Source organism: Papaver somniferum, unplaced genomic scaffold, assembly GCF_003573695.1.
Source record: "Papaver somniferum cultivar HN1 unplaced genomic scaffold, ASM357369v1 unplaced-scaffold_137, whole genome shotgun sequence".
NCBI lineage: Eukaryota > Viridiplantae > Streptophyta > Magnoliopsida > Ranunculales > Papaveraceae > Papaver > Papaver somniferum.
Window position 1 is genome coordinate 22,298,256 of NW_020622934.1, and position 66,832 is coordinate 22,365,087.

Sequence of the window (66,832 nt, forward strand, 5' to 3'; positions counted from 1 at the left end):
TGATAACCTTGTCATTTCACCAATTATAACCCAAAGAGTTCAATTACGGATTTTGGGTCGTCACGGTATATGTATAATTCTCAGTTAACGCATTTTCATGTTATGGAAAATTGGGGTACAAAATAAAAATTCGTTATGGACGATGATTCAAAACCATGGCTATTGTTCATAGCTAAAAAAAGCTTTGATATTTTTTAAGATATCAATATAGGTTGTCATGGATAAATTTTATCCACCATGACGACTGCAGATTTCGAAAGAACATAAATTAGAATTTGCTAAAAATATACTCCCTCCGTTTCAAAAAGACAGTCCGCTTTGACTTTGTCAAGATATTAAGGAGATCATAATAGTTTACATGTCTACCCTTAATTATTTGCCTCATTTATTTCTGTTAGAATATGGGCATCCAACTCAAAACCAATTGGCAATGAGTGGAGAGGCCCAAAGGATTATAAACCGCAGGATCTTAGAAACCCAGACAATGTTGGACTAATAATCTCAACACGCCCCCTCACGTGTAGCCTCGTTGGGTCTAACACGTGGAACAATAAATCGGGTAACGCGGAGTAAAGGTGCGGTCATTTGACTCGACACAAATAGCCTGCCCTGATACCATGTTAGAATATGAGCATCCAACTTAAAACCAATTGGCAATGAGTGGAGAGGCCCAAAGGATTATAAAGCGCAGGATCTTAGAAACCCAGACAATGTGGGACTAATAATCTCAACAATTTCAATAAAACTGTTAGTAATAAAAACTACCGAAAATTGTTATGGGATTGTAAATAGGAAATACAAAAAGGAATGAAGGATATATTTGTTTCCTTAATTACACAAATTCTATTAATATTTAGATTGGGTCCCATTAAATTTTTTTTATAAATATAAAAACTTAAGGGTATATTAGAGAGTTCATTGGAAAAATATGATTATGAACAGAAGCTGAACATAATTTTAAAACAGACCAAAATGAAATAGAGGATGGTCTTTTTGAAACAGAGGGAGTAACTCAATTCTTGGTATGTTATTTGGTTGGATGGACATAATTCAATCTACTTAAATTTTTGGAATCAAAGTAAGAGTTTGCTATATGACGTCTATTAGAAAAATATGGTCATGGAATGTTGGTTGTGCTCTCCTACTAACAACATCCAATTATGTTATTATGAGCCAAGATTTGGTGTTTCCATTTATTGAGGTGGATGTTTGCTCAGTGGATGTATTTCGAATTGCACTTTAATTTCCAAACAAAACAACTAAATATGTAAGAAAAGGCACGCAGAAACACTTCCGTTGCTTCTTTATTATTTTGGTAAATGGATACTTTTTTATTGTAACAAAGTTATAGAATGGAAAGCTCAATTTTACTTTGGTCTAAAATGAGTGGCAGGCGCACCGCGAGTGCGTGTTATATTAGTGAAAATAAGTGAAAGAAAGAGATTGGTGTTTTTCGGCAGTGTGTAGTGTACAAAGTTCAACCTTCTTGAAGTCTCACACTTTATTTAGCAATAAAAGAGAAGTTACAGGAACGTAAAGATACAAACTTCTTAGTTAAATTTCAAGCCCACTCACTGATACAACAACTCTAGCCATACTTCAACAAATGTATGTTCTACCAATAAGAAAGTAGTACCAAATTTCAACCCATAAGAGGTTTGAAATGAGCGGCCAAGACATCGTGATCTAGTAGGTTTTCTTTGACTACCGGCACTTGACTAAACCTTTCGATCCATGCCTGCAAATGTGTAAAACTTTCAATTATCTTCACTTCCTTGAGCGTTTCAACCACTTTGAACCAATGAAGTACGGTTCCGACCGCTAAGTCTACGAATCCGATATCATCTCCCCCGAAAAACTTCTTGTCGCCAAGTCCATGTTCTTCAATGGTTTTCAGTATTTCCATGATTTCTTTGATTTTGATCTCTTTGGTTTCCTCAGAAGCTCGAACTAAACTCCAAAACGTTGATTCTTAAGTATAAAATAAAAATCAATCAGAATTACTAAGCTCTGAAGAAAGAAAAATCCAATGAAAAGTGTAAAACACAATCCATAAACGGAGTTGATTTTTTACCTTGTCTCCCATGAATTTGGTCCAGAAACGAGCTTTAGATCTTTCATAAGGATCCTTGGGGAGAATTGGGTTTTTCTCCGGCCATGTCTCATCGATGTATTCGAGTATGATCAACGATTCAACAATGGGTTTTCCACCGTGAACAAGAACAGGGATCTTCTTATGAACTGGATTGTATTGCAAGAGCAAATCACTCTTGTTGGAAAGATCTTCTTCTATGAATTCATGCTTCAGACCTTTCAGTTGTAGAGAACATTTCACTCTGCAAACAAAAGGGCTATACCATACACCAATTAACTTCAAATCTTCCATTATTCATCAAGCTGTGTTCTTTCTTTGAGGATGCTGCCAAAACCATTTCCCGTCGAAGTTTGGAAAAAGTCACTAACTCATCATAGTTAGGGAGGCAATCTTTGATCTCTGAAACTTCCATGAATCTCTGTTTCCATGAAGTTATACGAGGGAATGTCTGAGCATCGAGAATCTTAACTTTTATCACTTCTTCAATGACTCCGGACTCCCGACCAGTAAACTAAAATCCCAAACGCCAAATCCGTCAATCCAATATAGTCACCATTAAAAAACGCCTTCCCAGTCATAGCATGTTCTTCGATGGTCTTCAACATCTCCAAACTATCCACTATTGCTTTGGTTGTTGTTCCCCTTTTGTTCGAAAAGCTTGCCAAATACTTGAGCACTGCATAAATTGTTTTGCAAAATTAATCAATACTAAAAAGAAAATAAAATAAAAACCGAGCAAGTGATCCAAAGAAAAAGCTTACCTAATCTTCAATAAATTTGATCCAAAACCGAGCAAGTGATCTCTCGTGATTCGTGAAGATCTGCCGGCAGCAGTGGGTAAACCTCCGGCCACGTCTCCTCGATGTACTCGAGGATGATCATCGACTCTACTACGGGCTTCCCACCATGAACGAGAACAGGGATTTTCCTATGGACTGGGTTGTACTGCAAGAGTAAACCACTCTTGTTTGAGAGATCCTCCGTTACGTGTTCAAATTTTACTCCTTTGAGTTTCAGCGCGCATTCAACTCTGCAGCAAAAAGGACTATTTCGCACACCAATTAACTTCACCGTCTCTTGACTCTCTTCCATGTTAAAAGAATTTGAAGATCAAGATTCTCTATTCTTAACTTAGGATCAGCAATGAATTTATATAGATCGATTGGGCATCCAATTATTTAATGTAAGGTCAGGTCATTTAATTCAAACGTCGGAGATGGTACTAGCTTAATTAGAAATTAACTTAATTATTTTTTTAAAGCGTTAATTAAATTATTTAATGCAAAGTCTTTGTTTTAATCAATTAACTCAACTTAGTTGTTGGAACTTGTTTGGATGAGGATGAGCATGGTTTCTTTGTAGGCATAAAATCATCCATCTTGTGTTGTGTCATCCTATACGCACTGATAGAATTCTTGTGTCCTGCCTGGGTAGAATTAAATCAACCTTGCCGTAAGGTCTGTCGTCCGTCATGTATACTGAGTGCACTGGATTGAAACACCTCAAATCTATAGGATCATGTTAAATTAATTACTTGATTTTGTACTATCTGATTCTAACTGCAACCACGGGCCATGGCATTAGTGTTACCTACGTACTTATCGTTTTGTTTATTTATCAATTGTTTGATATGGATTCAATCACTGGTGGACCTGTGTGGGGTCCGGCGGAGTCTGCCGACCCCGCTTAGAGCAATTCCTATGATAATGTTCAAAATCAAGTTTCGGTTGAGCCAGGTGGATGGTCAAGTGCAGTTTTGTATTATGGAAAAGAAGTGGGCGGCTGACGGTCAAGCGTGAGAACGAATTGCAAACGCTGGCATTAGAAGGACAAACGCGAGCGCTCTTCGTAATTGGCGTTTGTAAGAAAGACGCTGGTGTTTAAACCAAGATCGCTAACGACTACTTTTAAACGGTCACCGGAACAGCTAGTTTCTACGATCTATAAATACGGCTCGAGTTTGATCTCACAAATTCACAACGATCTTTCATCTGATCAATCTTTTCTTGATTTCTATTGCTTTCAATTTTCAACCATAAATTCTGATTTTGATTCTCCTGAGGAAGATACGGAGATGGATGAAATGTTGTATGAAGAAGAGGAAGATATGTGTATGGAGTTTTTGTGTCAAATGGATGAAGATGCAGATAGAAGAAGGCAAAATTTTATGTTGCAATGACAATCCGGGATCATATACACCAAAGCCTTTAGAGCCATATGAAGTTGTGACTAGAAGATGGACATGGCGAGATCGACATTTTTATCACGAAAAGATGATGCATGATTATTTTAATCATGATTATGTCTGTTCCGATAGGATTTTCAGCGACGATTCCGCATGGGCCGCAACTTGACGCAAAGGATTATTGCCGAGCTTTTTATGGTACAACCTTTATTTAATTATCAGTATGATGCACGACATGTACGAGGCTTTAGTCCCGAACAAAAGGTCACTGCGGCCCTCCGTATACTATGTTACGGGGTACCAGCGGATTCCACAGATGATTACATCGTATTAAGAAAACAACCGCCTTTAGGTGTCTCAAACTGTTTTTCGAAACAATAGTCGAGTATTTTGGTCCATCCTTTTTAAGAAAATCCTACTCAGGAAGATGTTCAAAGAATAACTGAAGAAAACACCGGGAGTATTCCAGGAATGCTAGGTAGTCTTGACTTCATGCACTGGACGTGGTATGCATGTCCGATTGAATGGGAAATGCCAATATAAGGGTCATTATCCAAAACCAACTGTAATTTTGGAAGCTTCAGCTAACTATGATTATTGGTTTTGGCATGCCATTTTTGCACTCCCGGGTTCAAATAACGATCTCAACGTTTTGTATAAGTCACCATTGTTTGAAGATCTTAAGAATGGGATCGCTCCGCACTGTAATTTCACCATCAACGGTCATCACTACACTCAGGGTTATTATCTAGCAGACGGAATCTATCCATAATGGTCAACTATGGTTCAAGCTTATAAACAAGTAGGTTTTGGACTGACGTCTTCGAAGGATATGAAGTACTTGAACACCCAAAATATGAAATGCAGAAAGGATGTTGAACGCGTTTTTGGCATACTGAAAAGGAAGTTTGACATCTTAGCTAGGCCAGCACACTTTTTTGATCTTCAAGAAATGAAAAAAATTGTGCAGACTTGTATCATTCTGCATAACATGATCATCGAAGAAACCAGGCGTGACTCAACCTGGACGAGTTTTCCAGATGAAGATTGGTGTCGAATCTTGTGCTGGAGCATGGGCGTATGGCAAGAGAATATAGACTTTCCACTGACAGACTCCAAAACTGGCGAATCTACGGACAACTAAGACAAGATCTAACTAAGCACATTTGGTCTTTAAAAGGAGCAATAGACGATGCGCGGGGGCGAGGCATAGGCAGGGGGAGAGGCATAGGCAGATAGATGTTATTTTCAATTTAGTGTTGTTATTTATTTGAATTAATATGTTTTTAATTTAAAGTTGTTTGTTTAAAAGAGTACAATTAAATTAAAATTGAGGCAATTATATTAAAAGTAATTTTAAATAAACGAGTACAATTAAATTAAAATTGAGTAAACAAGAATTAAAATCACTTATCAATATTGTATTCATCTTTGTTTTCTTCCGAGGCATCATCTTCGTCTTCTTCCACATCACATATTGGCCAGTTTGTTGAGGGACTTGTTTTTGTTCGCCCGCGACTTGTTGTTGTTTGGCCCCATCCATTTTCTTAGTCCATGAAGCAAGTTTTCCTTCATTCATTATTGAAGTGTTCAAGGAGAGTAACTTGCTTAGCTTACAATCCCTTAAGTATTCTTCGCGCGAAAGACGATTTTTTCGTTGATATTTTAAAGCAATGCCACGGTCCTCTTGCTTCTAATGCTCGTTGATATCAACGATTTTTTCGTTGATATTTTAAAGCAATCGCGTGAGGATGCTGTTTTTTCGTTGACTCTATCTGCTTTTATCTGCATCTCGAACTTCTTTGTGATTAGCATAGTTGAACTCGCATGAACCTCCTTCTAATGCTCGTTGGGCTGCGTCTCTCGCAGCTTTTGCAGCTTTCTGACCACCTCCTCTTCTTCTCTTGACGTTGCTGTTAACGTCTAGATTAATGTTGTGTTGTTCCTGAGTACTTGGAGTTCGATCACGTGAAGAAACAGCAGGCCCTCCATTCTGAAAATCCTCCGAGATTGGACCATGTGGTGATCTTGCAGGCACTTGATTACCTTCAAGCAAGTATGGATTAAACTTGTTAAGCACCCTCAAAATGGTGAAACAAGTTCCATGTTGGAAGCTCAATTTGTGGGATCTTTGCCACTCTTCCCGACATCTTCGTTCCATATCCGGTTCGCCTTCACCACTTTTTTAGTTGTGCCACATTTGAGTGATCAAAGCTACATATTCACTAACGGCTGCTGAAATTGCGTGAAAACGATGAGACAACCATCGACATCACCTCTATTGGGGTTACCTGTTTCTTCACAATTTTTTTTGTGAAAACTTACCATCAAAAGTTTTTTTTTTCTTGATAAATACTATTGATTTCGTCCAATGTATATAATACATAATTTCTGCAAAGTGACTCGTCTTCATCCATCGTATACTTGACACCACGAATTCTTGTGTTTCTAGGTTGTGATTGTTGTGTGTTTTGTTGTGTTTCTTGTTGTGATTGTTGTTGTGATTTTTGCGGTGCTTGTTGTGGTGTATATTGGTGTTTGTTGGTGTGATTATGTGATTGTTGTTGTGATCTTTGTTGTGAGGATGCAATATTTGTTAGAAATGAAATTTGTAGAGATGAGATTTTTTCTGGTAGATTGAGTTGATGTGAATAGTTTTGCTGGAAAAAAAATAGTGATGGTATGAAATTGTATAATTTTGAGGTAGAGATGAAGAAGGTGTGAGTTTTAAGTTTGGAGATGAATTGAATTTATAGGGAAACAAAAAGGAGCAACAACCGTTAGATGGAAGGTGTCATTGGCGCTTTTATGAAAAACGCGGCGCGTTTACGAAAAACGTTGGCATCTCACCTAACCACGGGCGGTGGAAAGACAAGCACCAGTGATGGTCTCTAGCTCGCCCGCTCATCCATCACGCGCGCTACATCTTCCATCTCACTCAACCAATCCAACAAATTTGTTGGTTTGTACATCCATTTTTCATGTTTGTTGAGTTCATAGTGGGATCAAAATCAACGAACTTCAAATTTGTTGATTCCATATGAACTGCTCTTAATATTCATTGACCCTTCTGAATCCTTTTTTTTTTGCCAAAATAATTTCAGTGGAGATCCTCCGTATTTGGATTGGAACTTAAAAAGTTTGCAACTTTATATTTGAATTTAGTTAAAAATAATGCATCATACCTCCAGATATTTGTGAAATTTCGTCCGTGGCTGTAATGCTTTGATCCCAATAAGATAAATTCTTTGATCCACCACTGAGTGGATTGAATATATTATTTAAACCAGCTAACGCTAAATTAATTATCTTTTTATGTTCAATTTTCTTTTTTTTAATAACACAAAATTTTGTATGATTACTTGTCTTTTTTTTTTTATTTTTTTTTTCTTAATTGCAACTTGGCTTCAATTGTTAATTAATATATAAACAATATTACAATTTTGTTTTTAAAAGACCAGCTTGTAGCTCAGCTGGTTTCATGTGCTTCACAGAAGTTTCATGCGTTCCTGGAGGTTCCAGGTTCGAGTCCCAGATGACGCAATATTACAGAGTTTGATATGGACGGTAGAGTTAGCTTGCTCCCCTTGCGACGACATTAGCCACTCTATCCACTTCGGCTCCCTCGACTTTGTTCATCATGAGGTCCGCCGGTAGGCTAGCACGGCAACCTATTCAACTTATGTAGTAGTACGTTGTTTGAAGCTTAGCTTGTTAGGTTTCCAATTAGTTAAAAAATTTCTTTCAAATAGATAAACAAATTACATCATGACTTCTTTCTTATAGTGCTTTTTTTTTTTTCTCTTCTTCTTATAGGGACGATGCATGAGACACTGGGAGAGGCCAAAAATATCAAGCTGAAAAAAGTTGTTCTTAGTTTCTTGTTTTAAAGTTATACTAAGCTTTGTGGGTATTTGTTTGTTTGGCTGTTTAGCTAAATTTTTTTTTGGTTCTGCGTAACAAATTGGTTGTTTTTTCTTTTCTTTAGTTTCTAGTTCCCGGTTGTTTGGCTCCTTGATTTCTAGTTTACGGTTGTTTGGATGTTTCAAGGAGCTAGTATCAGGGGGCAAAGAAAAAAAATGCCCTTCCAAATCTCTTACTAGTCCTAATAAGATTTCAACAGGTAATCTTATGGAATTTGGTTCTATAATGGGGTTAAACTTTTCCTCTTCGAAGGAAAATTGTCAAAAAAATATTTAGCGAGATGACGAAATATCACGAGTTTAAATATGGAAGAAGTCGATGAAAATCTTACTTGAATGTAGCTTGCGCTTTTCTTTTAGTTCGCAAGTATTATTGGTTGCTTGGTTTCTAAAGTTTGTCAAGAAATCTTTGTTGCTTTCTGTATACCCTTTGTATACCCTGGAATTTTACTTTAGGTAGGGTTATCTTCTTATTATTTTGGTGCATTCGCTTGCACACGACTTGTGTGTTTCTAAATACATTTGATCGATCAAAAAGAAAAGTTTCTAGTTTCGGAGCTGGCACATGCGCTTTTATATGTTTCTACTTTTTGGTTTTGGTTGATTTTGTCTTCATCAAGGACTCACTTAGGCGCATAGTGAATGAATTTTAATCTTTCCCCTTAAAAGAAGAATTTAGAATTTTTTTTCTTTTTTCTTTTGAGAGCAAAAGGGCAAAATCTACTAAAAACAAAGCTTCATCAAAGAGATGAAACTAAGAATACAAAGGTTGGGTTTAACTAATAAATTACAAATGCACAAACAAACAAGAAATTATTTCCACATAGCTAGGGTAACTACTGTCAAGTTCCATAGAAAGTAAAAGAAGATGCCCCGGATCTAGCTTTCCCAATAGGAGTCGATGTGTTTATAGAAAGCATCTAAACATGATATACCTAGGGAAATCACCGTGCATCAAGGTATTGAAAGCATGAAGCATTTTTCATTTTTAGGAAGCGAAGCGTATAACGAAGCGTGAAGCGTCGTTTTATGGTTGATGTTTGAAGCGGATGTTTTCTTATAAATAAATTAGTCGTAACTATTAATTATAAATTTATTGGGAAGATAATATCTATATAAATTTTATATAAGTCTAATTATTATCAAAAACAAAGCGTGTGCACACTAGATCAATCTTCTCCAAGTGAGTGGGAGGTGGGGTCTTCACATGACCGCTTCAGAACGAAATACTGAAATTTGAAGCGAAACATAGGCTTTTAAAAACCATGACGTGCACAAAAAGCTCCAGGATAGTTGTGTATTCATAATTATTGCACGAACTGAATAGTTATTCTTGTCGTTCATGGTGACTTGGTAAACTTTTGAGGGATGACAGTGGAAGCAGTATCATCCCATGCGAGTTTTATAGTGAGCAACCAATTCATGGTGACTTGGTAAACTTTCTTTGACAACAGGCACATCATTGAACCTTTCAAACCATGCCTGCAGACGATTACAGGTTTCAAATATCTTCACTTCTTTGATATCTTCGACTACTTTCATCCAATGAATTCCGGTTCCAATTGCCAAGTCCATGAATCCGATATCATCTCCCCCGAAGTATCTCTTGTCGCCAAGAGCGTGTTCTTCAAGGGTTTTTAGTACTTCAATGTTATCGTTGACTATTTTCTCTTTCGTTTCCTCGGTAGCAAAAATCAAACTCCAAAAGGTTGATTCATGAGTATAACAAAAAATCAAATTCTTAAACACGAAAAAATCCGCGTAGTGAATCTTTAAACGACTCTAAATAACTTACATACCTTGGTTTCCATAAACTTAGTCCAAAAACGAGCTTTGGATCTTTCGTAAGGATCCTTGGGGAGTATCGGGTATCTCTCCGGCCACGTCTCATCGATGTACTCGAGTATGATCAACGATGGGTTTTCCAGCATGAACAAGGACAGGGATCTTCTTATGAACAGGATTGTACTGCAAGAGTAAGTCGCTGTTGTTTGAGAGATATTCCTTTATGAATTCATATTTTACTCCTTTGAGTTTCAGTGCGCATTCAACTCTGCAGCTAAAAGGACTACTCCGTCCACCAATCAACTTCACTGCCTCTTCCATGTTAGAAAAATTGTTGATCGTAAAAGTGGATGAGGAATGAATTTATGTTGATGCTCGTTGCTCAACCAAGTATTTTGTTTGGAGGTCCTTCAAATCCAAATTCCAAAGTCATAGGTTGTACTGATGTTATTTTATTTAAACAGTGCTTCTGGACAGACTGCCACCTGCAAACCACGCCAAAACTGAATTGCCTTTTTCTCTCACAGTTTGGTATGGTGGGTCCCTGTAGGTCCCGTTGGAGAATAGCAGGGGGGGCCACTTATGATGGGGCCATTGAAAATTGTGTGAAAGATAGTTTCCGGATTATTTGAGTCTCTGGGTTCATATAGAATTTTTGTTATTTAAATCAAATTAGTTGTTGGGATTTATATGGACATGGTTTTTTTAGTCATAAATTATCCTTCTTGTGTCATCCCATACGCAGAGATTTTTTTTTCTTAATTATAGTACTCGCCTACATTTATTGACCGTTTCTGGACGAACAATCTGATAAACAATCCCAAAACACCTCTTAGAATGAAATTTCAAATTCACAAGTCACAACCCTATTTATAAAATGGATTAAGTTTCTTGAACTTTCACCTTCTTAGAAGTACAGTGATTAAAAAAGTTTTTCAATGGAAAACATTTGAATGAAATTTTGGAAGGATTATAATTTAGTAAAAACTTAATGCTTTGGGAAATTGGTTGTGTGACGGACCCAAATATTTATGACAGGGTCGCAGTCAAGGAATTGCAAATGAATAAGCCAGCAGGATTCATATATGCACATTTCAAGGAAAGAAAAAGCCGTTCAACTTTACAATTCAGTGCAATAGCAATCTATGCACTACCAAAGTAGTACTAACAGAACTGCTGCAATATGCTACGACAATCTTCAACGCATGTATGGATGTTGTTAGTGGCAACAACTTGTATCACTGAGCTTATTAGAACCATTTCGTTAAGTACTTGCGATGAATTATCACCCCTGGTCAACTTCTAAAACAAATCAATCTTTTTTCTTTTCTTTTTTGGTATACAAAAATACAAATCAATCTTGATCATAGTAACTAATAAGTGCTTTTGAGATTGCAATAGAATCTCCCAAATGATACTGTTAGGAAAAAATAACAATGGCTCCCCCGTACAAAAAGGACGAACATAATACTTCTAAAATGTCTGGTCAAGTCTAGTGTACATGAAAAGATATCAAAAAATCTTGAATGCCAACTCCTGTTGTGAGTACGTGAAAGAGATTGGTGTTTGTGCATAGTGTGAAGTCACTGTAGTGTACAAGTTCATATACTTGAAATCTCACATTTTATTTAGCAATAAAAGAGAAGGTTTCAAAAATTAAGAATATGTAACCTACTTGTTTATAATAGTCTCGTCATGTGGACGATTTTCTCTCTCCTGAAATTAGAGATAATTTTCTCATCTTTGGATGATTTTTCTCGTCATTAGGACGATATCTTCTTCCCTAGCTAACGTGTTTTTGTTATTTAATTTGTGGTTTATGCAGGTTAACTTGAGTTTGTTATCGTTTTCTTGATCTCTTCTTCTCTTCAAGTTTTTTCTACGAAAGATCTGAACTTCAAGTTTGTTCGTTTTTACCTCACCGGTTACTGATTTAACTGAAATTATGGCTGAATCAACCTCTGGAGCCGCTGAAGATTATGAAGACATCACAACAAGAATGGATTCATTGTTAAAAGAAGATGATCTGATTTATGAGGTCCCTGAGGATGTAGCTGAGATTTTTGATGACCATAAACAAACCTTGATCATCACCACCATCACAAGAAGAGAGTATGGCCTCAACATCTTGTATAACATGCTCCAAAGATCATGGAGACCATCAGGGTGCATCGATATATCCAGTTTTGGGCAAGCTATATACAAAGTCAAGTTTGAGCTAGGTTGCGACTATAACAATGTCATTATGAGATCTCCATGGGGCTTAAATGAAGATCTTCTTCTGCTAGAAGTGTGCGATCCTGACAAACTCCCACATGAATATCTAGTTTGCAGACTTTACAGTCCAGGTTCATGGATTATCAAGGAGTAACCAGAAAACCAAAATGGTGGAATTCATAGCCTTAAAGTTAGGGACTCCATACCCAATACAAGCCTCAGAACAAGCAACATGGGGGAGGTTTGCGAGAGTCAGAGTGAAAATAGATGTCACACAACCAATCAGACAAGAATTATCATTCATACTACCGTCGAAGAAGAAAGTTACAGTGAAGCTCAGAAATGAACGTCGTCTCCCTAAAGTTTGCTTCTATTGTGGGAGATTTCGTCACATAATGAAGTTATGTCCTGAGCTGTCCAAGGAGTGTGAAAAAATGGGTTTCTTTTCTCCAGATACTTTCATGGAGAAGATGCAGGATACTAAACTTGCTCGATTTACAGAAGAAATCAATGCAAACTTCAAACCTAAGCTTCATCAACATCAAAACCCAAAGAAACCAGAAAGTTTCCCAGAAACAGAAAATCCACCCATTACCCCTTCTCCCAATTCTTCGGCAGATTCTCCGGAAATACCCAATGAAGTCATCAGTTACCAAACTTAACCACCTTCCTGAAACACCTCTGACTCAACAGATGGAGAATGAAAATCAATTCAATGAGGAATCTGCCACAATCACTGCAAATAAGGAAATTATGCAGATGCAGAATAATTCTTCTTTCAAAGAAAATATCCCGCCAATGCACAAAAATCTCCCAATAATTACCATTGACGGAATATGAGTTAATGAGGAAACTGAGTCAGCATCTTTACTTCTCACCCAAGCCACCCACCAGAAAAAATTCGACCCTCAAACCCGGAAAAAAGATCCAAAACCACCTAAACCCATAACCATGGCTCCAGACCACACATCCTCACCCACTTTTTCACCTGTGACATGTGCAAACTCGAATGCATCACAAGTTACCTACCCTGCACCTTCACAAAAAAAAACCATCCCAACAATAAAAACGTTTCCGTCAAGCCAAACCTTGTCACACCACAACAGAACCCACCTGAACCCATCCCATCTCCACCACAACCTGTTCAGAAAACCTCCACTATCATAAGCACCACCAACCAAACTACTGAACAAGTTAAGATAATGAGGCAATGGAAACGTTCTGCTAGAAGAAACACAGAAGATGAAACTCAGAAGAGTGCAGATCGTGTTGGAAGTAAAAGATATGCTGAACTTATGGACTGTGATCCACCAATGAAGCAACATTGTATGATCAACAAAGAGGCTGTGGCGACTTTCCATGAAAAGTCGCAGGAGAGATGTTAATACAATCTTGGAACTATCGTGGATTAGAGAATGATACGACAGTTTCAACATTAAAATCATTCCTGCGCAGTTGCAATCCTTCAATTTTATTTCTCTCATAAACAAGACTTAATGAGAATAACAGAAAAAGGGTATGTGACTCTCTAGACTACAGAAATTACATCTTTGTAGCAGCTAATGGAAGGAGTGGAGATCTTGCACTGCTATGGAAAGACAATATGAATCTGCAAATACACACTCAATCTCAAAATCTTATTCATTGCACAATTGAAGCTCATTTATGCACTCCAATCTAGGACCTTTTGTGTATCTACGGTCCACCTGCACATTCACAAAGAAATGGCTTCTGGAGATAGACAAGCTCTCCATTGCCAATATAAACAATCTATGTATGATCGGAGACCTTAATGTTCTAATGCACTCCTATGAAAAAAGTGGTGGATCAACTGTTACAGACATCAGTTGTAATGAATTCAGAAGCGTGATCAGAGAAAGACACATTATAGACTTGGGTTTTGCTGGACCAACCTTTACTTGGTCAAACAATGCAACTCAAGCACCTCCAATTTTTGAAAGATTGGATAGAGCTCCGTGCAATACTGGATGGAGAATTCTTTTTCTTGATGAAGTTGTTCTTCATCTCCCCAGAATTGAGAGTGATCATTCCCCTATCATTCTCAACACATTGAGGAAACCACCCAAGAGACGGCCAAACTACAAATTTGAATTCTATTAGAATGATCACCCTGAGTTCATAATTTTTTTGAAGACCAGTTGGGACAACACTGCAGGAGATACTACTACAAGATTACAAGATGTGGGAACCAGCTTACAGAAGTGGAGCAAAAGAACCTTTGGAGACACAAGGAGGGACATAGAAAATGAGAAACAAAAACTTGTTGACTTGCAGGCTACAACTCATCTAACAGACATAAGGGAAGAGGAGAAATCCATCTGCAACAACATTTCTACTCTGGAGAAGAGAGATAGAATGTTCTGGAAACAAAGGAATAAATCTAAATGGGTGCCATCCATAGATAAAAACATCCAGGTATTTCATGTTTCTGTAATTCATAGAAGAAGTAAAAACAAAATTCTTGCTCTTAAAAATCAAGATGGTGAATGGATATCGGATCATGAACAAATTAAGGAAAATCTCATTTCTCACTTTCAATCCATGTTCACTAAAGATGCTAATGTGTGTATTGATTCATTCACACTGGACCTTACTAATAATATTTCTCAAGATGATTGCAGACATCTAAGTTTTATACCAAGTGCAGATGAAAATTTTGAGGTGACAAAGAAGATGGGCTCTTTGAAATCACGAGGACCAAATGGGTATCCGGCTTTGTTTTATAAGAAGTGTTGGGAGATTGTTGGACCAGAAGTTGTATATCTTATTCAACATTGTTTCAGTTCTTCTTCTCTTCCACCAGGTTTGAATCATACATACTTAGCTCTGATACCCAAGAAAAAGAATGCTAGCTCTGCAGTAGAGTATATGCCAATAGCCCTTTGCAATGTGCTATACAAAGTTTTCACAAAAATCATAACAAATAGACTAAGTCCTTTCTTAGACAGTCTAGTTGAGAAAAATCAATCTTCATTTGTTCCTGGCAGACAGATTCTTGACAATATAATAGTTGCAAAAGAAATATTTCATTCCATGCATACCTCAAACACCTCTCAAGGAGCTTTTGCTCTTAAGCTAGATATGGGAAAGGCATATGACAGGATAGAATGGGATTTCCTTAGTCAGGCGTTACTGAATTTTGGCATAATTGGCAAAGCTCATGAGTTAATAATGAACTGTGTAAAAACTCCATCTTTCTCTATACTGCTAAATGGTCAACAAGGAGGATTTTTCAAAAGTGAAAGAGGAATCCGCCAAGGATGCCCCCTTTCACCTTACTTGTTTATCATTTGTGCACACAACCTGAGTGGAATCGTAAACAGAATGGAAGCTGAAGGAAAGTATAGTGGTTATAAAGTCAATAGGTGGGCACCTAGTGTATACCATATTATGTTTGCAGATGACATTATGCTCTTCGGCAATACAAATACTGACACAATTCAGTCTATTTCCATTATTGTCCAAGAGTACTACAAGTTCTCAGGGCAGCTGGTGAATTGCTAAAAATCCGCTATTTATTTCAGTAAGAATGTACCTGAATCCTATGAAGAAGATATTTTGGAAACTCTAAGAGTCACCAGGATGGATAAAGATGAGAAGTATTTGGGGGTGAAAATTCTAAAACAAGGATGCGGGGTATCAAATTTAAATTTTCTTATTGAAAAAATTTGAAGAAAAACTCACAGGTTGGAAGAGGAACTCTTTATCTCATGCTGGAAGAATAATTCTCATTCATTCCGTCTTGGCACTAATTCCAGTTTACTATATGGCCACTTCCCTTATACCAAAAACTGTTCTTCATAAACTTACACAAATAATAAGGAATTTTTGGTGGGGACACATCAAAGACAAGAAGAGAATGAATTTTATGAAATGGGAATGGTTTAATTTTCCAAAAGAGAAAGGTTGGTTAGGGATTAGATCTCTCTGCGATCTCAATCAAGCTAGCAAAGTTAAGATTATCCATGCAAAGTACCTGAGAGACAAGAAATTCTGGGAAGTCAAGAAGACCACAAACTGCTTTACTACCTGGAATGCTATGTTGGATAGTAAAGATCACTTGAAAAAAGGATGTACGTGGCTTGTTGGGAATGGAGAATGCATCGACATCTTCTATGATCCATGGATTAATGGGAATCTAATTTTAACTCCAGCTAGAATCGCTGAAGCTTATCTAGAAATCAAAAGAGTAAACCATCTTATTGACTCTGACACAGGAACTGGAATGTTCATTTGATCCAACAGATTGTTGATGATTTTACATCTAGCAGAACTCTGTCAACTCAATTAAACCCGCAGGCTACTGACAAGCTAATCTGGAGACTCACCATTCATGGCAACTTTACATCATAATCTTTTCAAAAATTGCTTCAAGAGAATCAGGGTGTACCTTCAAGTCGTGGAGAATCGGATTTCCAGTGGAAGAAATTTTGGAAGAATAACAAAGTAGAACCGAAAATAAAAATGTTCATCTGGAGAGATTTGCACAATGGTGTTGCTGTGTCACAGAAGATTGGTAGATTCATTGATGAAGTTCTGATGGATTGCAGCATGTGCAGTAATGCAAATGAAACAATATAGCATCTATTCTTTCAATGCGAATTAGGTTAAGAAGTCTGGTTCGCTTCTCCGTTTGAGCTAAGATTACAGGGTACCAATGATATCACACTTTCATCTCTTATATAATCTTGGCTTCGAAAGAACGATAACTTCTATTATGTCTCTCTTGGAATGGCGATATGTTGGGCTATCTGGAAAGTTATAAACGAAAAAGTCTTTGAGAACAAGCAAAACACAGTTCATGGTGTGTTAAAAATTGCTTTGTTTTGGTTTAATCTCTATTACAATCCTCATGTCGTGGATGAAATTGAAGCTAAAGGAAACATCATGAGCACTGCTCTTGAAGGGATTCAATGCTGGATAGATGGTGGATTTTCGACAAGGGTTAAAATCGTAAAACCATAATTATGCATGCTCCTGGTCCAGCAATCAGATGAGTATTGAGGCTCGTGTCTCTCATTGAAGCATGAAATCTCGTGCCACAAAATATCTGACTGAGAATACTGTCTCTCAGAGTATATGTAGATATGTAGTCTCTCAGCTGAGGCAACGACACATCTCATGAATACTGAGCAATTTCAGTAATTACTTCTATATAGATACGAAAGATTGGACGGCTCCTAGACAGCTTGCCTGCTAGTATAGAGCAATAACGTCTTCAGGATGCAACAAGGTTTTCCCAGACTATATAAAGGAGATATGACGTTTCAACAAGATCGTATTTCTAAATTCTCAGATAATTAATGCTGTTAGACAGCATGCCTTCTAGTATAGAGCCATCAATTAATTATCTCTAATCGTTAACTGAATATTCAACAATATTTTATGATTTTTCGTAATATTTCGTCACTTGAATTCGTGGTTCTTCCCAGCAGAATTCCACGGGTTAGTGATAAATGTTCGACGTACGGGCATCTGAGCAGCTCTCGAGTAAGCCCCGACCAAAATGGTGCAAGTGTACTCAACAATAATGCACAAACGAGAACCTGAATGCACAAACGAGCATTCCAAAACACGAAGGAATAATGAACCTATGCAAAATAAGAAGAAAATAATAAATAATAAAATATTAATCGAGGCACTGGGGGACTGGGCCCACCGGTCTTGCCGTGGCCAGTCCCGCACCTAATTTTATATTTTATCATATTTTTATTATGTTCCCTGATCTCATGAAAATCCCTTCATTTGAGCAAATCTCCTTCGTCTCAAGGAAACTCCCCAGTCTCATGGTGTTTCCTCGTATCAAAGAAATAATAATAAATTAAGAAAGATATCGTGGGAACGGGCTCACTAGCCGTCCCGGCCATGCCCTAGCCGTGGTTGGTCTCACACCTCATGACTCCTTATTATTTTATTATTATTTCCCTCATCCCATGAAAATTACTTGAATTCATGAAATTCCCTCAAGTCATGAAAATAATGTAAAATTAGGGAAACTCGTGGGACCGAGCCCTAGCCGGTCCCACACTCCCCTTATTTTATTATTATTATTTTTGCTCATACTAGCAATATTTGCTCAGACTAAGGAATATTGGTTCAACTATCAATATTCAACGATTCAGCCGCACAGTTTGCTCAGTTAATCAACATTTATTCGACAATGATATTTTTTGTCTCAGAAGACATGTTCAATTCATGAGTCTCAGAATATTTGCAAATTATTTTCAACTCAGCAATACAAGGACTCATTGTCCCATAAAGTCAGCAACTGACTAACTAAATACACGTCTGTCTTGCAGACTCCACATTCACGAGATATCAATCGTGTCACATGGGGGGATATTAACTAGGGTTTTGGTCTGGCGGTCTACGGCACGTGTGTTCATACACACGATGAAAATGTGAGCAAGTTGTGCAATCAGTTTGAGGAGTTATCAAAGTAGTGGGTAGAAAGTTAACCAAGTCTCCGCACGATGAGCAACTGGTTTCAACACGATTTTCCATTTTCCCACTCTTTGACTCCAGCAACTGTCACACTTCATGGGATCATGATGTTTTCAATTCAGCAATATAAAAGGCTTCTGAATTCTGATTGAAACATACAAGAATTTCTCGACAAGTTCACACAGACAATCTTTCGTCTACACGAAATCATCGTATGAGTAATTACCCTCAACTGAGTAAAATTCAATCATTCAGAACTTTCTTACGCAGAATACACAACACACCTACAATCTCGATCACCATTGATCTCACACATTTCTCAGCTTCCCTCCTACAGATCAGCCCATCCTCTCTTGTGACCGAATTGACTCTGAAACGGTCATTGTCTTGGTTTAGGCCGGAGTACTACAGATTGATCTCTCGAACTTAAAGCACTCCCTTCTTGCAGTGCATCTGTGTGAGGTTGAGTATTTTCTCGGTTCAGGGAGTCTCCGCACGGTCGTCTCCTCAATTCCGGAAAAACCAGTAAATCATTTTTCCCCATCTACAGATTGGCGACCACATTGGGAGATCATTCTCTCGGTTGCAATCTCACAATTCACAAAGATGGCTGGTCTTAGGTCTGGGTTAGTTACAGATTCCAACACAAACGACGCTAGCACTAGCAACAATAACAATGAGGATATCCCGGAAACCATTCCGGCCTGTAACACTAACGGTGGTGATGTTATTCCTCCTCACGCTAACATGGAAGGTCATCACCTGTTCGGCCGACACCCTGAGGAAGTCAGGGGGAATCCACCACCTACCATGGATGATCTCATCAAGGTGCAAGAAACTCTTGCAAAGAATCAAACTGACACGGCTGCAACACAGAAGGAGCTATTCAATTAACTCAAGACTCTCACTGACAAGATGTCAGAGAGACTCAAGGAAAAGGAAAAAAAGGGAAACATCCTCAGATGTTGATCCGGAAGTAGTTCCAATTCATACAGTGGATGACAGCAAAGTCTGCAAAGCTGCAGACGATCCATCAGCGAAGGAATCATCAAATTTCATTACTCGGGAAGATTTGGAACGCCTCTTGTAGAACCATGGAAAAGACAAGAAATCACATGTCCATCGTCACCAGCCTCCATACCCTGCTGCTACACAAAGGATTCCTCTTCCGAAAGGTTATATCTCTCCAACCTTCACTTTGTATGACGGAACAGGCAATGCTCGGGAGCATGTTTCTAGGTTCCTAGAAGCCTTGGGTGAACATGAGAATAACCATGTTGTTGGTCTCAAAGAATTTTCAAAGTCCTTGAAAGGCAGGGTATATACCTGGTACATAACATCGCACCAGGAACTATCAACAATTGAGGAGAAATCATTAATGCTTTCTACAGAAAGTACTTCTTTGTGTCAGAGCAAGTTACTCTCTCTGATCTTGGAAGAATGTTTAAGAAAAACAACGAACATCCCAATGACTACGTGAAAAGATTCAGGGTCCAGGCCTTGGACTGTCATGATCCAAACTTCACGGAGCAACAACTTGTAGATTTGTGTATCAACGACATGATCCCGGTATACAGAGCTTTGTTGGAAAATCTTCGTTTCCATACTTTCTCAGAGCTTCATGAAGCGGCAAAGAGATCTGCAACTACTGCACCCGCTTTACTGGAAAGAACAAAGGCTACAAAGGTTGAAGAACTGTGAGACGCTCGAGGTAGCAGACGACTGATCAACAAGCAGTACAACCTCCATCCTTCCACAAACGTTGTTGCAGAAGGGAGCAAACGGAAATCCGAACCACCTCACAAGCATACCTCGGATCCTTCAAAAGAACAAAGGAAGGATAAACAAGATGCACAAGCCCCTGACCAGTGCATAGTGGCTCCTGATCAATATGCACCTGACTTTCCCCTTTTCATTGAAGCGGTGATCGAACTCCTGGATGCTTGGATCCAAGATGGTGCTATCAAGTTTCCATATGTCAAGAAAGAACCAACTGAAGAAGACATGGAAAGTCCTCGTTACGGCCGCTTCCACAGGTTCGTCAATCATCCCACATGCGATTGCAGAGTATTAAAGAGCATATTCAGGGAAAAGTTTGAATCGGGAGAGCTTAACTTGGGGAATGAAGGATTACAAAGGGATCCTCTTCCAGTCATGACTTTCTCCATCTATGAACAACCAGTCAAAGAAGCAGTTCAGTCATTGATCGAGCATGTCTGCGAATTGCTCTATCTGTCGAAGGCACATAAGGGAGACATGTTTATGGCTCTGAACCACATAGTGTCTGGGAAACGTCTACCGATTCCAGAAGTACCTCCTGAACCTCCAGCCACTGACAAGGTAATTTTTGACTGGGGACTGCTCACAGCAGTGCATATTAAAGGAAATGAATTCAAGAGAGCATTTGTTAAAATTGTCACCGCTATCAATATCATTCCTTTGAAAACTCTCAGAGTCGCTGGCATCACTCGACAAGAAGCTACACATGCTCCCATGTTAATCAGAGATCACGAAGGGACACTCAGGTATGCATACGGCCACATCACCCTCAAGGTCAGGAAAAACTCGATCTGCACTGAGACCAAGTTATATATAATCCGGGAAGATCCAGGATATGACATTATTCTTGGACGATCTTGGATTCATGATGCAAAAGTGACTCTAATGTCTTCGATTGAAAAAAGTTCTGACTCAGAAGAAGTAGAAGATACTCCATCATTCGGGCATCTGGAGGAAGTCAAAGCCTTGGTAGAATTAGCACAGAAACCTGGAGAAAGCGCACACTCTTTCATAAAAAGGTTCCGTACTCAGGCAAGTTTGATTCCCCTTCATGCACCTATACTACCAATGTTTAATCATGTTGCCTTAGTCCAGGGACTTCTTCCCACTGACAACTTAGCCGTCGCAAACTGATATGAGTGGATATCCTCACCACGACAATATTACACGAAATGGTTGAGTACAGAGCCTCTTCAAATTGATCATTCTATCAAAAGATTTATTGCTGAAGACGTGGCTAAGCATGACGGACAATATGCTGGATACTCCCATCTGCACGAGTGTCCATATGTGCCGCAACCATGGAATCCCATCACACGAGGAATCCCAAATCAGAAGAAGATATTCAAGGCTCGGAAAACCAATCCTAACAAATTTTGTGAAGGAGACCTAGTTCTAAAAGAAACTCAGCGCAATCTTCACTCTGGAAGAAGCTCCAATTGGGAAGGACCATTTATGGTTTCTAAGTCCATAACCGGAGGATACTACAGGTTGATCAACACAGATGTCAGGACCCTGCCAGTGATCCAAGAGAATTGGATTAAGGCATTTGACGCCTGAAATTATTGGGCATTTGAGGTACTGAGCGTTTGAGCATTCATGACGCCTGGGATTTGGAATTTAGGATTTTTTCACTGTATTTCAATTTCTCCAAAACGTTTGCAATACTTGCATTCAGTATTTAAATTCAGCAATTTATCAAAATTCAATTCATTTTACTTAAAGAAAATATCTATGAAATCCAAAAGAAAATCCTCAATCATCTACCAATCCAAAACCAATCAATATCACAACCAAAATAAAACCTCACATCTCTCAGAGGTTCAGAAGTTCAAGAGATTATGAAAAGAGATCAAAGAAAGTCAGTCAAGAAAGACTTTTGCTCCTCTGCATCCTTCAAGATTTGCAAAGACGCCTTCTCCAGGTTCAGCGCCTCAGTCAGCTTAACAATCTTTTCCTCCTTCTCCATCACAACATCATTGGGAAAGGGTATGTTATTCTCACACAATTTCTTGTTTGCATCTATTTTCTTACGAATCCACTTCACGTTGAAGCCAAGTCTTTTAGAATTCTCTAAGTTGAACTCCCAATCAAAGAGTACATATGGAGTCACAGTATTTCTGGCCCTGGCGCATATATCACTTACAACACGCAAGATGACACTTACTTGCATTGTGGTTAGCATGGATGTTCTATACAACATATCAAAATTTCAGAACAATCCGATGAACGAGCAAGGAGATGTGGTCAAAACATTGGACAACGTACAGTCTGAAAAAGTTCTGAAAATCTCATGGAAGTTTACTGTTTCGCTTTTTTCAGGCCCTGAACATTGCTCAAAACTTAAAAAAATTCGTTGGATATAGCTTGGAAATTCTCCGGGCTTAAAGATACATATGCAGACCATGAAAATCCGACTTCAGATGAAGGTTTTATGATGTTTTTGCTAAAACACTGAGTTCTGAATTTTCTGACGACGAATTTCGACAAAGTTTTTCGTATATGTACATGGATTATCATTCACTCATTCATAAATCAACAATTTTACACTTCTATGTTAAAGTTCAAGGAAAATATTTATTTGGGGGGGTCTCTGAATCGTTCAAGGAATCGGAATTGCCCGTGTCAGCATCAAGAGGCTCATTACTTCCATTCGGTTTCGAACCTTGGGAATTTTCTTTATCTCTATTCTCCGAGGATGAACGGGCATCAACTCTCCGCAACGACATTCTCCTGGGCATATTCTCAAACCATTAGCATTTTATATATGAAGTATCATATTTGACTATGTGGAAGAGTACTCACATCATTTTCTTCTTCAACGCTCAAATCAGAAATTGTCTGCCCAACAGCAGAGAATTGAAGACTGTCAATACTTGACGGAGCAAAGTTCTGTAACCAAATAAAAAATATTGGTTTTACGATCCTAGTAATACGGATAGAAGAAGTCACGGCGGAAAAGTGTTGACAACTCACGAAAGAAACAACCGGGGACTTTATGGTGTTAGGCAACAGCTTACAATTCTTGTTCCTACCTTCTCCACCGTGAATGACTGTTTATGCTTCCGAGAAATTCACTTCAAGACGAGGTCTCACAGCACGACCGTCCTGCAAAAATAAATTGAGGTGATAATCAAAGGCAATTATTTTAATTTCATGAAGAATGTGCAAAAAGATACATGCTGGTGAACATCCTGGAGATGTCTTTTGCTTATCTCCGCCGAAGATGTGTTTCAATCTTGGTCGAGAAGCGATCATGTCAGCAGAAGGAGGTTCTTTCACTAAAGGTTGGCCAACCATTACGAAATCGTGTAAACGCTCAATCTGCTGATCCCAAAAATCTATGCAACCTGGAATTATATATGTAATTCGTTCAGGACCAGGGAACCAGTAAGAACCTCCGTCCACACTTTTGCGATCTAAACAGGTTTTAAGCTGTTCCACTGGTGGTTTCTTCCTTTGAAAAGTTGGAACGCATTGATCCATGCCCATCTGACGAGCCGCTGTATCAATGTTGTATTCTTGTACTGAAAAGTCTCCATATATTGTTGATTTCAAGTGACCTGGAGTACAACTCAACATAAAAGATCTCTCGCCATCGCTCAAGTCAACGCCAGATTTCAAAATCATACTTTCTCTGGTGTTGAAAGTTTGCAACTGAGAAACATAAGGAGGAATCAGCACCCAGGGGCGGAAATTAAACTCAGATTCATTGTCTAACACATCAATGAAGCGTGTCTTGGATTGAGGCTGCTTCGTAGACCAACGTATAATCCTGGAATTATCCCTCTCATGAAAAATACAGCGAGAATCAGCAGCATTCAGCCCTTGCAGTATGCTGCTGGGATTAGGTGCATAACTCTTGCAGCGTTCCCACATCAAGGCCTGGAGAAACATCGTATTGGCGTAGCATTCAATCTTCATAAAGCCATTCGAAACACTGGAGTCTGTAACCAAGGAATCCAATTTAGAGTACAAAGAACCCAAGAATAGACTACCTATGGGAAGTTGTTCACCTTGAGACATCTTGATGGCAAAAGGAATTACAAATGGATTTAGCAAAGTTCCGATGTCTTCAAACACTTCCCTGGACAACCATAAACACAAGAAAGCAGCAATAGATAACATACCGTCAGGTTCATCAAGTGGGGTATCTCGTGACCACCAGTGTGTTAACCAGCGGGAACAACAACCTTTGCCAGACGCCTTATTAATTCTCTCCATCTCGATTGTCAAGATGTTGGAAACTGCTGTCTCCTCTGCTGAAAGCTCTCCGGGAAATTCAGTCGTGATTGGGAGATACAACAAAGTAATTACATCCTCCAAGGTGATGGTAAACTCTCCCCATCTGCATATGAATGTATGGGTTGGAATGCACCAGCGAGAAATAAGAACTACAATACCTTGCGCATCATGGAAGATGAACAAATCTCCAGATGCTTGGATAGCCCTGGTCATCTGTGCTTTATCTAACATGGCTCTAACACGAGGAAAACCCAGCATATGTCTCGCTTATCCAGATAATTTTTCTAAAGGTCGTCGAGAAAGCTTGAATTCTATAATTGACGCAAGAAAAAGTCCTCGTTCAAGACAAAACCGAATAGCTGCTCGAGGATTCATTAGTTTCTTCTGAACAACCTCTCTGGGATTTATTAGAATACGAAATGCTGGAGACTGGAGACGTTTTCCAGTTCCCTGATGAACCTCGAAAAATGCATCATCTATATTTGGAACATTTTTTAGCCCAGGAGTTTCTTCTTCTTCTTCTTCATCAGCAGAAGTCTCATCCATACATATATCGTCTCTGGAGGCATCATTTTCCTGGGAGTCAGACATCCTTGCGAAGTAGCTGTAATGTGCACAAAGCATTCTACTTCAGTGTATCATCATACAAGGTGTAAAATTCGACAATATGATGGAGTTATATAATCTGACAAAAAAATGCTTATGCAGACATCTACAAAAACGGTAATTCTTAACTCTTACCTCTTTACAATTTCACTGACACATTAATTGTGATATAAGAGTTAATACTCCAAATTAGTTCGTTCTTTGAAACCTGCAATAATGAACAAAGCATTATCATTTGAAAATCGGAACTGATTTTTCATAAAATCATGAACATAATTTTCATAGTATAAACATCCACAGCTGGACTATGAAATTTACACCATATTTCATCATAAATAAGTTGTCTAATTTCGAGGGTTACTCAAAATCCATGTTTTGATTTTACGAAACGTGAATAACTCACGTAAATTTTCAAATTTTGTTTATCTAACGTGAGCAAACTCACGAAAATAAATATATGGCATTATATGTATCACGGTTTCAAAAAAAATCCGTGAACAGGTCACGATTTCATAAAAAATCTTTTTCCTTCATACTATCGTCTGTCTTTGAAACGAAAGTTTATTTCGGTTTTGTGAAAGCTCACATCTTTCAAGATAAATTTTTGTTTTCATGAAAAGCTCATAAAATTTTTTTTATCACTGGACAGTGGTCTATGTATAAAAAAAAAAGCTCTCTCAAGTTAGGGATTATTGCTAGTCTCTTGAACTAATGATCGAACGAATATACGTTTAATAAAACAAGGGTTTTTCTACAAAAATCACGCTCATATATACACATGTATAGAATTTTAACATGATCAAAGCATGAACAACTCATGAAATCAGCAATCAAAAAGAAATAAAAAATTACCACGTACCTGGTCGGCGCCGGCCGGAAGTTGGTCGGACGGCGGTGGCGCTCCGGCAATTCTTCCTTCTCCTGCTGTTGACGTGAAAGAGGTAAGGTGATGAAGGTGGTTTGTCGTTTTTTTGGTGAAATAAAGAAAAAGGATTAATCCCTTTTATTTCCAAAACCTAATTCCACAAGGATTTCCTTATTCGGGCCCGGCCCGTGAATCCTGAACCAACCAAGGTTCCATCATCAAATCAACGGTTCTACACCAATTTACGCTCGTTGGATGACGCTCTATCAGGCCACTGGGGTTTTCATTCAAGCCATGGTTTGCTCATTCAGTCATAAATCTGGTAACATGTTATCTTACGACTAAGTTCAATTACTTGTTTTTGTCTGTAACTAGAAAATCACCATTCAGTGCTGACTGAGGAACATGACTGTACCTCATTAAGCATGGGACTTAATGTAGATGGTGGATTTTCGACAAGGATTAAAATCGTAAAACCATAATTATACATGCTCCTGGTCCAGCAATCAGATGAGTATTGAGGCTCTTGTCTCTCATTGAAGCATGAAAGGTCATGCCACAAAATATCTGACTGAGAATACTGTATCTCAGAGTATATGTAGATGTGTAGTCTCTCAGCTGAGGCAACGACACATCTCATGAATACTGAGCAATTTCAGTAATTACTTCTATATATAATCAAAAGATTGGACGGCTCCTAGCAGCTTTCCTGCAAGTATAGAGCAATAACGTCTTCAGAATGCAACAAGGTTTTCCCTGACTATATAAAGGAGATATGACGTTTCAACAAGCTCATATTTCTCAATTCTCAGATAATTAATGCTCCTAGACAGCATGCCTGCTAGTATAGAGCCATCAATTAATTATCTCTAATCGTTAACTGAATATTCAGCAATATTTTATGATTCTTCGTAATATTTTGTCACTTCAATTCGTGGTTCTTCCCAGCATAATTCCACGGTTTAGTGATAAATGTTCAACGTACGGGCATCTGAGCATCTCTCGAGTAAGCCCCGACCAAAATGGTGCAAGTGTACTCAGCAATAATGCACAAACGAGCACCTGAATGCACAAACGAGCATTCCAAAACACGAAGGAATGATGAACCTATGCAAAATAGAAAGAAAATAATAAATAATAAAATATTAGTCGAGGCGCTGGGGGACTGGGCCCACCTGCCGTCCGGTCGTGTCGTGGCCATTCCCACAACCAATTTTATATTTTATAATATTTTTATTATTTTCCCTGATCTCATGAAAATCCCTTCATTTGAGAAAATCTTCTTCGTCTCAAGGAAACTCCCCAGTCTCACGGTGTTTCCTCGTATCAAAGAAATAATAATAAATTAAGAAAGATGTTGTGGGACCGGGCTCACTAGCCGTGGTTAGTCCCACACCTCATGATTCCTTATTAATTTATAACTATTTCCCTCATTCCATGAAAATTCCTTGAATTCAGGAAATTTCCCTCAAGTCATGAAAATAATGTAAGATTAGGGAAACTCGTGGGACCGGGCCCTATCCGGTCCCACATGCCCCTTATTTTATCATTATTATTTTTATGTTTCCCTCATCTCATGGAAACTCCCTGATTTCAACAAAACTCTTGGTTTCAACAAACCTCTTGATTTTATGATATTTTCCTAAAATCCTGAAAAATATTATAAAATTGGGAAGTGTGCCTTGGGGCCATGCCCAGGCCATAGCCGGTCCCACACTTCATCACTCCCTATTTTATTATTATTATTATTTCCCTAATCTCATGGAAATTCCTTAATCTCATGAAATTCTTCAGTTTCATGGTATTTCCCTCACATCAGGGAAAATAAATAAAATTACATAAAATTGGGAAAAGTGCTTCGGGGCCGAGCTTGCTAGCTGGACGGCCATTCCCTACCCGTGGACGGTCCCACACCCTGCAATCTCATATTTTATTAATTATTATTTTTCATCATCTCATGAATTTTTCCTAGTTTCAGCAAAACCCTGGATCCTTCATATTTTCTCAAAATGTTGCTTAAACGCGCACCGAAAAATATTGAGACTCTCAGGACTAAGACACGGACATTATGGTGACACGGGCATGTCTCCTTGACCGACCAAGGCTGGCCCTGAGGCTTGCAAAGATCCGGTTCCACGTGTTTTAACAATTTTGACCTAATTTGCTCAATTTCTCATATTGGGTCCAAACTCTACCCAAACAACTTGGAATTTTCTCAAACGACCATCAGCTGGTCCCGTGATCACCAAAGGCCGGTCTCATGCCCCCTTGGTCGGTCCCTCATCTCTCCATAATCAGGATTTACTATCTGACGCTCACACGAGCACTATTTTAATAAATGATTAAACCAGCATTTAATCATCTTTTCACCAGCTGGTCTTCAAGAGACTTTGGTATTTTTGATCACTTGAGCATCTGGGCGCTACATAGTCGACTCATCATCCCATGTAGCCGGTCCCTCCTTTATTCGTGGTTGATTTTCAATAAATCATCAATTTATCAGCAATTGATCAAAATTAGGGTTTCGAATCCTGAGCTCTGCAAAAACATAATTCTGAGTAGATTCAAACGCCAATAATTTTTATGTTGATACCATGATCAACACCCTAATTAATTATACTCGTCTCAACTGCCAGTATTTTAAATTAATATTTATGTTGGTCATGTTACCAATGATTCCTCAAACCAGCAACATTTGCTCAGATGAACGACATTTGCGAAGATGAGCAACATTTGCTCACACCAAAGAATATTGGTTCAACTATTAATATTCAACAATTCATCAAATGAGAAACATTCGCTCAAATGGACAATATTTGTTCACGCTGAAGAATGTTGGTTCAACTATCAATATTTAATAATTCATCAGATGAGCAACATTTGCTCAGACTAAGGAATATTGGTTCAACTATCAATATTCAATGATTCAGCAGCACAGTTTGCTTAGGTTATCAAAATTTATTTGATAATGATATTTTTTTGTCTCAGCAGACATGTCAATTCATGAGTCTCAGAACATTTGCAAATTATGTTCAACTCAGCAATACAAGGACTCATCGTCCCATAAAGTCAGGAACTGACTAACTAAATACATGCCTGTCTTGCAGACTCCACATTCACGAGATATCAATAGTTTCACATGGGGGAATATTAACTAGGGTTTTGGTCTGGCGGTCTACGGCACGTATGTTCATACATACGATGAAAATGTGAGCAAGTCGTGCAATCAGTTGGAGGAGTTAGCAAAGTAGTGGGTGGAAAGTTAACCAAGTCTCCGCACGATGAGCAGCTGGTTTCAACACCATTTTCCAGTTCCCGATTCTTTGACTCCAGCAACTGTCACACTTCATGGGATCATGATGTTTTCAATTCAGAAATATAAAAGGCCTCTGAATTCTGTTTGAAACAGACAAGAATTTCTCGACAAGTTCACACAGACAATCTTTCGTCTACACGAACTCATCGTCTGAGCAATTACCCTCATCTGAATAAAATTCAATCATTCAGAACTTTCTTACGCAGAATACACAACACACTTACAATCTCGATCACCATTGATCTCACACATTTTTCAGCTTCCATCCTACAGATCAGCCCATCCTCTCTTGTGACCGAATTAACTCTGGAACGGTCATTCTCTTGGTTTAGGCCGGAGTCCTACAGATTGATCTCTCGAACTTAAAGCACTCCCTTCTTGCAGTGCATCTGTGTGAGGTTGAGCATTTTCTCGGTTCAGGGAGTCTCCGCACGGTTGTCTCCTCAATTCCATAAAAACCATCAAATCGTTTTTCCCCATCTACAACCTTTTATCAAGTTTAATGTCGACGCAACTTGGAAGAATGGTGCTTATGCTTGCGCAGCTGTGGCGAGGGATCACAATGGTGTTTGTTGTGGTGGAGGCACTAGAATTGGCAGGGCAGACACACCTCTGATCACAGAAACAGATGGTTTCTACTTGGCAACTGAACTTACATCATGGCTTAACTTCTAAGATATCATTATTGAAGGAGATTGTCAAGTAGCGGTCAATTGTATCACTGGTGGCAAGACAAGACCCCCGTGGCGGATATGGAAGATAAGAGATGACATCAAAGAGCTCAAGAATACTTTCAGCAATTGTGAATTCAGTTTTGTTCCTGAAATGGCAAACTCAACAGCTCATATTTTAGCTGATTTTGCTGTTTCTCACAACGTCCATTCTAGATGTACTAAACAACAACTTCCTGCTCAAATCACTTCTCTCTGGCTAGAAGTTGATTGTCATTGTTTCTTTTTCATGTTCCTTACCAAAAAATAAATAAAATAAATAAAATAATAGAACCTACTTAATTAAATTTCAAGCTAACTCATTAATACAACAACTCTAGCCATACACCAAATAACTTCAAATCTTCCACCATTCATCAAGCTGTATTTTGTTCTTTGACGTCAAGAATTCTTTTGTGGATCTTGGTATCATGCTAATATAAAGAAAAGATCTCTTTTTGGTAGGAAACCCCTTAAATTACTTGGTTGTCCTCATTTCTTACATATTTATAGTAATATCATTGTTTTAAAAATAGGTCAAATTTTTTTAAAACTTAATATCTTTCAAAATATAGACCGAATTTTTATAAAATTTGTATATATATGAAAAGCTTTTTTAATTATCTACGTAACGAGTACAAGTAAGATTAGTAAAAAAATTTCATATAAAAATTTTTATTGCTTCCAAATTTAGCATTATTGGATTAGTAAAATTCAAACATGTGCATCGTATATGTGTTCTTACTAGTTTACGATAAAGTTTTGAGTCTAATATTTCCCGGATTGCTTGTGCAAAAAATAAGTTAGACTCCAGATTTTCTTAATTGCAGGTATTCAAAGGGAGTTAGTAACATGTATCATCCTTGACGTCACTGTGAATTGATTTTTAACACAAGTTACGAAGAAAGACTATGGAAATGAGATTTCATATTATATTATTCATCACACTTTTTTTTTATCTCATCAAGAACACACAGAAATCACAAACTTAATGGAAATCCAAATCATCTAGATTTTATGAGGATGCTGCCGCCGCTGCTAAAACCATTTCCCGTCGAAGTTTGAAAAAGGTCACTAACTCATCATAGTTAGGGAGGCAATCTTTGATCTCTGAAACTTCCATAAATCTCTGCTTCCATGAAGTTATACGAGGGAATGTCCGAGCATCGAGGATCTTTACTTTTATCACTTCTTCAATGACACCCGACCAGTAAACTAAAATTCCAAACGCCAAATCCGTCAATCCAATATTGTCACCGTTAAAAAACGCCTTCCCGGTCAGAGCATGTTCTTCGATGGTCTTCAACATTTCCAAACTGTCTGCTATTGCCTTGGTTTGTTGTTCCCCTTTTGTACGAAAAGCTTGCCAAATACATAAGCACTGCATATATGTTCGACTCATGGATTTAATTCAAAAAAAATCAAAAAAAAAAAAAAAAAAAAAAAAAAAAAAAAAAAAATCAAAAGAAAAGAAAAGAAAAATTTACCTTATCTTCGATAAATTTGATCCAAAACCGAGCAACTGATCTCTCGTGAAGATCTGCCGGCAGCAGTGGGTTAACCTCCGGCCATGTCTCCTCGATGTACTCGAGGATGATCATCGACTCTACTACAGCCTTTCCACCATGAACGAGGACAGGGATCTTCTTATGAACCGGGTTGTATTGCAAGAGTAAATCACTCTTGTTTGAGAGATCTTCTGTTACGTATACATACTTTACTCCTTTGAGTTTCAGTGCGCATTCAACCCTGCAGCAAAAAGGACTATTTCGCACACCAATCAGCTTCACTACCTCATCCATGTTAAAAATTTGATAATCAAAAATGATGATGGAGGTATTTGTGAATCTGATACTCTAGTCTTAACTTAGGATCTAGTAATGGGTTTATATTGATCGATGCAGTAATAATAATAATTTAATTCCAATTAATTTATTGCAACTGGGCACCATTAATTATTCAATTAAAGGTCTTTGAATTCAAACTTAATTGGTGACTTCGTGGTAGAACTAGTACTAATTGTTGTTTTATTAAATCAAATTGGTTGATGGGCCTTGTTCGGATAAGCATGGGTTATTCTAACCGTAAATAAACTCATCCATCTTGTCATTTTTTTTTTCTTTTTAAAATCGAAAAAGACAATACAGTAGAAACTCTCTAAATTAATACGGTCGGGACTACTAAAATTTATTACTTAAACAAGATATTAATTAATCGATAAATTAATAAGTGTTAATTTATATATTAATTAATATCTTATTAGCTTATAGATAAAGGGGAATGACCGGCTCACAGTCTTTGAGTGACAGAGTTTGTCACAGACTCTTACAACAGTTGGATATCACTACTATAAATGGCCGAGATTTAAATAAAAACACGCGGGTTATAAACTTTACACAAGTCCGTTTTAATAGTTAAGAGAATCTTTGACTTGTTATTTTCTCTAACTTCTACTAAATCATATTTTGATTCTTGACTTCTTCTTTATCGCAATTATTTCCTCTCTCTGTAATCTCAATTTTTCTTTTGATTCTTAGAAACGAAAGATGAAGCTACCTTTATTAATCCTTCAAAAAAACCTAACTATATCAGAGGAAAGATTCACAAGAGAGCATGGATCGCTGATGGTGATGTTATTTTCATTTATGGGGTTTTGCTTTGTGAATCAGATTTTCGTGCAGAATTTTATTGTCGATGATTAGTGATTTTTAGACCTAAAATCATTTTGAATTTATTACACTTTCTAATCCATTGTGTATTTTGTTCTCAATTTAAGTAATTTTGTAGTTCATCTAAATTACGATATAATAATGGTAGATCTGTATGTTTTATTGGTGCTCATAAATCTGCAGTTCTATAAAGAAAAGGTGATTATGACTTGATAATTACATGATTATGTTTTGTTGGTGCTCATAAATCGCAAAATAGCTAACTATGATCAATTTATTTTGCTACTAAAAAGTAAAAGAAAGAACCGAGAGATAGAAATGGAACGAAGAAAATGTTGGGGCAAAAATCAAAATATAATTTAGTAGCAGAGGAGACAACCAAAGTCGAAGATTTTCTCAACTATGAAAACGGATCTTGGTAAAGTTTATAAACCCGTTTTTCTCTAATTAAATCTCAGCCATTTATAGTAGCGAAATCTATTGGTTGTTAGAGTTTGTGACAACTCTGTCATTCTAGAGCTGTGACCCGATCCAGCGAATCTTGCAATTTCAACATTGACTATCGATGTTCGTAGAAGTACTCTTGGAAACTACTTTTGTCATTGTAAACTTCGATCAACAGAAAACACAAGTTTGGAAAATTTGGATGAACATTTAGACAGTAAAATCACTTATGACTTGCAAAATTTGATTGAAAAGTTGGGCTATCGCAATTCATTGAATGTCAAAGATGTCCTGAATTATCCGGAAGAAAATAAAGTTACACATTGTTGCTGACTGGTGAAGAAATAATTGAAAGCGTCAGGGGAATTGATAAATATGTGGAAGAAGATGATGAAAGTTTTACACTAGTGCCCCCTTCACGAAACAAGGATATTAAAGCGCAATCACATTGAATAATTTCTTGCTGAGCTATGACAAAACAACACCAGAAATTCTTACGAGATAAGAAATATTAGAGACGAGATTCAACGTGATATTGATTTTAACAAAAAACAGAAAAGAATTGAATCATTTTTCAAAAAGCCTTCGTAGATCATTAATTTATTGAATATGTGTATACTACATTATTAATTTACATTTCACATGGGGTCTATATAAGTAATAAAAAATATATTATCTTATAATTTTAGCAAATTACTAATTTAGCACGTTGTCCCCGACTCAAGACCGGCTAAAATATTATCTAAGATAGTTTATTAAATAATCGAGTATTAATTAAAGGAGTTTCTACTGTATATTGAAAGACTTAAGAGCATCCATAGTTTCCTCTTCTAGTTGAGCAACAATCAACCATTACTCATCTTATCAACTCTAGCTAGCTTGGACAACACGTCTGCTATTTTATTATTCTCTTTAGGCACATATGAACATTGCCAAGATTTAAAAACTTTAAGAAAATTCGAATTAAATTATCGATTCTCCAGTCACAGTTATACTTCTCATTATTCACCGCTTCATCCACCAGCTTTGAGTCCAATTCAAACCGTACATTCTGCAAGTTCATCTCCTTTGCCCATGTTACTGCCTCCGACAGAACTTTGCACTCTGCGTGTTCTGGACTTTGTGGGTACCTTCAAAATCACGAGCAATGAGTCTTATACCACCATTATTATTAAGGAAAGAGTCATCATGATTAATAATCAGAGTTCCTCTAGGAGAAGGTGACCAATGAAGGTTATTTCTGTTTTGTCTATTTAAGTTAGCTGGTCGTTTCGTAGACATTTCAGTGACTTCTGAAAGATACTTCTTGCATTTTTGGGTTAATTATCTCTAGTGTAGAAGAAACTCCTTTGAAGACGGTATCATATCTTTGAGACCAAATGCACCAAGCAACTATTCCAATTCTGCAAATTATGTTTTCATTAATCTATCCAGATTGCAACTTCATGAAATGACTGTAGATTCAATCTTTAATAACTCCATTAGGTTGAATATGAATACCTATCACAACAAACCAAACCAACTTAACTACAGAGCACTCAAGAATACAGTGAGAAAAGGTTTCAATTACTTGGTTGCAAAAAGGACAGCTGTAGTCTCCATTTTAAATAAGATGAGTCAGTTTATCTCTGGTAGGCGTAACATCTTTCACACATTTCCATAGAAATTGATTAATTCTTGGAAGTAGAGGTAACTTCCACATATTTTTGAATACACTCTTCAATCCATCATTAACTGACTGGCCATCATTTTTCTCTTCAAACATCTTTCTATAAGCTGACTTAACTGAGAATAAACCATTTTTCTCCAGAGTCCAAACCATTTTGTCTTCATAGTTAGGAAAAAGAGAGATACTTAGGATTAAGTTGGTTGTTTGAAATTCAAAAAGATAATACACCAGATCTGAATTCCAGCTACAGTTGTCAGCAGCAAAAAGTTAATGAACATGTTTATATTGAGTGTGATTAATAACACCTTGTTTGGGAACGGGAGGTTCATTGGTTCCCTGCACTCGGTTGTGTTTCCAAATAAGAATCCTATGACCATTACCAAGGGACCAAAAGATGTACTTGTGGATGAAATTTAACTCAGAGATGATGCTAGACCATGAACAAGTAGAGTTTGTGCTTTTCTTTACATTAAAGACTTGACCATCTGGAAAGTACTTTGCTTGCAAAGATTCTGCACAGATTGAAGTTTGGTCAGTGTATAATCTCTTTGCAGATTTTTCTAGGATAAATCTGTTGAACAGATGAAGATCTCTAGACCTCGAACCTCCCACTTCATTCGGAGTATTAACACTCTTCCAAGTAATGAATTGTTTTCCTTTGTTTGTCTTCTTTTTCATCTAAAACTTTTGCTGAGTGGAATTCATTTTTTTAATGGTAGTATCTGGAAGCCTGAAACTTAACATATGATGCACAAGGATTGCATTGGTTACATTTCTGACCATTACAGACCTAGCAACTTCAGACATATTAATGCATCTCCATCTTGTGAGTCTTGTATCCATTTTGTTGATAAGAATAGATAAAGGAATCTTCTTGTTCCTACCAATAAAGAACGACAAACCCAAATATTTTTCTTCATTAAGATCTAACTATCTGACTTGAAGAATGCCACTTATTGTTTGGAAGTAAGAAGGACTCATATTATTTCTAAAGTAAACTGTAGATCTATGAAAATTTATGAGTTGACCAAAGAAAGAGCTGAAATCTTCTATCAGCTGAAGTAGTTTTCTTGTTTGATCTAAGTTTGCCTTGCAAAATAAAAGACAATCATCTGCAAAAGATAAGTGATTAATCTTAGGAGATGATCTTGAGATTTTCATACCTGTCAGTTGTTTTGTGCTTTCACAATGGCTTAAGTTCCTTGAAAAAGCCTTCATTGCTAGAATAAAAAGGTAAGAGGAGAGTGGATCCCCTTGTCTAATGTCTCTTGTAGGTTTGAAATAAGATGATGGTGAACCATTAATCATAATTTCTATTTGAGTGGTTGAGATACGCTAATGTATGAGGTGGCACAAATTTTCAGAGAATCCAAATTTCTTAAGGAATTCTACCAGAAACACCCACTCCAGCCTATCACAGGCTTTTGACATATCCATTTTTAAAGCTAGGTGACTAGTTCTACCTTTTTTCTTCTTCGTAGCTTGAAAAAATTCCTGAACCATGCAAATATTTTCAGAAATCAATCTTCCAGGGACATATCCAGACTGCATGAGAGATATTATATTAACCATACAATTCTTGAGTCTTAGTGCTACGATTTTAGAAATTAACTTGTAAACTGTATTGCAAAGAGAAATAGGTCTGAAATCCTATGGCTTTTGTGCGGAGTTAATCTTGGGAATTAATGTAACTCTACTACAGTTAAGTTTATTCAAAATAAGTCCTGAATGGAAGTAAGCTTGCACCACTTTGAAGCCATCATCTTTTACAACTGGTCATTGATATTGATAAAACCCAGGAGGAAAACCATCTGGACACGGAAAAGTCCAAGGCTCCATTTTCATACGAGCATTATGTATTTCTTGCTCATTTGGAATGGTAACTAGTTCATTATTATCTTGTTGAGTGATACATGAAGGAATATGTTGAAGAAAATGATAACTATCTGTTGGATATCATGTAAAACTGATGTTCTTAAAATGATTTACTAACAGCTGCTCAATGGAAGATTTATTCTGACACTAAGTACCATCTGAAGCTTTAAGAGAGTCTATCTTGTTTCTTATTCTTCTATGGTTGGATCTAATATAAAAATACTTAGAGTTTTTATCCATATCCTTGTAAAACTGGTCTCTAGATTTCTGTTTGTTGGAGCTTGCTTGAGTATCATTTAGAGAATCAATTTTCTTTTCTACCTCCAAAACTTTAGAAGTATTACTACCCTGAACATCATTGGCTTGCAGATTAGATAACTCTTGTTGGAGCTCAGTGATTCTTGAAGGAATGTTCCCAAAAGTGGATTTACTCCACCTAGATAAGAAATGTCTAGTATTTGCTTGCTTGTTAGTTAAGATAAAAGATGCAAAACCAGTAGTATTAGTGTTCCAAGCATTTATAATTTCATTTGCACATGAAGTATTTTGAAGCCAGTGTTCAAAAAAAGTCCAGTTTTTTCCTGAAGAAACTATAGAACAATAAAGAGAAAGCATGATAGGGGCATGATCAGAACCTAGTTGAGAAATATGTTTAAGACTAGCATTAGGATAACTAATAATGAACTCACTATTAACTAGGGCTCTGTCCAATCTAGACTTAACTTTACCAGTTCCATGACTATTGCTTGTCCAAGTAAAAGGGTTACCACTAAATCTCATATCCTGTAAATCAGATTATCTAATGGATTCTAGAACCTCGGGTGGAGTGGAACTTGTAGTAATATTTATTTCATTTGGATTCAAAACTATGTTCAAATCACCTATCAGTACACAAGGAATGGATACATAAGTACTTAGGTCTTTTATGTACTCTCATTGTTCAGGTTGTTTGTCTAAATAAGGAATACCGTAGACACTGGATAAAAACCAGTCCCCTAAGGCAGGGTCATTATTGATTACAGCATGAATAGTGTTCTTATAAGAATTCATAATTTCAACTTTAAAGCCATCTTTCCACAACAAGATAATACCACCTGCACGACCTAATGATGGAACAAAACAATTATTAGGAAACCTGGGAGCATTAGTAAGTTGAACAATACGATCATCATTGATCTTGATCTCACAAAGAAAAATAATATCCGGTGAATGCATATTATTTAAATGCAACAGATGATCTCTAGTAGCCTTACCAAGATAGCCTTGACAGTTCCAACTAATAATTTTCATGATTGGGTTACGTACAATATGGGAAAACTTGATACCCAAGTTAATAATATTAGGGTTATTAAAAACAAGATTTAAAGAGCACAAGTTATCGGGTGTAAAAGAAAAAATTGGAAAACTAGAAGAATTTAATGCTGAAAAGGAGATATTAAATTTTAACTGGAGATAAAGAATTATTACCAAAGGATTAATGGCCTCATTCATTTCATGGGAATTCTCCCTTGTATCAGTTTGTCCTTCTTCAATCAGGTCATGTTCCATACCATCAAAGTTAGTGTGTGGTGGATTCTCAGTGTCACCCTCCATGACATTTTCTTGATCATCAACTCTGGATCTTTTATGATTCCTGTTAGGTTCCTCATTGTCAGATTCAGCTTCTTGTTGTTTCTTACTAGCTTCTTGTTGTTTCCTCGTTGTCATCCTTCTTTTCTTGTGTCATCCTTTACGCGCACGTAGAATATTGTGTCATCCTCCATTTTGTCTTGTGTTACATTGGACTCGGTTAAATATCTTTGACCATGGTGGTTTCCACTTGTTTAAATTCAAAAAAATTTAATGTACCTAGCAGCAAAACAGAATTAAAACAGTCCCTTCGCATTTAAACAGTCTTAATGGGCCCAAAGATGGCCTCCTGCTAATCCCGACAGTATTCATATTTTATCCTAATAGGGCCCATGATTAGTATGACGAAACGGTTTTAGTTTTGTTTTACACGTTTCAATCTTAGAGCACACTTAACTCTATTCTAGAAAAATATTTAAGTCACTTGAACTATAAGTTTCTTTTGTATTCGACCTCATTTTGCTAGTTTATCCATTTCTTCGGTATAACGCCCTATTTACATACTTAACTTATACTATATGAAAATCGCACAAAAAAGTAGACACAACATTTAAGATTATTTGTGTTCTCCAATCACAAGATGATTCCTTGTTGTTCAGAAAATTTGTTGCATCCTTACAATCTGTTCTGATCTTTATATTACTTAGCTTTAACTTTTTATCCCATTGCATCGTCTTTGGTTGATATAAAGAACATATCATGCTTTATATCAACCAAACCATTTGCATTTGTATTTGTTTGTTGTCTTTCTTTTCTTTGATTTGAAACAATTGCCCCTAAATGCCTATTCGATTCATTTAGAAATCTTTGAATGTCCTTCTATCACGCCATAAGATTTTGTTTAACCTTATTGAAATTGACACCATTTTTGTGTTTCCATATTTACCAACATATAATACTAAAAATATCCTTCCATTCCCATAGCTCAGAAGAAAACCATGAACGAATCCAAGACAAAAAATCTGAATAGTAATTAGGCATCTGAATTCCAGGCCCAAACCATACTGCTCCAATGAATGAGCAATGAACAAATAGATACGCATAAGTGTCAGGATGATATTCATTACATGACAGGCAAAGAGAATCTACATGGTTTAAAACTGCATGCATTTTAAATAGAGTATATGAAAAATATGGACATCACATATCATAAACTAAGACTTAAGAAGTGGCTTGATGGTTTTGGTTTATTAGATTAATATATGGGCCAGAGATGCGAGTTCGAACCTTTGCAGGGATTTTTTTTTGAAGGAAATGATAATAAAAAAAACGGTTGGCGAGTTATAATCCCAAAGGTGTCACTATCCATCCACAAAAAATCCATCAAAACAAAAGTACCACAAAAACTTCAAAAAAACAAAAGTAACAAAAAAACTCCAAAGAATTTGATGAAATCAATTTTGGTTTCATCATAAAATTTGATGAAATATCATAGAATAAAATTTGATGATACCAATTTTGAAATTTGAGGTTTTTATATCAAATTTTGAGATTTTTGTATCAATTTTGTTTAAGATGGAGTTTTAATGGATCCCAACATTCGAACGGGATTTTTGTACCACAGGTTTGGTCACCCTGGATTTTTATGACTAGTTATGTAAAAAAAGAAAGTGAAAAAAAGTGGAAAAAACTAGTTTAATCTACGAGAGTGGAAAAACTAGTTTAATCTATGAGATTGGTCCAGGCCCACACGTCTCTCAGATGTGTCCAGTCTGCTTCAAAAATCGTAAACACGTGAGACGCGTCGGGTCCGCGTCCTCCATGTGTCACAGTGCTAAAAATGATGCGTCAGTGCAACCCAGTCCTAGACACATTAATTTGTCAATTTTTCTTCTTTTTCTTTTTTAAAGAAAAAGAAAACATGATCAATTCTTTCTAACATAGTGTGCCATCATTATTTTTTATTTTCTTTATTTTTGAAATATTTTTGGAGACAATTTTCTCTAATAGCTATTGTTGCACCATACCAATAATCGGGGTTCAGAGTCATCTGCATGCTAATTTTGTAGAAACATACTAACCAACAAGAATTACTAGACTTCTCGAATTACTCTATAAACCTTACTACAATCTAGGATGAGACGAATAGAAAAATAACCACAAGGATGCAAGTTATAAACTAAACAAACAATGAAGTAAAGTATTCACGGGTTTAACGTGGTTCAACAGTATACATAATATGTATATATTGTCTATATACACCAACTGAGAATTACACATCCCGCTGACTAAATCGATCAATCGGCTCACCACAATATGACCAAACACAAGAACTTTTACAAACGATTTATAAATCCAGAGTAATGTCTTCATCCATACAAAATAATGTTTAACACATTATCTACCACAACGAGATGATATTCTCTACACACCTTAACATAATTTTAATGGACACCTTGTTCTCAACACCAATAATCTACTCCAGCACCACCAAGATGATCTTCTCTTCAAACAAGATGTATTACCAACATCTCCGTACAAATACTCCATAATGGCTGTTGATGGTGGATTTTCGACAAAGGGTAAAATCGTAAATCACGATCTTGCTTATTTCTAACACGGCTTTAGACACATCTGTGAAACTCATATTTTAGGATTCCTGAAAGCTCATTTCACAATCTCTGACTGACCGTACACGCTCTCAGAGCATGCATGAATATGTGATTCTTAAAGCCTCTCCACTAAGCTTGCGACACTTCGCATATTCCATCAACACTTCTGTATAGAATCGAAAATTATTGGACGGCTCCTAGACATATTGCATGCTAGTATAGAACGCTAACGTCTTCAGGATGTCATAATGTTCCCTGATTATATAGAATTCATATGCATAGAATCTTAATGATTTGACGACTCCTAGACATATTGCATGCTAGTATAAAGTGTTAAGTTTTCAGGATATCTTAATGTTCCCTGACTATAAAGAATTAATATTCATAACGAGTATGATGTCTCTACCATCCCATACCCCGACTATCGAATAAAATGCTCCTAGACATATTGCATGCTAGTATAGAGCCATTCGCGCGCAACATCCATCAATTGAATTACTAGAATAACCTATTTATCTCATAACTCTGTTTCATGGCTTTTCCCAGATGAATTATATGAATTAATAATTAATATTCAATCTATTACTCCGTTTCATGGCTTTTCCCAACTGAATTCCATGAATTAGTAATAGATATTCAATATATTATTCTGTTTCATGGCGTTTCTCAACTGAATTCCGTGGATTAGTAATAGATATCCATTGTTCGGGCGTTTGAGCCACCACCGAGTAAGCCCCGAGAAAATGGTGTGAGTGTACTTAACAATAATGCACGAACGAGCACCCAAACGCATAAACGAGCATTAATAAATACGGATAAACGAGGAAACCTATGTGAAACAAGGAAGAAAAATAATAAAAAAGTAAAAGAGAGGCACACAGAACCGGGACCACCGGCTGTCCGGTCATGCCGCCATGGCTGGTCCACGCCTCTCCCTTTGTATCTTTATCTTATTTTATTATTTTCCTCCTCTCATGGAAACTCCCTTGTTTGAGCAGACTTCATCGTTTGAGAAAAACTCCTAGTTTCTCCATATTTCTTCACACAAGGATAAAAATAATAATATAAAATAAGAAAGAGCGTCATGGGACCGGGCCCGCCGGTCGGACGTCAATGCCTTGGCAGTGGCCGGTCCCGCACTACCCTAATTTCTTATTTTATTAGTATTTCTTCCTGTTAGAGCACTGCTCGGTCGAACTCGCAAGTGTTGCTATCCCAAGCTTGTTTGTCAAGTTTAGTTGCCAAAACTATAAGTCTTGATTTCTAGTCTACTTATAGCTAAGTCTCGGATTAGGATTGAAAGTGTAGTTGAGCTTTAGACTTCACGGCGTTCATCGATTGAAGACGAAAACTACTAAGGGGAGCTTGTGGAATTTCACCAACAAAAGGTACATGGAGACTTGAACTCATCTATCACTCAAAAGTCTATCTACTCTATCTCCTATTTGAGACAAAAGTCGTATAACTATATAGACTTCGATTATACACATTTGATATTTCGAGCTGAGTTTAACTCGCTTACATATTTCTTGAAATATGTGTTGGTAAGCTTTCTATTTAACTAAGTTCATCTTATATTCTTGACGAAAGTCAAAAGATGATCATGTGAAAATCGCCTGGTAACATCTTACATGATTTGTGTGAGACAATCATTTGATGTAGACTCAGAATGTTTCGTATTGATCATTCGATCACTTGAAAATTGCTTTGAAACTAATAGTTTGTGTGAGACAGCTATTCCCGTATTCTAAGAATGTTTCAATAATTGAAATGGGAGTTTAGAACAATTAACCATTAATTGGATATAGCACAGTATGCGTACTTGTATGCTAACTGTTGCAAGTTATTCCAAGTCCGAGAACCATAATATGCATACCCGTATGCGTACTGGTTGGTTTGAAGTTCGGGAACTTAGTATGCATACCCATATGCGTACCGGCATAAGTCCAAGTCCGGGAATTCAACTGAGTTTGGTGATGTACGACAGTATGCGTACCCGTTCGCATACCGGCAAACCCAAACCAAGTCCGGCTACTTGGATATGCATACCCGTTTGCATACTTGAGTAGGTTATGTTCTCAAATTGGTTTGTTCATGAACTAATACATTTATAAATTAAAGAATGCAATATTTTGTGTCTTGTATGCTTCTATGAGAATATAAACAATTGAACAACTCTATAACTAGTTTCATTTGAGTCATTTGACCTAGTTGTGTTAAGATGAGCAAGGTTGATATGAAAGTGTTCATATAGCTAAATTCGGTTAACTATTGTTGAGCCAACAAGGTGTACACGTTTAGGTACGGTTACCATATCTAAATGAAGTCACTTTTCATTCGTGTATAACAAGCTACGTACGATCTAACGGTTAAAAGATATTAGCTTAAGTCTAATCAGGTTATCATCTAACGGTGAATATTGAATGCTTTGTTACCAAAGCAGCATTGATTGAAAACCCTGATTTGAAGACTATATAAGGGAGAACTCTAGCAACTGGAAAACCTAATCCCCACACCTCTTGTGTGATACTAGTTGTGACTAGAGTCGATTCTCCTTTAACCTAGGTTTTTCCTAAAACCATTATAGGTTAACGAATTAAAGACTTCATTTGGATTGTGAAGCCAGACCCAACTATTTTCTTCGCAGTTGCGCGTTCTAATCTTACTTTGTTTTATCGTACTGATTACTATATTCTCTAAGAGTTGCTCGAGATTTAATCTCCGATAGGCAAGATAAAAAGTAGTCACAAACATCTTCGTCTAAGCGTTTGTGATTCCATAATATCTTGTTTCACTACCATACGATTAAGATTATTGTGAGGTTATTGATATTGATAGGCCGTTCTTAGGGAATATAAGTCTAGTGTATCAATTGGTTCATGTTCACCTTGATTTATCAAAAGACGGAACAAAACTCATAGGTATTTCTTTGAGAGACAGATTTATCTATTCAATAGAATTTTTCTGCGTGAGAAAGATTTGTTTATCAAGTCTTCGACTTTGGGTCGTAGAAACTCTTAATTGTGGGTGAAATCATTTAAGGTAATCAAGTGCGTACAGTACTCCTGGTATTCAGAGGCGTAAGGAACGCGACTGTACCTTGATCAGTGTGAGATTGGTTAGGGATCAACTACATTCCAGTCCGAAGTTAACTTGCAGTAGACTAGTGTATGTAGCGGCTCAATACAGTATGGTGTTCAAATCTGGACTAGGTCCCGAGGTTTTTTTTGCTCATCTATCAAAACTAAATTGCTTAAGTTAGAAAAATACACAATCAACTAGGTTCAGAACTCACTTCTAGCAATATTGATTCAACTATCAATATTTAATTTCTCGATCGAGCAAGATTCCTTATGTTGATTCAACTATTAATATTATAGAATTCCACTGATCCACTATCAATATTTTATTGGTTCATCAACCAATATTTGGTTTGTCAGTCGACCATTATAATCTTTCTTAGTCATTCGACAACTCATGACGCAGCATTCCGATCAATAGATCCATGATCGAGAGATCTCATCGAACGCATGTTGATCCAAATTATCAGAAAATAATTATCACCTCAACTGGTGAAATGATATACCACAATTCATCCAGACTCGACGTTTGTGCATTTTCATGTCCCAACAGACATCATGTTCAATCGAGAGTTCCAGAGCATATTACATTTGTTAATTATGCTCGACTCATTGTCTAGTCAAGTCAACAATTAACTAATTAAATACACGTCTGCCTCGCAGACTCCACATTGATAAGACATCAATCATGTCACCCGGGGGGATATTCACTAGGGTTTTGGTCTGGTGGCCTACGACACGTTTGTACACCTACGATGAGAAATTTTAGTAATTTGTGCAAGCAGTTGAAGAGTTCTCAAAGTAGTGGGTAAACAATCAACCAATTCTACCACGCACGTGGAACAGGTTTGACCACGATCTCTCACTTTCGCACTCTCTCACTCCAGCAACTGTAACACTTACTGGGATCAATGTGTCTATTATTCTTGCAATCAATATAAATAAGTTCCTGGATCCACTATTGAAAAACAACAATTTCAATCCACAAGAAATTGTCACTCAATCGATTAGAACTTATCTCATCTTAACTCAACAGTTCACCAACTTGAAGAAATCTCCAACACAACCACAATCCATCATCATTGATCTTGTTAGAGCATTTCTCGGTCAAACTCGCATGCGTTGCTATATCAAGCATGTTTGTCAATGTTAGTGATCAAAACTATAAGTCTTGATTTCTAGTCTACTATAGCTAAGTCTCGGACTAGGATAGAAAGTGTAGTTGAGCTCAAGAACTCCATGGCGATCATCATACAAGACGAAGAACTACTCAAGGAACTTGTGGAACTTCATCGAATAAAAGGTATGTGGAGACTTGAACTTATCTATCACTCAAAAGTCTATCTACTATATCTAATATCTTGAGACAAAAGTCGTTTTGCTGTATAGACTTTGATTATACACATTTGCTATTTCGAGCCGAGTTTATCTCGCCTATCTATTTCTCGAAATATGTGTTAGTAAGCTTTCGCTTTTTCCAAGTTCATCTTTACCTAGTGATGAAAGTCATGTTATGTTTCAATCACTTTGAAAATTTCTATGATGAAAAATGGTTTGCGAATAACAACTATATAACGTCCTCTGAGAATGTTTCAATGATTGAAATGAGAGTTTAGATTATATAACCAATATTGGATATAAGCATTGTTGTGGAAACATGATGAGTGCTAAAAAGTGCATATTTCTATATATTTTTCTTGGCATTTAACTCATCTTCTGTGCATTAATTCTACATTTTATCCCATATTCTGTATTTTCATTTTTTTCAAGAATAAATATTTTTATTAATTAATTTTGCATTTTTAGGTAATAAATAAAGTTTGGATGAATTGCGGAGCGGAAAAGAGCAAAGAAACGGTCAAGACTCCCGCAGGAAGGCAGCAAAGAATGATGTTTGCAAGAGCCGGATAAACTAGAAGTGGGCTTGAAGAGGAAGAATTGCTCTTAAAGAAGATATGGGCTTGGCATACCCAAGGCCCAAAACCCTCACCCAAACCCATTTCCAATATCCATACCCGCCTTCATATTCAGCCGTCGGATTGGATCATCTCAGCATCCTACGGTAGCTTCATCGTCGAGCATCGAAGTCTGAAGCTCCTGTCAAACACTACAGCACCTAACTCCATATTGAGCCGTCAGTTTCGTTGTACTTCCGCATCCAACGGTCGCTCCTCGCTTCCTTCCATCTCGTCGTTAGATCGATCCATCATCTCCACATCCCACGGCTCATCCTCGCTGTTCATACAATTTGCTACAACCGCCCAACACCCGAGCACCTAACACCTATACCCGTCAACCAAACACTCCCCTCCTTCTTCTCCATCGACTTCACCTCCCTCACCCCCGTCTGCAACAGCCTCACCTTCACCACCAACTCCGCCAACTCCACTGCCTCAACCACCACAATCAACCACCAAAAGCCATCATGGCTATCCCTCACCGAAACCCATCATTCCCCTAAACTTCTAGCCATCTATTCTCTCGATTTCTTCCCTGATTTCTCTCTGAAACCCTAGGTAAGAAATCAATAGAATAAGTCGAGTTAGAAAATCAATTGGAAGGCATGGAGAGGAGCAGGAGAGTCAGAAGAAGAATGGGTCGACGTACAGAAGCCATTATCAAAGATTAGGTAAACTGAATTTCAATTTTCAGAAACCCTAATTTACTGTTTTGGGGGTTTTGCTTGTAAAGTGTAATTGAGTATAAATAGATGCTTTGGGATGTTGTAATGGTATGCCTGGACTAGCCAGTGCACCACCAAGAGGACTGGACTAGCCAGTTCCTCAATTGTTCATGTTCTGTTTTTGCTTCACTTTCAAATTCAGTTTTATTTTCACATATTCATCATATTTTAATTTATCACTTGCTAAGGCTCAGATGAAGCCTAGTGCACTGTTGAATGATGTATTGCTAGGATAGTTATCTTGATTCCTGTTTTGCTTGAGCAATGGGAAGTAATCAGTGCTCTGGTATGCCTGTGATTGACTGTGCTGTCAAAAGACAGTCAATACTAGGGGCATATCAGTGAGCAAGCTGATTTTCCTCCCATTCTAATATATGCTCAAGGTCTTCAACTCAACCTAGAATTGCATTGCTTGATTAGGTCACAAGGTGGATTCTAAGCCTTGGCTTAGCCACAAATCTTTTTACAGTCACTTATAATTTCAAGCCTGTTTTGATTCCCTGCTCAGTTAAATTTCTTAGCCATCTTGTTCAGTTTTTCTTGCAAATTGTAGCTGTTGTGCATTGAAATCAGTGCACAAACTCCTCCCTGCCCTTGGCTTACAGCCTTGGTTGTTAACTGTTTTCCCATCTTTGCATCTGCCTTATTGCCTTGCCTTTGCCATTGCCTAAATACCATTGTATATGCCACTGTCACCTTTAACTCACCTTGTGTAGGCCCTGTTTTGCTCTCTTTGCTTCATTGTTTCATTGTCACTCATTGCATTTAGATTAACTAGTTTAGGAAACTTCAATACACCCCAAGTCCCTGTGGAATGACCCTGTCTTGCACACATTACTACAATTTGACCCTGTGCACTTGCAGGTTATCACTGTAGGCATTTATTCATCTTATTTACATATCTTTATTCGCCTACGAAGTTTTTGGCGCCGTTGCCGGGGACTTGGTTGTGTTGTGTTGAATTTTTCTTGGCTGTTTTGCATATTAGTTCATTTGCATCATTGCATACTCTTTTGCATATTGTTTCATTCTAGCATACTCATCATGCATTGCATTCTTGCATTTTAGTGTAACTTGTTGTTTTAGTAGCTGCTGTGTAGTGCAGCTGAACTTCTTAGCTTCTAGCAAGAAACTAATCTTCTCCTTGAGCTGTCCAGGTACCTTGATGTGCTGCTGTTCAAAGGCTGCTGTGCTGTGCAACTTGCCTTGAGCTGCTACAGCTGCTGTTGTTGAGCTGAGCCTGCGTTATGTAGCCCTGCTGCTGCTTGTTGCTGCTATACTACTGCCTGCTAGGCTGCCCTGGTGCAGTTGGAGTGAACCTGGTGCAGCTAGCCATTCTTGCTGGTGCTGCCTTCTCCAAGCTGCCTGGTGCTGTTGGGTTGACCCAACTGGGCTTCTGTTGTAAAGCCAAAGGAAAGCCAAAGCCCAACTGGGCCTCTCCAACAAAAGTTTAGGAAGATCCAAAGCCCAACTGGGCTTGTGCAACTTAAGAAAAGGGATAAAAGCCCAACTGGGCTTCCCTCCAAAAAGGTAAGCCTAAACCCAAACCCAAATTTTTTGGGCTTGTAATTTTTTGGTTTGTATTGTTATTCTCTTTTGGGCTTGTAATTGTAATTATCTTTTTGGGCATGTAATAATTATTTTAATTTTAATTTTATTTCTTTCTTTATTTGGGATTGTAATAATTTTATCTTTATTTTTATTTTCTTTTTTTTGTGGGTTTGTAATAATTAGTTTTATTTTTATTTCTTTCTTTATTTGGGCTTGTAATTTAGTTGTTTGTTAGGCTTGTAGTTTCTTTTAAACTAAAATTTGGGCTTCAAAAAAAAAAAAAAAAAAAAATTCTCCTAATTTCGAAAACCAAATTTTAATCCCATAAAAACCAAAGTTTTCAAAACCCATAAAAACCAAAATTTTCCCATAAAAAACCAAATTTTTGAAAACCCTTTAAAACCAAATAGTGGGCTTTGTGTCTTTTCAATATGGGCCAACCTAATGCTCTCCATGAATACATGTATCCCACAATAAAAATTCCATTATCATGTATTGTCTTACCTCAAACCAATAACCCTTTTAAAATAAATGCAAGCATGATACAAATACTTCCTTTATTTCGAGGGTTCGATTCTGAGAACCCCTATACTCATGTAAGAGAGTTTGAACAAATTTGTCGGAATGCAACCTGATCATATGTCCGAAGACTCTCTGAAATTGCGTTTGTTTACATTTTCTCTAAAGGAAAGGGCCAAAACATGGTTTTACGGTTTGAGACCAAATCAATCAACACTTGGGACCAACTCACAGATCTATTTTTTAAAAAATTCTTTCCACATCATAGGACCATCGCTATTCGTCAAAGTATCAATTGTTTTGTCCAATTGGATGAGGAAACTGTTTTTGACTATTTTGAACGTTTTAATGATTTGTTGAGCGAATGTCCACACCATGGATTTGAGAAGTGGAGACTTGTCGCTATCCTCTATGAGGGACTAGACTTTAAATCTCGAGCCATGGTTGAGTGTATGTGTAATGGTGAATTTCTTGATAAAACTGTGGATGATGCATGAAATTTTTAGCTGAGATTGCGGAGAAAACCCGTCAATGGGAATCCATTAGGGAAACTGAGACACTATCACATGATATAGGTGGTAATGAATTGAACTTTGAAAATAGCATGTCTAGTCCTTCTCATGTGTATGATATTGAATATGAACCTAATCTAGAGGAACATGAGTTGACTAATGACACCACAACTGCTAATAGGGACAAGTATGCATATTACTATGATGATGATAATGATAATGTTATGTTAGAAGAACATGTCTATGCTGAAAATGTTGTGGAACCTTTGGTTTCAAATACAATAGGCTTTTCTGCCCCGACCTTCATGAATGATATTTCTTCTAATATTCCATATGCATGTGATGTTGATACTGATTTTGATATTGTGCAATTATCCTGTGAAGAGCATGACTTAGGTAAATCTTCTGTTGACACTAATGATCCTATGCAGGAAAACATAGTTGATGTGTCTGATTCCATACTTAAGCCACAATATATTGCTTCTGTTGATGATAATTTGAATATATCGGATAACCACGATTCTGAATTAGGACTTGTGCAAATTTTTTGTGATGATGCATGCTACACATCTTGAGTGTGACTTAGATAGCTGATGTGACTGATAATACTGATACTCTTGATCTCAGCATGTGAGACACTTAGATGTCACTTTCTTGCCTAGTCACAATCTGATACCCTTCCACCCAACCTAGAGTTGGTTTGTACCCATATTGTCAACCAATTTTTCTGAGAGTCCCTAATCTAGGTTTGGAACTGTGTGCTTCCCAAGTCCTTTTGGACTATTTTGCATCTAAGTATAATATCTTTGAGGAACCACAGTTGGAATTAGCATGTGTACCCGTCCCTAGCAAAGTTCATTTCGAATTAGACCTTGTGCATGATGAACCCCAAAAACTGCGAGATTTTGTATCCAAAATTTTATCTGTTGAAAAATCCAGGTTTGGAGGTAGCTAATTTTGTTTCACATCTTCACTTGCATGCCTATCATATTATTATTGTGTGAAGCTGTTGAAACCTCTACACTTTGTCTTTTGGGTTGATCCTCAACTCTTTAGATTGTTAGTGTACGGTGAATTTTTTGTATATAATCCAGTAGATAAAAATTTTAAAAATCCTTTTGTTCCTTTTGTATATATTTTGCTAATCCAATATGATTTCGGCTGACATATGTTGGATTCTTGCCTTGAATAACGGAGTTCTAATCTTGCTTTCGCCGAGATCGGGTATTCTCTTTCCTTTTTCTCTACTCAACATGATCCTCTTCACATGTTGTATTATAATTTTGTTCATATTTTGAAACATTGAGGACAATGTTTATTTTAGGTTTGGGGGTATATAGTAGATACCACGATTACATGTTATAATTGAAAACAAGAACTCTTTTTTTTTGAAAAAAAAAAAAATTGAAAAAAAAAAATCATAAAAATGGAGCTCATTTACCTTGAAATGTTGACTCTTGTGCAAATATGTAAATTTTAGGAGTCTTAGTCTAGATATTTAGGCACCCTGATTCTAGCACAATTCACATGTGATAAGAAACTTGCACGCGCACGATCTACCAATACATGTATAGCCTCGATCTTCAAGGTGTTTGATAGGAAGTTAGATTGCCAATCACTTTAGAATACTGAATGAGACTTGAATAGCTTGTTCTTTGGTTGGCTGGGATAGAAGTTGGAGGATACGTTAAGAAAAGCAACCATAGAATTTGACCGGATGCATTCGATAAGGGCCACCTCTTGCTAAGAGTCATGTAATTATGTTTTTCTTTTTGTTCATGTATCAAAAGTGTCATTATGTTGTAAAGATCAAAGTTATTTCTTCAAAAAAAAAAAAAAAAAAATCAAAAAATTCAAAAAATCAAAAAAAATAAAAAAAAAAAAAAAATCAAGTATTTATTTATTCCATGTTTTGTCATGTTAAAGACAATAGTTCTCTCTTGTTCCAAAAATAAAAGAGAGTAATCAATGTAAATAAGAGTCATGTAAAGAGTCATCTTTTTGTTGTAAATAGTCTTGTAATAAGCAAGGAGGGTGCAGCCATCGATGTATAACACGGGTAAACTGAAATATCACCAACTCATTGGGTGAACATTCACAATTCTCGTAAAGCCGGACAGCTAGCTTGGCTTAGAATTCGGTTCTTAGCCTAAAAACTATCTCTTGGTGATTAGTAGTCATAACTTCAGGTCATTCTTGACACATGTGTAGATACACTTTACACTCTTATCACATGTCTTTTTTGTTATCAGTGCTAGGATTGTGCCTTAGATAGCTAGATTGACATCTCCATTTTGTTGTGAGCTTAAACTGTCTTGCACATGTCACATTTGATGGAATCTGAGCTTATATTTTGACCTAGAACTTTGTAGGTACGTTCTAAGCAAACCTTCACGAGACTTCACTCGTCCACTAGGGACACTTAGTGGTTTAAAAGGCTTAGTGCATACGCTAAATGCATTCGAGAGACCAGCGACAGTGGTATAAGTAGGATTTCCTTAGTTTGTTTTACTTGAGGACAAGTAAAATTCAGGTTTGGGGGTATTTGATGAGTGCTAAAAAGTGCATATTTCTATATTTTTTCTTGGCATTTAACTCATCTTTGTGCATTAATTCTACATTTTATCCCATATTCTGTATTTTCATTGTTTTCAAGAATAAATATTTTTATTAATTAATTTTGCATTTTTAGGTAATAAATAAAGTTTGGATGAATTGCGGAGCGGAAAAGAGCAAAGAAACGGTCAAGACTCCCGCAGGAAGGCAGCAAAGAATGATGTTTGCAAGAGCCGGATAAACTAGAAGTGGGCTTGAAGAGGAAGAATTGTTCTTAAAGAAGATATGGGCTTGACATACCCAAGGCCCAAAACCCTCACCCAAACCCATTTCCAATATCCATACCCGCCTTCATATTCAGCCGTCGGATTGGATCATCTCAGCATCCTACGGTAGCTTCATCGTCGAGCATCGAAGTCTGAAGCTCCTGTCAAACACTAAAGCACCTAACTCCATCTTGAGCTGTCAGTTTCGTTGTACTTCCGCATCCAACGGTCGCTCCTCGCTTCCTTCCATATCGTCGTTAGATCGATCCATCATCTCCACATCCCACGGCTCATCCTTGCTGTTCATCCAATTTGCTACAACCGTCCAACACCCGAGCACCTAACACCTATACCCTTCAACCAAACACTCCCCTCCTTCTTCTCCATCGACTTCACCTCCCTCACCCCCGTCTGCAACAGCCTCACCTTCACCACCAACTCCGCCAACTCCACTGCCTCAACCACCAAAATCAACCACCAAAAGCCATCATGGCTATCCCTCACCGAAACCCATCATTCCTCTAAACTTCTAGCCATCTATTCTCTCGATTTCTTCCCTGATTTCTCTCTGAAACCCTAGGTAAGAAATCAATATAATAGGTCGAGTTAGAAAATCAATTGGAAGGCATGGAGAGGAGCAGGAGAGTCAGAAGAAGAATGGGTCGACGTACAGAAGCCATTATCAAAGATTAGGTAAACTGAATTTCAATTTTCAGAAACCCTAATTTACTGTTTTGGGGGTTTTGCTTGTAAAGTGTAATTGAGTATAAATAGATGCTTTGGTATGTTGTAATGGTATGCCTGGACTAGCCAGTGCACCACCAAGAGGACTGGACTAGCCAGTTCCTCAATTGTTCATGTTCTGTTTTTGCTTCACTTTCAAATTCAGTTTTATTTTCACATATTCATCATGTTTTAATTTATCACTTGCTAAGGCTCAGATGAAGCCTAGTGCACTGTTGAATGATGTATTGCTAGGATAGTTATCTTGATGCATGTTTTGCTTGAGCAATGGGAAGTAATCAGTGCTCTGGTATGCCTGTGATTGACTGTCCTGTCAAAAGACACTCAATACTAGGGGCATATCAGTGAGCAAGCTGATTTTCCTCCCATTCTAATATATGCTCAAGGTCTTCAACTCAACCTAGAATTGCATTGCTTGATTAGGTCACAAGGTGGATTCTAAGCCTTGGCTTAGCCACAAATCTTTTTACAGTCACTTATAATTTCAAGCCTGTTTTGATTCCCTGCTCAGTTAAATTTCTTAGCCATCTTGTTCAGTTTTTCTTGCAAATTGTAGCTGTTGTGCATTGAAATCAGTGCACAAACTCCTCCCTGCCCTTGGCTTACAGCCTTGGTTGTTAACTGTTTTCCCATCTTTGCATCTGCCTTATTACCTTGCCTTTTCCATTGCCTAAATACCATTGTATATGCCACTGTCACCTTTAACTCACCTTGTGTAGGCCCTGTTTTGCTCTCTTTGCTTCATTGTGTCATTGTCACTCATTGAATTTAGATTAACTAGTTTAGGAAACTTCAATACACCCCAAGTCCCTGTGGAATGACCCTGTCTTGCACACATTACTACAATTTGACCCTGTGCACTTGCAGGTTATCACTGTAGGCATTTATTCATCTTATTTACACATCTTTATTCGCCTACCAAAACACATATATGTATAAGTCCATATTCCTTGAACCGAAGTTTGCGAACTTTGTTGATCAAGAGAACCGGAATAAGATCCATGAGCTCAGTCCGCGAACTGGCGGAAGTTCTCGTCCCGAGAATATCTGCTGGAGTTTGTGAACTCCTTCCGGGAACTTAAGTCCGCGAACCCAGTCCGCGAACTTGCGTTGGTTATATCTAAAAACGATTTTCTTTGTGAACTTATATTTATAAAAACTAAGGAATGAAAATTACAAACCGTGGCTATAAAGTTCATGAATCGATTCAAGTGAATCAAATCGTTTTTGCTCCGATTGTGTCTTGTGTAGTTACATAAGATTTCTTTGCAATTTACAACTCTCTAACTAGTTCATTTGAGTCGTTTGAACTAGTTATGGTGAAGAAGAATATGGTTGATATGAAAGTGCTCATATGGCTAACCATTTGGTTAAATATTATTGAACCAACAAATGTACATGTTTGGGTATTGTTACACAAACCTAAAATCGTTCATTTCAAGTGTGTGTAACAAGCTAAGTTTTCGATCTAACGGTTGAAAGATATTAGCTTGAATCTAATCAGGTTTTCATCTAACGGTGAATATTGAATGCTTTGTTACCAAGCTCACATTGATAGCAAACCCTGATTTGAAAGACTATGTAAGGGATAACTCTAGCAACTGGGAAACCTAATCCCCACACCTCCTGTGTGATGCTAGTTGTATTAGCTAGAGTTGATTCTCCTTTAACCTTAGGTTTCTTCTTGTAAACCAGGTTAACGACTTAAAGACTTCATTGGGATTGTGAAGCCAGACCGATACTACTTTCTCGTAGTTGTGTGATCCGATATTGCACACTCTATCATTTTGAGTACGATCGTAACGATTGGCTTGAGATTAATATCTCCGATATGAAAGATATAAAGTAGTCACAAACATCTTCGTCTCATCGTTTGTGATTCCAAAATATCTTCTTTTGTCGCGTCGATTAAGATTACTGTGAGGTGATTGGAAATACTAGGCTGTTCTTCGGGAGTATAAGTCCGGGTTATCAATTGGTTCATGTTCACCTTGATTTAGATGGAACAAAAACTTATGAGTATTTCTGTGGGAGTGGTGTGGTTTTAAAAGAACCTACAACTTAGACCTGCAAGTATACATGGTCAGTTGTAGTGAGTGAGGTAAGAAGGGGTTTGTCCTCAGGGACAAGGAGGGTGTAAAGCTGAAACTATGGTCTCACTTAAACTGATTCTAAACAAGAAAGAGTAACCAAAATGGGGGTTGTTTTGATGTCGATACGACGAAGATGATTGATAGTAACAGAAACAGTAAAGTAATACGCAAAGAAAGTAAATAGAGCAAATGATGAGAATGGTACTAGGGCCTTTGAGTCCACCACTAACTTACACTAGTTATTCTGCTCATAACACTAACCTTGTCCTTATATATGATAACAAAAGGGATGTCAATCCTATGTATATCTAAGGTCACCTTGATATGAATGATTCAATCACAACTAAGGTATTTCTCCTAAGCATTAACTGTCTTTTCAGGGAACATCTAATCAAAAGATCAATATATGGGATTAAGTATGAGTTGTAGATCTTCAGCACAGTATTATTCTAACTACAATGGATACATGGCATACACTGTGAAAGTAAAGTACTGAAGTCCTAAGATTGAATTTTATTCTAAAACAATTAAGCACAACAAGGTTACTGCCATTAACAGGAATAACTAGTAGAAAACTAGGGCTTCATCTAAACCCTAGCAGGTGAATTTAGAACAAGATGAAGATGATGAAATCAAACATGAACTACTGCTTGGTGCACCGGATAATCCGGGCATACCCACACACACACAATACCATGTTCTATTTATAGTGCAGAATCCCAAAATTTCTAAACCCTAATTTTTGAAAACCTAAAATTTGATCTGGGGATTTTCAATTTGACGTACCCAGTTGCGATTTCACCTCGACCCATACCTTCTTCTGTTCTTCCCACTCGTTCTGCTGCTTTTGCTGCTCTTCTTTGTGAACTGTGAACCCTAGCTCGAGTCGTCTCATCAACTCCACACCCTAGGTCAGTGGGATGTGAATTTGATGAAACGCCTAGGCTAGGTAGAGAGATGGTGGAGTTGTCGGGTGGTTGTGGTGGTGGTGTGGTTCGAGGTCTGGTGGTGGCAGTGATGGCAGGAGATGGTGGTGCGGAAGTTGCAGGTGATGGAAGAGAGGAATTTGGGGAGAAGAGGAGAAGAACCCGATGGAGAATGGGTTAGGGAGTGTTTGGGTGAAGTCTATAGGTATTTGGAGATTGGGTGTTGAGCGGGTGTAGAAAATTCGATGTCCAGCGAAGATGATACGTTGGATGATCACATCTGGATTGAATCGAACGGCTAAGATGGAACAATCTTGCAGCGACCATTGGATGTGTGATACAACAATTCTGACGGCTTAGATTGGAGTTAGGTACTATGATGTTTGACAGGAGCTTCAAGATTTGATGCTCGGTGATGAGGCGAACGTTGGATGATGTGATGGATCCAATCTGACGGCTCTCATGAAAATGGGTATGGATAATGGAAATGGATTTGGGTAAGGGTTTTGGGCCTTGGGTATGCCAAGCCCATATCTTCTTTAAGAACAATTCTTCCTCTTCAAGCCCACTTTTAATTGATCCTGCTCTTGCGAACATCAATCTTCGATGCCTTTCTGCGGGAGTCTTTGCCGTTTCTTTGTACTTTTCGCTCCGTGAGTTAACCAGGATTTATTTAATACCTAAAAATGCAAAATTAATTGAGAAAAGTATTTATTCTTGAAAACAACGAAAACACAGAATATGGGATAAAATGGAGCGTTAGTACAAAAATGATGAGTTAAATGCCAATAAAAAGGTGCAAATATATACAATATTTGGCAGTCATCAGGAAGACAGATTTATTCAATCCTATAGACTTTTCTGTATGAGACAGATTTGTTTATCAAGTCTTCGACTTTGGGTCGTGGCAACTCTTAGTTGTAGGTGAGATCAGCTAAGGGAATCAAGTACGTAGTATCCTGCTGGTATCAAAGACGTAAGGAGCGCAACTGTACCTTGGATCAGTGTAAGATTGATTGGAGTTCAACTACAGTCCAGACCGAAGTTAGTTTGTAGTAGGATAGTGTTTGTAGCGGATTAATACAGTGTGTGTTCAATATGGACTAGGTCCCGGGGTTTTTCTGCATTTGCGGTTTCCTCGTTAACAAAATTCTGGTGTCTTTGTTATTTCTATTTACGCATTATATTGTTTATCTTTATAATTGAAATATCACAGGTTGTGCGTTACAATCAATCAATTGGAAATCCGACCTTTGGTTGTTGATTGAAATTGATTGATACTTGAACATTGATTGAAATTGATGGATACTTGAATATTGGTCTTTGGTACCGTTCAAGTGATTTCTCTGGTATTCAATTAGACTCGCAGATTTGCTTGAGTAAGAATTGAATCGAGAAAGAGAGATATAACTCTTTGATATACTTTTCATAGATTGAGTCTTGTTGATTCTCTTAAAAGTATATTGGAGTTTTTCCATACAGATTGCTAAGCGAAATATTGGGTGTGGTTGTTGTACCCCCACTTTTTCATTATTGATTGCCGATCTTTCTATATTAAATGCACGCGATAAGGGAAATACTGTTGTTCATATGGCTATTAGGAAATGTCGACCATGGGTAGTTTTTGTCACTACTCTATCTATATTGAGTTTGTGGTAACATGCCCTGTTATCTGCAGAAGTTTTCTATTCTCCGTTCAGTTTTCTCATTTTATCTTATTTTTCCATTGGATCTTAGTATTTTATTTCTACGATCTCCTAGTCTTGGTTTCATTTCTATAACTGCTCATTATCATGGATTTTCCGTTCTCAGGGTTGGTAGTTTATAAAGTTTGTTTTTTCTGACGTAGTGCACTCTTATAAGGGTTCTAGATAAATTGACTTAAAGCTTTTTTTTTCTTTATGTGATTTGAGATAGTGTGCCTTCTACTTAGTTATTATTTGTCGATGTCAATGTCATCAATAATAAAAAGGAAACTGCAATGGATTTAGCAGGCATTTGAAGTCAAGCAAGCTTTAACATATGTTGGTGCCAAGCATGCAAGAAATGTTGATGTTCTCTTTGCTTCCATTGCCAGGACAGTATTTTCACGTTGGTCCAGACGCCAACATTACAGATAATTTGGGGTTCATGTTATTTTATCTTTTGAATGCTACTTCACCCTCTGGCAGTTGTGGTGGCCCAAATCACTTTGGTCGCATGGGATACTAGGGATCAAAAACAAGTTGTTTCATTTGTTAACAAACTAATGTGTGCAGCTTGTGTAAGTACCAGTGGTACATTTATCTCACTATCTTTTGTTGGTGTGGTAAGGAGAGGATCATGGATGGCAATTACTATAACTGTAGTTGGAGTTCCCATCCTTGTTGTAAATCTCAACCTATTTAACCTAAACTAATCCAGAGTAGTTAAACTAACCTGACCAGGGGGTATATTTGGAAAAAAAAACAGTTTGGGAAACTCACTCAGCCAAGCTGAGTCGAACACGTACATGGTTGTTACTTTGTTGCAGAGTTCGACTGTGAGCGCACCTTTCCAAAAAAACAAATTTCCTTGACCTTTGCTCTTAGTTATAACCGTTTTCACACACCTACACTAAAATTGAATTTTATGTTTTTTTTTCCAAGACCAATCTTTTCCTTCTTCATGCCCGTTATAACTGTATGTTTTGAAGAAAACATAAAATATTTTCTCACATAATTTTCAAGTTTTAATCTTAAAGATTACAAATTATAATTAGAATCTTAAAGTAAAAGAATAAAATATTAAAAAAATGTTTTGAAAGCTGTTTAGACCGATTATAATTGTTTTCATACACTTATAACCGTTTGATTCGAACTTCAAATGATGATCTTTTTATTATCCAATTAACCGTTATAACACTCTTTATTTTAAAATAACATATGAAAATGCTAGTTTATACTAAATATAGCCTTTTTAGCCCGAAACGTGTCGACGCCCACTAAAACATGTCACAACCGCCATGTCGGGTAGTCTTGACCTAACTCATGACCCATTTTCCAAACCTTGCTTTAAAGAGAATATTAAAAATCTTTGATTAAAGGTCCTCATGGATAATATAAAGAACAAAAAACAAACTGAAGGCAATATATTCTGTCACTTCATATCAGGAAAGTATCTTTACCACAAGTGGGTATAACCAAACTAAAGAAAAGAGATATATAGTCCATTGAATTATTCTTAAGAAAAACAATGCATATGATAATAAATAACGAAAAAACCCCAAAATCAACATGAACTTAACATTTATTATTTATTGTAAATTTGAGATTATCGTAATACTGAAAGTACATTCAAAATAAACGTCTCTGCCATAAACGACGACCCAAACATATTCTTAACGTATAAATTATTACTAACAAAACAAAACCTGGTAAAATGGTTGAAACTTGCTTTTGAAGCCGTGGCGAAGGAATTTGGCTAAATTTTGAAGATCAAATTGTCTTGATCGTTGTTCTTTTCCATCAAAATAGATGTCTCTTGAGCTTGATTCACGACAATTGGGTCTTTATTATCCAAATTACGCCATTGCAGTATCATACTTGCATGAACCATAACCTGCAATCCAAAATTAAAACAAAATAAGAAAAAGAGATTGGCAATTGAGATGATGATTGTAAATGATATAACCATGTAACAAATAATATATTTTGCATCACTTTGTTAGGGGTGTACCTAAATATACGTGGATTTCGTTGTTTCCAATTATTATTCTTAACTAGTAGGACTTACCATAAAATTTTGAAATCAAGATTTTTTGCAAAAGAAATTAAAGATCTTACTTGGGTCAATGTTGGCAATTTTAGCAATCCCTCCGAAATTGCAAAGGGCACCTTGACTCTTGAACTTTTGATAGTAACTGTTGAAAGCATAGGAAGCGTGGTCTTCTAGTGTGTTTGGGAGATAGCAAGGCTGGCCTTGTTGTACATTAAGACAGACATCGGCCCTTTGCCCACACGCCCAGTTTAGTGCGGCTTCAAGTTTTTCTTTAGGGGCCTGACGATCAGCAACACACCATTCACTAGCTGCCTCAACTATGATCAAGCAAAACCCAAACATAAAAATATTGAGATGATTAGGACTTTGATTAGTGTCTAAAAACATGAAAAACAAATTAGCAAAAAGAATATTCGATCCTGATCATGCATGTTACCTGGATTTTGTGAGATTACTGCAACAAGGAGAGCAGATACCAGAAATGCTAGCACAAAAATGGGTGAAGTCCTCATCTTCCTCAGTTACTTGTAGAAGCTAGTGTTTATCTCTAACTATTCTGCCTCTTCACCACCACAAACTGCAAAACCTCTCTGTATATGAAAACAAACTAAGAAAAGATTTTATGTGTATTCTGTATATGAGTTATACCACCTTTTTATAGGCCTCAGTAGAAACAAGAATATACTGGTTCCGAATATCCTACATTAATGTGTGATGTAAGTCAACTTTCAGGGATTATCTGACATAAATGAGAAAGATATTACAGAGAATCATGCCAGAAGAAACTAGGAAAGATCTTTGGTATTTTCTGTACAGGAGTTATACCACCTTTTTCTGAGCCTCAATAACTAGAATGAATCAAGAATATATCGGCTCTGGATACCCTGTATTAACGTGCGACTTGGGGTCAATTTTCTGTGTTTGATTGTAGTAGGTATTTTGTACAGTGTTTCACAGTGCTTGTGACACATCTCCATTTAACGTTGGCCGTGGTTTTTCCGCGATGATTATCCAGTAAGAGGATCTGATGATCATCCTTCAACCAAATTTCGTGATTAATACGAGTGATTCTACGCTGACTGAGACCCAGATTTCGTGATTAATACGAGTGATTCTACGTTAACCGTGATAATTGCCATAAAGATTCTCGTGGAGGAATGGAAATCAATGTTTGAGCGATTCTAGCATTTGGATTGGAATTGCATGGTTCTTCCTACGTTGCATAACGATAGACCTTATCTGGTCATACATGCCACATATAACCAGATATTGCAAAACTTGTTGCTGCATTTTTGCCATAGTAGTATTGGTGCTGTCAAAATTTGTCTTAGCAACAACTTGTTTGTGAAGCAAAATGGGATGGAAACAGCTGGTGGAAAAACTTGATAACAATTATACCAATTGTGTTTATTGAAACAAATTACTAATTAATTCAAAATAAATTTTTTGGGGTGATGTGTCACAAGCATAGGAAAAAGAAAGCAAGTATCGTAGAGGTGATGAGTCCGAAGACACATTATTTTTGAATTCTGATTTGTGCTTATTAGATATTACAACAAAATGATTAAAAAAGAAAACAAAAATTTGAATTTATTTTACAGGTACACTTTCTTAGTAAGAAAGACTCTAGTCTGTGTATAAATTAAAGAAAACTTCCATATTGGGCTCCGACTACAGAAAGAAAAGAAAAAAATTGGTTGTTTTTTCCTGCATCAAGCAAAATATGCTTTAAAATTGACTCATAATTCAGAATCAGCATAAATAGGAACAGGCAAGAAAGGGAATGGAGCAATAGAAGCATATGCGACCGGTGCACGTGACTGGATGCCAATGGATGAACCCTTCCGTCGCAGTCCAATGTGTCGATCATCTTCACCATTTTGCGCTTGGGTTTCATTGGTAAATAAACCTGGTGTGGTTGCTGTAAGCGTTTGCTGATTTTCACTGACGCGGTGGAACAGCATTCCAGACATAAATATGGGAAGATACAGAAGGCTCCCGTGAAACATCCTCCTTGCATTCTTTGCAGTGCAGTCTCGAACAAACATAACGGCACCAGCAGTCATAAACAGAGTAAGCAGAGTCGATTCAAGACAAAACCACCCACTAGTAATCCTCGCCGCACAAGTTTTTGTCCATCACAAAGCTTAGTCGGAAGCAATTATCAACATAACTTGTTTATAATTATTATCATGCACTCAGAAATAGTTGAGAAATAAGTAATGAAGGATAAGATTGATTAAAGAATTCTCAAGAACAAATGTCTGCAAATTGTGGGTCACATGTACAAATATCCAAAATAAGCCGCACTTGACAACCCAAAATTGGAAATAATTCAACCTCCAAAAGGATAACTTCGTGATAGACTACGTAGAAGCAAGATTAGTAGTAGTAAAGCAAGATACAGGCAATTCCTTAAAGATACCCAAGATGTTTTCCATCCAGAAGGATCAGCAAGAGATATCATCTTAAACCTGAACACAAAAACAAATACCAGGATATGAGAAGGTAAAATACCTGAACTATTGACTACATAAGATTAACCAACATGTGATGCAACATGCATGATTAGCGCACCCACTATTATAGGAGCACCCCTGCAAACTATATTCAGGAACTCAACCATTTGGAATACTCACATGTACAGGTCAGCTATTTCTAACGATCAAATGTGAAAACATTCAGACTGAATCATGTCATTACTACTAATCAACGGACTACGGTATATTACTATTATATTGAAGTTTTCAGGAAAATAAGAATGAATACCCCTCGGCGGCATAATCATTGCGGCACAAGTATGCGAGAGCCATAAAATGGGGCAACTGCCAAAAGTATAAGGCAGCTGGAAGAATCATCGCCTCAAGTGAGACGTGGCCTGCAGCTGCTGTCCACCTGAAAAAACAAACAAAAATGATTTGAGCAAGCAAGAAGGCAGAAGATGAAAATTTCAGACCACTATTAGCAAAATCTCATTAAGATTAGTAATGGAGTAATTTCAATTTATAGCCTACTATATGATCCCAGATATGGATGTCCCTACATTATGCAACTTTTGTTAAAGCGATAGAAGACCCCAAGTAAGAATGTGAACAGATCAGATAAAGTAATGTACTTGTAAGAATGACCAAGTATATAAAAGAAGGAACTTGCATCGTCTACCAGGTCTACCGACAGACGACAACTCATACAAAATATGAAATTCAAGGTATTCTTAACCTAAGGACAAATATTTAAAAAGAGAAATCCATTTCAACTTAGAGCAGGATTGTGTTCATGAAGACTTGCTTAGACCAAGAAAAGTAGTTACCCAAGGAGTGGAGGAATAGCACCAACAACAGCTCCAACCCATGTATTCACTGGGTGTATTTGCTTTAAGGGAGTATATACAAACGCATAAAGACCAAGAGTCGAGGCTGCGAGCCCTGCTGTCAGCATATTTTCCTGCAACAACCTTGCCATGGAAGATTTCATAACATATTTTACCTCCGGGTAAAGGGAAATCAACAAAGGGGTAAATCAAAAGAATATTTGTAAACAACAAAATTAGTGTACCTTGCATGCCAATAAAGCTGTGCCTGTTACTCCGACAGTAGTTGCCCATATGGCGGCATGAGGGAGGCTAATTCGCCCAGAAGGTAGCGGCCTTCTTGCCGTTCTCTTCATTTTGGCATCATTTTTTATTTCAAATACCTATTTTTCACAATGATAAACTTAGCAAGATATTCCTTGAGGATAATCCCATAAACTTCAGAGCAAAGTGCAAAAAGTGCAAACTGAGACAAGATACAGCTGGTAATTATAAAAGAGGATTGCCTCAATGGCAATAATGTGAGAACTAGCTACTCAATTGAGAGGTGGAGATACGATAAACGTTACATAGTTCAAATGCTAACCTGATTCAAGGAGTTTGCAGATGCTGCAACCATCATGGTACCAGTACAGGTCAAGCAAAGTCCAGCTATATCAATTGCACCACCACTTCCAAGAACAAACCCTGCCCCAGAAGTTGCCACAACCAGCATGCTACAATGAAAATGCAAAAACCAAAACCGTAATTAGTTCCCAAAATATAACAACAAAATAACTATCATCAATGCATTTGTGCAAATTATACAAAACTTAAAAATGCGTAATAATTCTGTAAGCCATTAAATGACATGAACTTGTACTGATCTAGTACAGAATTGGAATCAAGATGGAGAAATTAAACTAAATCTACAATTACGGCTAAGCTAAAATATCTTCTTCTTCATTAAAGAACTCTTCTCCCTCTCTTACAAACTAAATAGCCAACTCTAAACGAGTTAATAGCCCACTAGTCGAGTAACAACTGTCAAACAACGAGCCGTTCTCAACACACGAATAACGAATTACAACCGAAACAATTAAGCTGTAATAAAGGAAATGATAATCACATTCCCTAAAAGGATAAGGGGCTCCCACTACCAAACAGTCCTGAATTATCAGGTACATGACATTACTCTCGTCTCGAAAATATCCTTGTCCTCAAGGATAAAAATCTGAAAAATGAGCAGTAATATGAGATGTATCCTCCCAAGTAGCATTCTCAGCAGATGCATTAGTCCATTGTATAAGGAGTTGCAAAATGTCAGAGACATTCCTAGATGTAGTTCTTGTGGCCAAAATTTCAGCAGGCTCAATAATCACTTGGCCTTCATGATCTACCACTGGAAACTGGGGAGATGGAATGTGAGAATTGCCAATCTGTTTCTTTAGTTGTGACACATGGAAGACCGGGTGAATTCTTGATCCTGGAGGAAGTAATAATTTGTAAGCCAAGTTTCCTACCTTCTGAAGTACCTTAAAAGGGCCGTAGTATTTAACCTGTAGTTTGAAATTCTTGCGCAAAACTAGAGAAGCTTGTCTGTATGGATTGAGTTTTAAATATACCATATCATCCACCTCAAAAGTTCTGTCATTTCTTTTCAAATCAACAAAGAACTTCGTCCTCTCTTGAGCCTTTAAGAGAGTGTCCTTCAAAATGTGTGACACCATGTTTCTGGTCTTCAAATAGTCTCCCAAAGCTTCCACAGTAGTCTCACAATATAAGGGAAAAACCAGATGAGGAGAGTTGTATCCATATAAGGCTTTGAAAGGACTCAGTTTGATGCTAGTATGGTAAGAAGTATTATACTACCATTCTGCTAAGGGAAGCCACTGAGACCATTGTTTTGGCTTAAACCCAGTCATACATCTCAAGTATTGTTCTAGGAAAGCATTAACCCTTTCAGTCTGGCCATCAGTCTGAGGGTGTTAGGCAGTACTAAGCTTCAATTCAGCGCCCAAAATCTTGAAGAGTTCTTGCCAAAAATGACTAGTAAAAACTGTCTCTGTCAGACACTATAGAAGAAGGCAGACCATGCAATCTAAATACCTGACTGATGAATTCTTTAGCCACATAAGCTGCAGTGTAGGGATGTTGAAGTGCCAAGAAATGACTGTACTTTGTAAGCCTGTCCACCACCACTAGAATAACTGATTTCCTGTTGTTGGGTGGTAATCCCACAATGAAATCCATAGAGATATGTTTCCAAGCTTGATCAGGAATTGGAAAAGGTTTCAAAAGTCCAGGTGGATGAACATGCTCACCTTTGTGCCTTTGGAAAACATCACACTGGCTAACAAATTGAAGAATATCTTTTTTCATACCAGGCCAAAGTAAATATTATTTAGCTCTGACATAAGAAGCTTGGATGCCAGAGTGACCCCCCACAGAAGAAGAGTGAATTGAAGAAAGAAGTAAGTGTCTCACCTGCTTCCGCTGACCAATATACAGTCTATTCTTGTATCTGAGAATCCCCTCTTTTAGTGTGTAATTAGGTAAGCAAGAAGGGTTAAGGAGAAGAGATGATATAATCTGATGCACCTTAGGGTCTTCATTATAACTATACAAGATGTCTTGAGTCCAAGAAGGAGTAGAAGAGTGGAGAACATGGCAGCTGGCATCAGGAGAAGGCAGTCCAGAAAGTGCATCTGCTACTTTATTATCCACACCCTTTTTATAAAGAATTTCATAATCAAACCCCAACAGCTTCATTAACCATTTTTGTTGGAGAATGGTAGTGGTGTTTATTATTATGGAGAAAGATGTGCTAGAAAATTAGTTGGCAAAATTGGATTTGTAAAAAGGCCTCGATTTATATCCCCATCCTTGGATTGGAATACAATAGATTGAAGAGTAGAGGCTGGAAAAGGTATGAGACATTATTCACCTTGTGACGAATACTAATACAATAAATGGTTCAAAACGGTTGTAGAGTCGATAATTGGTCTAGATGTTTTACATATCTATGGCCTGGATTTTATCGCAATGTAAAGCATTAACGGAAGTCGATCGTCCGATATAACCACCGCCCGTGATTCCATCTTACACCAGGTATCCTTCATAGGCGCCTTCAAGATCAAAATTTGTATCAGTTGGGTTTGATTTGCCAGAATTGAGGTGGGAGATAGAGTATCTTACACTGGGTGAAGAACATCGGATACTTCCAATTGTCTCACTAGGTTTCGACCGTCCCAATTCGTATACAGGAACATCGACCAGTCATGAACAGTTGAATCAAATAGAGTTAAAGGAGCTTAATCAAATGGAGTTACAGGAACATCGGTCAGTCATGAACAATTGAATGGCAGTAAGCATGAGCTTCAGTCCCGATTTTTCAACCAATATTGGAACTCCAACATCCAAGCTAGGAAAGAGTGGCAGACTCACAAGTCAACATTATACAAGTAGAAGGATATCATCCAGTGCTACCATCTTCATATCGTCAAGCCCCTCAGCAAAATCCTCAAGGTTATCAAGATTATAGAAGATCATTCAACTTCGAAGGCTCTCCAACTTAAAAAATAAATTCATGGTTTGCTGGACCTCAAGGTGAAGGATTATATGAATGGTTTAAGAGTATTGATGCAAGGGGCACGTATGACAGGAGCTGGAATGAGAATAAGCAATTATGCTTATGTAAAATGTTTAATTAAAACTAGAAGTAATCTATTTATGTAACATATTTAATTAGTATTAATCTATTTAGAAAGTAAATTAAAACTAAATTTAATTTTACATTATCTAAAACTTAAAACAACTTTATTAATTCATAACCCGAACTAAAGC

The 66,832-nt window shown here is 37.3% G+C and overlaps 3 protein-coding genes and 1 pseudogene across 3 annotated transcripts; all 4 read right to left on the reverse strand.

The window, feature by feature from the left end:
- Positions 1-9,305: 9,305 nt before the first annotated feature.
- LOC113334353 lies at positions 9,306-10,621 on the reverse strand (annotated as a pseudogene).
- A 20,470-nt stretch (positions 10,622-31,091) lies between these two features.
- LOC113334981 (probable glutathione S-transferase) lies at positions 31,092-32,062 on the reverse strand. The gene is made up of 2 exons (XM_026581203.1): positions 31,679-32,062; positions 31,092-31,572 (listed from the first exon to the last, which is right to left on the reverse strand). The coding sequence occupies exons 1-2, from the start codon at positions 31,991-31,993 to the stop codon at positions 31,207-31,209; spliced, it is 681 nt and encodes a 226-aa protein (XP_026436988.1). The 5' UTR covers positions 31,994-32,062; the 3' UTR covers positions 31,092-31,206.
- A 27,146-nt stretch (positions 32,063-59,208) lies between these two features.
- Positions 59,209-60,308, reverse strand: LOC113334412 (glucan endo-1,3-beta-glucosidase 4-like). The gene is made up of 3 exons (XM_026580672.1): positions 60,134-60,308; positions 59,763-60,014; positions 59,209-59,538 (listed from the first exon to the last, which is right to left on the reverse strand). The coding sequence occupies exons 1-3, from the start codon at positions 60,207-60,209 to the stop codon at positions 59,501-59,503; spliced, it is 366 nt and encodes a 121-aa protein (XP_026436457.1). The 5' UTR covers positions 60,210-60,308; the 3' UTR covers positions 59,209-59,500.
- Positions 60,309-62,032: 1,724 nt separating this feature from the next.
- LOC113334691 (protoheme IX farnesyltransferase, mitochondrial-like) lies at positions 62,033-63,722 on the reverse strand. Its single transcript, XM_026580886.1, has 5 exons — positions 63,594-63,722; positions 63,253-63,390; positions 63,008-63,141; positions 62,467-62,592; positions 62,033-62,171 (listed from the first exon to the last, which is right to left on the reverse strand). The coding sequence occupies exons 1-5, from the start codon at positions 63,720-63,722 to the stop codon at positions 62,033-62,035; spliced, it is 666 nt and encodes a 221-aa protein (XP_026436671.1).
- Between the last annotated feature and the right edge of the window lie 3,110 nt (positions 63,723-66,832).

Coding starts and splice junctions, on each gene's coding strand:
- LOC113334981 (XM_026581203.1), bottom strand. CDS start 31,993: ATGGATGAGGTAGTGAAGCTGATTGGTGTGCGAAATAGTCCTTTTTGC. Junction 31,573..31,678: donor TCAAATTTATCGAAGATAAG/GTAAATTTTTCT, acceptor ACATATATGCAG/TGCTTATGTATTTGGCAAGC.
- LOC113334412 (XM_026580672.1), bottom strand. CDS start 60,209: ATGAGGACTTCACCCATTTTTGTGCTAGCATTTCTGGTATCTGCTCTC. Junction 60,015..60,133: donor AGTAATCTCACAAAATCCAG/GTAACATGCATG, acceptor GCTTGATCATAG/TTGAGGCAGCTAGTGAATGG. Junction 59,539..59,762: donor AATTGCCAACATTGACCCAA/GTAAGATCTTTA, acceptor TTTGGATTGCAG/GTTATGGTTCATGCAAGTAT.
- LOC113334691 (XM_026580886.1), bottom strand. CDS start 63,722: ATGCTGGTTGTGGCAACTTCTGGGGCAGGGTTTGTTCTTGGAAGTGGT. Junction 63,391..63,593: donor CTGCAAACTCCTTGAATCAG/GTTAGCATTTGA, acceptor TGTGAAAAATAG/GTATTTGAAATAAAAAATGA. Junction 62,593..63,007: donor GCTATTCCTCCACTCCTTGG/GTAACTACTTTT, acceptor TTGTTTTTTCAG/GTGGACAGCAGCTGCAGGCC.